Source organism: Cucumis melo, chromosome 7, assembly GCF_025177605.1.
Source record: "Cucumis melo cultivar AY chromosome 7, USDA_Cmelo_AY_1.0, whole genome shotgun sequence".
Lineage (NCBI taxonomy): Eukaryota > Viridiplantae > Streptophyta > Magnoliopsida > Cucurbitales > Cucurbitaceae > Cucumis > Cucumis melo.
This window is the reverse complement of record NC_066863.1, coordinates 4,344,535-4,416,440: the sequence shown is the minus strand read 5'-3', so window position 1 is coordinate 4,416,440 and position 71,906 is coordinate 4,344,535. Positions and strand designations below refer to the sequence as shown.

At 33.1% G+C, this 71,906-nt stretch overlaps 6 protein-coding genes across 7 annotated transcripts; 5 read left to right on the top strand and 1 right to left on the bottom strand.

Moving 5' to 3' along the window:
- Positions 1-24,035: 24,035 nt before the first annotated feature.
- On the top strand, positions 24,036-26,966 carry LOC103501785 (probable aminotransferase TAT2). Its single transcript, NM_001297536.1, has 7 exons — positions 24,036-24,286; positions 25,293-25,632; positions 25,759-25,977; positions 26,123-26,182; positions 26,429-26,584; positions 26,671-26,764; positions 26,848-26,966. The coding sequence occupies exons 1-7, from the start codon at positions 24,036-24,038 to the stop codon at positions 26,964-26,966; spliced, it is 1,239 nt and encodes a 412-aa protein (NP_001284465.1).
- Positions 26,967-27,785: 819 nt separating this feature from the next.
- LOC103501786 (D-amino-acid transaminase, chloroplastic-like) lies at positions 27,786-30,295 on the top strand. The gene is made up of 5 exons (XM_008465482.3): positions 27,786-28,214; positions 28,339-28,397; positions 28,933-29,108; positions 29,205-29,878; positions 29,967-30,295. The coding sequence occupies exons 1-5, from the start codon at positions 28,178-28,180 to the stop codon at positions 30,065-30,067; spliced, it is 1,047 nt and encodes a 348-aa protein (XP_008463704.2). The 5' UTR covers positions 27,786-28,177; the 3' UTR covers positions 30,068-30,295.
- A 1,249-nt stretch (positions 30,296-31,544) lies between these two features.
- Positions 31,545-33,468, top strand: LOC103501787 (uncharacterized protein At4g28440-like). The gene is made up of 2 exons (XM_008465483.3): positions 31,545-32,023; positions 32,952-33,468. Exons 1-2 carry the CDS (start codon positions 31,750-31,752, stop codon positions 33,140-33,142), a joined length of 465 nt encoding a protein of 154 aa, XP_008463705.2. The 5' UTR covers positions 31,545-31,749; the 3' UTR covers positions 33,143-33,468.
- A 5,501-nt stretch (positions 33,469-38,969) lies between these two features.
- LOC103501854 (pectinesterase inhibitor-like) lies at positions 38,970-39,491 on the bottom strand. The gene has a single exon (XM_008465579.2). It carries the CDS (start codon positions 39,489-39,491, stop codon positions 38,970-38,972), a length of 522 nt encoding a protein of 173 aa, XP_008463801.2.
- Positions 39,492-41,913: 2,422 nt separating this feature from the next.
- LOC103501788 (E3 SUMO-protein ligase MMS21) lies at positions 41,914-44,841 on the top strand. Its single transcript, XM_008465484.3, has 7 exons — positions 41,914-42,230; positions 42,533-42,604; positions 43,158-43,268; positions 43,383-43,493; positions 43,783-43,922; positions 44,300-44,385; positions 44,467-44,841. The coding sequence occupies exons 1-7, from the start codon at positions 42,135-42,137 to the stop codon at positions 44,595-44,597; spliced, it is 747 nt and encodes a 248-aa protein (XP_008463706.1). The 5' UTR covers positions 41,914-42,134; the 3' UTR covers positions 44,598-44,841.
- Positions 44,842-46,437: 1,596 nt separating this feature from the next.
- LOC103501789 (uncharacterized exonuclease domain-containing protein At3g15140) lies at positions 46,438-49,791 on the top strand. 2 transcript variants are annotated; one of them, XM_008465485.3, is made up of 6 exons: positions 46,438-47,122; positions 47,594-47,796; positions 48,219-48,299; positions 48,563-48,688; positions 48,864-48,987; positions 49,415-49,791. In XM_008465485.3, the coding sequence occupies exons 1-6, from the start codon at positions 46,877-46,879 to the stop codon at positions 49,610-49,612; spliced, it is 978 nt and encodes a 325-aa protein (XP_008463707.2). In that variant the 5' UTR covers positions 46,438-46,876; the 3' UTR covers positions 49,613-49,791. The 2 variants fall into 2 exon arrangements, with proteins under 2 accessions (XP_008463707.2, XP_008463708.2); XM_008465486.3 differs by having other exon boundaries at positions 46,692-47,112.
- The last annotated feature ends 22,115 nt before the right edge of the window (positions 49,792-71,906 follow it).

Here is a 71,906-nt window from a genome sequence, read left to right as displayed (position 1 = left end):
CCCTTTTTCTTTCTTCTTTCTTTTCTTTTTTAAATGTTCTGATTTGAAATTCCATAAATGGTTTTAGATTAATTGCTTCGTTTGGAACTAGAAACGTTGAAACATATGTATTTTAAAAAAATTGTTTTGATGGTAAGAGTTAAAATTAAGAGGTGGTTTAGGGAGAAAAGGAGTGAATTACTATAATATTATATTACTTTAATGTTCGTTTGGAATGTAATAATATATGTTTGATGTGTATATTCAAATAATAAACATAATAACAAACGAAGATTTTGAAATAATATTTACGATATTATTTAAAATAATATTTACTACATTAGTAAGAGTTGGTTATTATAGTTTTAGGTAGTCTCTATCTTAAATGACCGCTCTATAATATCGTTTTTTCTAAAAAAATAAAATAGAGGCTTTAAAATTACTTTAAATTTGTTATCTAAATTACAATCCTCCAAAATCATGATTTTTTGGTAGTTAACGTGATGTTGTTGTTAATTCTTAAAAAGAAAATAAAATTTAGCTAAATTATTGTAAATCTAAGTCCATATCATTTAGTGGAAGTCATAATTTAGTCTTTTATTGTTATTAAGACTTACAAATTGTTTAAATATAGAACATTCCCATCATGGAGTTAATTACCGGTGTCCCCAAAATTACTCATGTAGGTAATACGAAGAGAAAATTTAGACTTTTGACATATACATGTAGTTCAAGATTATGATTGAATATGATGCTCTAATTATAACGACAAAAGGTTCATATTTATCAAAAGTATGTTTTATTCTTAAGAAAATAATATTAAATAATTTATAACATATTAAATTACAAACAATAAATTCTGATTATAAATAGTAAATATTAAATCTTAACTTTGTTTTCATCATAAAAAAAATATCGATAAAATATAATAAAAATTTGAACCATACTAAAGGCAAATTTTACTCCATGTAATCCTTGAAATATTGTTTCTCCCTCAAATAATTTGATTGAATGGTTTTTTTCTTTTACAATATTTTTTCTTTAAAAGAAGAAAAAAAAAAAGAAGATGAGGTTCATTTTCAGTATTGTATCAATAAAGCTGTTTCCAAATCTCTTCCTGTCAGTACAGTGAAAGCATTTAATAATTTATAACTTTATTTTTTATTTGAGTGATTTATTTAATTTTCTCATATTCTCTGTTTTTGTTTGTTTGCTTCTAATTCTTTTGTTAAAGAAGGATAGATGGGAAGGGGAAGGAAGGCTATATATGTACAATATTAGCCTCACCCTTTTTTGGATTCCTTTGCAAATTTAATTATTTCCATTCTCTTTTTGGGTTTTAATTTTTAGAATAATACAATTTAATTGCTTTTAGTTGAAAAATAAAATGACAATATATTATAACAATAACATTACAAAATAGCTTTCGACATTATCATCATTGTATTTCCTGACCACTCTTATAACTTTCCCCTTCTTCTCTCTCCTCATTACCAAAATGTCATGTGTTTTTTTCTCTTTTTCTTTTTTCCTCTCATTTCATACCCACACACATATACACACACACACATACAGAATAGTGTGAAGTTGTTCCTAATTGATGGAACAATGGTTGATTGTTTCTCTATGAAGGATTGTAGTCTAACCGTTTAGTTTTCAATGGACATTAGATAATTTGTTGGGTTTATGTGTTTTTGCTCGACATGTATTAATAGCTATAAGAAGGATGGCTCTTTTTGCTTGTTTGTTGCTTAGCTTTTGTTGTCGTTTGTTCTTTCTTTTTTTTTTTTTTTGGTTAAACGATAGTAATTTATAAAGTTAAATTACAAAAATCATTCAAAATTAATGTTTGTGTATATTATTGGTTAATAATAGTAATTAAAGTTTTTTTTTTTTAAATTCATAAACCTAAAAGAATTAATAAATAAAAAATATTATGATGTCAATAGATTGATTGAAAATAAACTTTATTGTTAATGATAATGAAAGAATCAAACTCTTGACCTTCAAATTAATAGATTACAAAATTCTGTTTATCAACTCAACGGTAATTAAGTTATTAGGAATCTAGAAGTTTAAATAAAAATATGAATGCCACATAATAAAATGAAAAGATAAATGGGTTAGTGAATAATAATATGAAATAACAATTGAAAATGGCATTTGGCCATCATTTTCAATTGTCATAACAAAAATAGGAACCTCTCTGAGGTTAACAGAAACCCATCATTATCCAAAATATTCCATTTATTCCAACCTTTCCCTTTCACCCCCACACCCTATTTCTTATTACATTTTCTCTCCCAAAAACTCTTCTCTTCTTTTTTCCTTTTTACCCCTATCTCTCTCTCTCTCTCTCTCTCTCTCTCTATATATATATATATATATATATATAAATCACCTAAACAAAACAATACTTAGGTCTCTAATTATTTACCATTAATTCTAAAAGTAAATAAAAAGGGAAACAAGGGTAAAAACGTCATGTGAAAAAGAACAGGTTGATTATACTTTTTTTTCTCTTTACTTTCTTACCTCATAGGCATACACATTTGGGCTGTGTACTTATATTATTAGAGAAGTAAATGGTTGATTCAGAGGGCGTTGAAATTTGTATTCGGTTCCCATAATACGATATAATATAATGATGTTTTATATAGTCAATTGGAGTATCTTACTATATAAATTGTAATGAGGTTTTTAGACTCCATTCAACATTCTTTAACAATCTTCACAAGTTTGTGAATTATATAAGTGTGCATAGGTAATTATAAACATCTAAGTTAAGTTAAGTTAATTGATTTGTGAGAATTAATTTAAGAATTTAATTAGTTTACAAGTATCGCATAATATAAAACGAAATATGGACAAACAAGTGTGCAAAACGATATACTTACAAGAGCTCAGAGTTTAAATCAATACAAAATGGAATTACAAATTAAAAAAAAAAAAAAGCCTCTGTTTTTTAAATTAAATTTATTTGACAAACTTCGTAATGAAAACCCAAATGTTAAAATTTATGAAAATTCAACTTTTGATATTTTGAAAAACATATAACTAAAAGAACTCAATTTTGAGAAACCAAATAATTATTTAAAAGATAATTAGGTAGAAGAAAAGGCAGCATGTATAGATGGTACAAGGATGATAATGTAAGTGTAAGCATGGTAGACCAAAAAATCAAACTGATAGATCAAGACCGACCAAACTAAGAGTGGTTAACACATAAGTTTGGGAAAAATACAAACCAGCAAAGTTTTTTTAAAATGTCAAAGGATTAAATAGACTTATTGAAGATTGGTTTGTATTTCTTTGATTTGAACATTTACCGAACCGATCTTAGTTGGATTGATATGGTTTTGTTAATAAAGTGGATGAACACTTTTTAAAGAGATGGGGAGTGATAGAGAGGTGTAAAGTAAATGAATATGGATGAGAATATGGTAAATTGTATTTAATTGGATTTGGGAGAAAACAAAGAGAATGATGTGATTAAAGAGATTTAAAAGAAGATTGAGAAAAGATTTATTAGTAAAGAAGAAAAGAAAAGAAAAAAAAGAGAGGAAAAAACAGTCATCAATCCCATCCATCCGTCGATTCAATACATCAGCATCAAAAAGAAGTAGAGGGAGAGATTGATGCAATGAGATTTTGACACATCATGCTCGGATTTTGAGACCACACTCTAAACAGCCTTTACATCAAATCATGCTTCCTCCCCTCTCTCTCTCTCTCTCTCTCTTATTTATTACACTATTCTTTTTTTAATTTTATTTTATTTTCTCTCTCTATTCATTTATTTAAATAAAATAAACTATTTTTTAACATCTCCCCAATAATTTACCCAAAAAAGTAACAAAAGAAAACAGGAGGAAAAAAAAAAACCACTTTTTATCTTCCCCTTTTTACCCCCATCTTCACCAAATAAGCTTAAATCTTTTTGATAAATGTATTTAACGTTAACGCATAGAAATGATTAGGGAAAAAACCGTTGCTTGAGAACTCCATTTAAGTTATCTCATGTGGACATATATATATATAGGTACTTTTCAAGGTGATCTAATAACATAATAGAATTTTACGTGGGATTCTTAGATTAAGGGCATGTTAAGTATTGAGTTCCTTCGATGCATGGGGAGGTTGGTTCGAAGGCTCAACTCGTGCCTCGAGGGTCAATTATGCATTGAGGTTGGCCTAAAAGTCTAATTCTTCTCTCTTAGTCTTGATTTTAATTTCTTACTTTTAGGTTTATTTTATTAATCCATAGTAACGTGATAGAATGTTATCTTCCTCGTCATACTATATAGGAATTTGAAACGTATATAAGATTATGATTTGAAAGATAGAGAGGAACTAAAAATGCTTGCTATTAGCAACAAGGGACAACCAAGTAGGGATATCACAATTCGAGAAACACCAACCTACATCCCAAAGCAGAGGAAAGGAAGACTCGTGGAAGCTTAGAAAGAATAGAAAGCATTTGAAATCCAATTATAACCAAAAAAATTTATAAAATTGAAGAAATATGGAACCGGACATACCGAACCGGGTTGGTGTGTTCCGGGCGGTGAAGTTGACTTTGGAGGAAGGTAAAAACAAAATTAAAAAGAAAAAACATAGGGAAACGAGAAATGCGTGTGTTTTGAAATTAAATATAAAAAAGAAATTAGGGAGGCGCGTGGATCGAGAGATTAGCATGGGATTGCGGAAAAGCGCGTGACGACAAGGTGAAGTCACCCGCGCCGCCCTCCGATTTATAGCGTCACAGCTGAGACAGACACACACACACTCTCTCTCTCTCTCTTTTTTATTTTTATTTTTTCTATTTTGTTAATTTGATAAGGTGAAAGAACATTGGGCCTTTCACCTGAATTCCGCAGCCCAAGGCCCAATCCATTTCCTTCTTCCATCATTCTCCTCAAACTACTTCTTTCTCGATTTTGCTGCTTTTTCCACCTTTATTTATAGATATATATGTATAGATTACATTTTTTTCTTTTTTTCAGTAACTAAATCCCATTTGATTTTAGTTGCACCATCAAAGATTCTTAGTCTCATATATCTTTTTATATGCCTTTTTGTTACCTTATATTGCCGATGGACTTAAAAATCAGGGATAGAATAGTAAAAACACAATAAAAGAACACAAGAAAGACGGGCTCAAGAATGGAAGAAATTTGGTTGGCCTCCGCAAGAGAAAGGTCTAAAAGGCCAAAAGCCCAATATATATATCAACCCTACAAACACCTTATAAGGATATTGGGTTGGTTGGCTTCGACTCCCAAGAATTTTACACATAATCAATACAATCATTGATTAACTTGATAGTAAAATAAAAGGTTTATTTTAGATAAATGACAAATTTTATTTAAATTGATAAAATAGCAAAATAAAAAAATATGGAAAACTAATTACTGGAATAATGTCTTAAATGCCCCTACCTAGCTGAAAAAATTGAATCTTAAATACAATTATTCAATAAACTACAAATACCCTATATGTAAAATCAAACTTCCATAGTTGCAAATACCCTATAAGTAAAATCAAACTTTCATAGTTGCAAAAACTATTGGAGCTTCCAGCTCGTCTCCTTCAAACCTTTCAAAGTCTCGGCTCCTTTGACTGGAGATTTTGGGATTTTCGTCATGCTTGCGGCTAAACCCATGAAAGTCGACTAAACCCGACTCCAATAGACGTCAAAACATTAGAACCCGCCACAAACCTACGTCCCATTACAACGTCGGACACCGTCAAACGCTGCTAAAAAACGCTCGTTTTCGCTGACGTGGAAACTCCAACGTTTTCCTCTGATGGCTAAACCAACCTATGACGGCTCCAAAACCATGGTTAAACCAGCCATTAAACATGTTGCAAAGCTGTTGAAATGAACGCCGGAGCTGTCGTAAATAGTGCAAAACCGTCATCTTTTGTCTATCTCGAAACCCACGACTAAACCTCTAACATCTTCCTCTCCATTGACCAACGTCTCTCTTCTTGTTGGAATGTCGGAAACTGTCACACCACACTCTTCTCTATCGATCTTTTTTGCTAGAAAAAACTCCCTACTGTGTTTTTTTAACTTATGGTTGCCTCCTCTTCCTATTTTTCATATTTCTTTTCTTTTCTCTTCTCTAATTTAATTTAAAAGACATAAGAAAGAAGATTCAATTAATTGTAAAAACGCCATTGAAGCATATTTAAGGTCATTTAAGAAATAGTAATAATTACCAATATTATTAATAAATTGTTTAAAATATAACAAACTCTAGAATCTTATAGATATATTTGCATCATTTTAGGGATAATGTATAAGATTTGAATTCAAAATAACAATTGCGTATTATACATTATTTATGAAATTATTGTTAAATCAGCAAAATTTGGGAATGAAAATTCTGTAATTGAAGTTTGTTATTTTACTAAATTAAATTTAAGTTTATTATCTTAATTTTAGAGATTTAAATTAACTATTTAAAATTAAAGTGGAAAATTGGATTTAAAAATTGAGATTAAAACTAACTATTTTAGGGTGAGATATATATTTCTAAACTCAAAACGTTAATAAATATCAAATATGTATTATGTATTATTTATGTCTATTTTTTGATAAATAGTTTGAAGAATAAAAAATGCAAAATAATTAAATTTATCTTTGTGTTATTTTAAGGATACGAGATGAAATTTGAATTCAAATTGACGATTTTAGGGGATGATATAAATTGTAGATTCAAATTGTTATTAAAATTTTGTAATATGTATTATTTAATAAATTTATAATAAATAATATGAAATATAAAAAATTTATGAATTAATTGATTTAAATCCTAATAATTAGGAGATGTTGAAACTAAAGTCATATCTTTAGATGATGTTGGTGAAATCTTTTGGAGCACGAGAATATTTTTTGATTTAGTTAAAATTTACCAAAAGTGAATGCGTTTACAAATATACTCTATGTGATGTTTTGTTTGATTTTTTGACCTATACAAATGCACTGTATTTGTATGTGAGGAATTAGCCTCTTTAAATGGTATACCCAGGCAAAAGAAAATTGAAAAAAATATCCAGAAGGTGGTTTTGCCATAAATCAAAATATTTTTGGATTTTCTATTTTTCTATTTGCAATCCAATATTTTGCTATTTTGACATAAATAGCAAATTGAAACTAATGGCGTATCTTTAAGGATTGTTGGAAGAATATAATATTTTTTTGATTTAGTTAAAAACTATTATAAATGAGCATGTTTATAAATACACTATTCGTGATATGTGATATTATGTTTGATTTTTTGATCTCAACAAATACATTGTATTTGTATATGAACAATTGTCATCCGTGGAGGATAAATTCAAGCAAAAAAAAAAAAAAAATGAAAAAATTACTATGACAGTTAGTTAGTTTTGCCATAAATCAAAATAATCTAATAGTTTATTATTTTTTCTTTTTCTATCGATAAATTTGCTATTTCCACAATTTTTCCATCATAAATCCTAGTTAGACAAGGTATAGAAATGAAAGAGAACTTATAAATGAGGATGAGAGAGGTAACTTCTAGAACCAAATATCAAATACTCTCTTATTCTTTAATCCTTCTTACTTAAGTATCAAAGTGGTTTTGATCATTACACCACATCAGTGTCTAGATTTATCTTTGCTTGCAGGTGAATTCTCTTCTTTTGAATATACAAATTCATCGTTGTTGTTCCGTGGAGGTTGGGTACGTCTAGCTTGGTCAAAACTTAGCATCAACATATCGTAAATTGTTTGATTAAGAAAAAAATTGAGTTTGCTAATATTATCAATTACTTATCCATCAAAACAACAATTGATTAAGATATACATTATGAAGTATCAATCTAGAGGTTATAAAGTCTAATCTTCCTAGCCCCACTTAGTTGGAAGAAAAAACGCAATAAAATGTAAATAAGGACTAATTTCGCATCAATGAAATATATGGCCAAACCTCTACCTTTCATATAAATGGGCAAACATACTAACTTTTTCATAAAATTAGTTGTGATTCAATTACTAATAGCACTATATTCAATTACTGATGAAGTCCTTTTCTATCCTTCTATCTTTTTATGAGTATGAATAATTATATATATATATATATATATAGAGAGAGAGAGAGAGAGAGAGAGGTGTACTATATATAATAAATATATAACGAATATATTTTTTTTCTCAAACATTTTTCTTAGTAAGAATAATCATGAAGTGACGATGGGAATTGGGTTAAACTTGATCAAAAAAATTAAAAAAAAAAAAAAATCGGTTAAAACTTTCCATTTAACTCTACAAATATATGAACACGAGGATACAAATATTGATGAAAAGACAAGCCAAAACTGCCACGAAACCAATAAAATGGGTAAACCAAAAATAGGAAGACAATTAAAGACCAAGCATGAAGAGTATTAGTTGTCTAAAATCACGATATTTTAAGTAAAATCAACATATTATAAAATTTAAAATTTTGTGTTTCAATTGTGCATTAAAAAAATACAGGAAATTAAAAAAAAAAAAGGAATTAATCATAGAAACAAAAAAAAAATGTAATAAGTGTCGAGATCAGATATACTACAATAAAAACATAAATGAAAGTATTCAAAATTTTGGGCATTTTTAAAATTATGATAGTTGAATATATATATATATATATATATATATATATATATATATATATATATATATATATAAAGAAAAATGGACTAAATTTGAAAATATTTGAATAAAGTAGAAGACAAATACAAGAAGAAAAGAAAGTAGATATAGTATTCTATTATTACTAGCTAAAATTAAATAAAAAATAAAAATGTTTATTTACAAAGATGAATTAATATTGTAAAAAGAAAATTGGAAAATAACAAAGTACAATTTAGTTCAAACAAAGGAACTAAAAAAACAAAAATAGACATTGTTTGATAATTATTTATTATTTGATTTTCTAAATTTTTTCTTACAAACATTACTTTTACACTAAATTTATGTCTTTTTATTAAAAAAATTTAAAACATATTATTATTATTATTATTGTTCTTAGATCTTGATTAGAAATTCATATATTTTTTGAAAAAATTAAAAACGAAAATCATTATAAAAAAACAAGATATCGTTATCTTGGTTCTAAAGTTTATTTGCTATATTCTCGAAATCAACAAGAACCACGAATCATCTTATGACTAATGCAACAAATTTAAATTGATTGAAAACTTGGGACTAATATCAAGAAGATTCAAGACTAAAAATTATAATTAATTTCCATTTTTTCAACAAAATAAAATAGAATAGAACAATTGTCCGAGTCAAAATGAGTTAGTGGAGACCGGTGAGTGAAATATCCCAATTTTACCGAACTGAGTCAATATAATATTAAACACCCTACTGAGTCAATCCACTCTTGACTCCAAGAAATTGACTCACTCTCCATTCTACACTATATTAATTTGGTTGAATTAAGCACCATCTTCCATCTCTATATTTTGGCACAATAAATTTATTAGGGCTTCAATTTAGTTTTTTTTAATCAAATCAGATAAACAGTAGTATTTGATGATAATGCTATTGAAATTGTTGTCTAAGCTTAATTTCGTCTTTAATAATATTATTGAAATTTCTATCCATTAGATTGAATTTTTGTTTCATTTATAGAAATTAATGTTGACTATATATTTATATGTATTGAATCATGGATGAGTAGGAATTTCTATCTTCTTCTTGAATGATAAACATCGAAGTTGACAAAAGTTATATATAATCTGTTGACAAGATGGTTTTAAATTTCAATTGTGAAAAATTATTGGATTACTATTGCTTATCATGCAGATTAATCATAATTGGCTATGAATATGATTATTATTTTGAAAATCACTTTTTTTTTTTTTTCACATTTTCGACCTTCTTGTTATTGTGGTTAATTGTTTTCTAATCAACTTGTCGTTATGTACAACCAGAGAAGACCTAAGAAATCTATTTTGCTACGCAACAATATATTGGACGGATGTTAACATGTAGGTATATTTAGAATCTATTGTCAACACGATATACGTCACAAATGGTAGAAAAGATGGTTTGGACATAGGATGATATGCGTAGCTCTACCTTTTCAATAATCACATGTATTGACACTTTGTCGTGAGTGACAAGACTTTGACGGATAGAATTTGACCCAATAGAAAAATCACACAGATATTAACATCTTCTAAATAAATAAATAAAAAAAAACATCTTAGAATGACTATATGAATATCAATTCATTTTAAAGTAATAAATATACTAACAAAAGTATATATATATATATATATAGGTCAAGAAGAGAAAGTGTTAAAAAAGTTGAAACTTTGAATCTTTCAACTTTAGATCTCTAATTTTATATTCTAAAAAAATAGTGAAGTTGGTGATCATGAGATTGGCCTTAATTTTTGTTTGAAATAGTTAAAGCTTTACCATTGAATTTGAAGTCTTTGTTGAAGTAAACTTTTGAGTCTCTAAGACTATTTTATACAAAGAAGTCTTATAAAACTAAGTCTTTGGTCTACATAATTTAGTCTACAAATTTATATTTATATAATTTGAATATATGCAGCCCAACTATGAACATAACTTGTTTCAAACATATTACATAGATATAGACTTCGACATATTGGACATGTGGTTGAAAAGTTACACATAAATCAACAACTAAATTTATAATTTAAAAAATCAAGATTCAAATGGTAAATAGATATTCATTTGTGCTATTTTTTAGGACAAAAATAATCTTATCCTATGAATATTTGTTTTTATTTTTTGGGGGGTTTATATATATATATATGGAAGTTATGGGATGGAATTGGAAAAACGTCTAGCACACTCCTTCTTTGAACATACGTGTGTGACTGACTATATATTATGAATAGGATATGCATTATCAAAGTTATGCATATTCATCAACCTTATCTTTTATTTTTTGCACAAAATAATTCATAATATTATTCACTTCCAATTTTTATAATAGGAGACAATTTATTATTGTTGTTGTTATTTGCAAACAAGAACTAGAAAATTTTCATCCGACTCTTCAAACTAACAATAATTGGGTACTCTCTCCCTCCCTATCTAAGTATATTATTCTAAAAAAGGAATAGGTTAAAGAATAAAAAAGTCGTGACGATTGTCAAAATAGTAAAAAATCGTACAATAAATAATAAATACTGTAATAAAATTGGAGGTTTCGAGGTAACTAATATTGAGAGATTTTAAATAATATTTCGTATAATTATTAGAATATTACATAAAGCCATGTGGTTATTAAGAGTTCGACAAAAACAACTTAGCTCCATGTAATATATCTTCTATTTTATTGAAAATATATATCTTTTTGGGCAAACAAACAGCAACCAAAAAAGATAACTTAGGCCATCCTCTGACAAACTTCCTCATTACTATGAGAGAGAATATGTACTATTGTTGATTATAAATTGAAAGATTCACAAGAATTTAAAGTTTGAAGTAATACAACTATTAATTTATAACTTAATTAATACTTGTTCTAATTTTCATACTATTTTAAAGCACAGATTAAATATTTGGAATAGTTAAAAAATACATTGTTTGTTATTATTATTAATATTATATGTAATTTAATAAAATGTTGGAGTATAGTAAAATAAATAAAACTGTTAAATAGATTAGAAAAGAAGAGAAAAGGAAAGAGTGGAATAGTTGATTGAATGAGTGTAGCATGTATGTATGGTCAGCGTCAGATGACGTGACTCGATGACTGGATTTTAGTGAGTCCAACAGACCAATATGATTGGGTGCCGACAGTTAATAGGTGTACCCTAAACTGTACAGCTGTCCATCACCCTTGGCTCATGCACCATTCCATTATGCTTCTCATCCCAATTTTTAATTACGTTTCGTGGATGGGTTAGATTATGAAAATATTAGGGTGCGTTTGGGAAATGGTTGATTTAGGGAAGGGTTAGTGTTATGATAAAACTAGTGTTATGTTAAACATAGTTTTATCATAACCCTTGTTTAAGGGGAGAGTTTAAAAATGTAGCTTTATAATAATATATGTTTGGGGGAAGGGTTAGGTGGGAAGAATTAATGAAGATTTTATGATAAAATGTATTTGAGGGAAGGGTTAGGTGGGGAGGATTAATAGAGATTTTATGATAAGATGTGTTTGAGGGAAGGGTTAGCTGGGTAGGTTTTGTGTGGATTTTATGATAAAATTTATTTGGGAAAATTGTTATATGGGTTGGGTTTATAATTTTATGTGGTATAATATTTTTTTAAATTAGATTGTAAATATGATAAAAAAAAATTATTGCATACATTTTTACGAAAGCGTCGAACCCGTCTTATTGCAAATAATTTGTTGTATGTGTAATGTTATTAAATTAGTACAGACAATTGTCCAATTTAAAATTAATTTCTGAACATATTGTGAAAATTTTATTACAATTCATTTTTTAGAAAAACACAAAAAATTATTTCGTATTTCTAATCGGCGATAGCGATGTCCTCCTATTTTAAACCTATATAAATAGCCATTATAACGCTTTTGGGAAATTGTTACTACTTTCCTTAATTTAAAATAAACATTATGAAAGAAAAAATAGTTTGGAACAATAGGAAATGCATAAATAGTCAACATCATACAGAAAAAAAGATGAGGAAATAATAAGCAACCTAGGTCCGTAGAAACATAAACTATCTCGTAATGTCTCGTAGGAGGACTCTACAAAATCCCTCCCTCTCATCCTCAGGCATGAGTACGAAACCCCGAAGGTCGTCCATGCGAGACAAAAGATGCCTTTGCAATAACGCCCTATCCAAACTCATAAGTTCTGGCATCTCATGCAATATGCGGAAGAATTCCGTGCGCACATGGTTGTCATTTGCAAGGGCGCGTGCAGGCCACTCCGCAGTCTGCCTGAGTTACTCGTTTGTTTGGTCGAGTGCCAGATGTATCGCTTCAACATCGAAGTCTCGCTGACTTCCCCTCTTCCTCTTGGATCCACTGGATCCGGTCCTACCCTCTGAAGTGCGAGAAGGTCGAGATGCACGTACATCGTCCTACGAGAGGTCAATCCCCTGGCTGTACATGGGCGGGAACTCCTCGTTTCCATCCCCCATATCAAATCTGTCATATCTGCCACTAGGCTCATTAGACCCAACGTCGACGAATGTCTCGGCGAACCGATCGATCGCTCTATCGCGACCGAAGACATATGTAAGTTCCTCGTAATATGGGAATGGTGTGTTCAGGAGTCTCTTCGCTGCAGGATGCGACTGCGGGGAAAAAAATATCACGTATGAGTACTGATTGAAAATTTGTTAAGAAAATGTACATTGTGAACGTTGTGTGACGTTTATATTATTTTCCTTACCCTAACCCAATTATCAAATAATTCCTTCTCCGCAATGATACATTTCTCTTCATCGTTCCACCCAAAGCCACTTCACGCTGGCCTCCGCATTTCGGCAATGGCCTGGAATGTTCGCTTCAGTGTCTTAATTCTACAATCAATTACAGTTGTTGCTCGGACCTGACATTCAAGTAGTTTTTCGCCATCATGCGTACCAACTGCGCAAGGTAACCTGGGCGGAACGTACCATTATCTGATTTCCATCCTCCCATTGACACCAAATCAATTAAACATTCCACAAGAGTGCCCTCCTCCTCCTTCGTCCAGACATGTCTCGGGGCACGATTTGAGGTTGACATACTGAGAATGAGAAATTAGAACAAATACATGGAGTACGTAAGTAATTTCACAATTTAACAGTTAAAAAGAAAAGGCATGATACAAATTCATGGCACACGTACATTTCATATGCAACACCTGATATTACTTTTTACAGTACATTTTAGACATGATAGAATTTCAACCTTACAATCGAAAACTTGTAATGTAAAATTGTCTTATCTAAGCGTTACGCAACTGCCAATCGGTGAACATCGATTCGGCTAGTTCGTCGCGCCACTGAGACCACTCGTTTGTTGTCTCAATGTAGTGAATGTCTTCTGAAGCGGTGGTCGTCGCGTACGTGGAGTCCCCCTCGTCCACGTCATCAACGTCCTCGCAATATGTCATTTCGCTGTTGATCAAATTGGGAAGCAAGGCACATGCTAGTATGGTGCGACACTGAACTTGCAGGGGATAGTACAACGTCCCACGAAGAATGGCCCAACGACCCTTAAGAACACCGAACACGCGCTCATGTTGAAGTACTGCTTTGCATTTGTTGGCGCATTTGCGCACCACGCCACTCTTGCAAATGGTACCGCTGGCCTCTGTACGGGGCGAGAAACCCCTCCGCGTTTGGATATCCCGCATCGCACAGATAATAATATCCAGTTATTAAATCATTCGTTTAAGACCTTTAAATAGGTAAGTAGGAAGCGACAGTGTTTTATTATAAAGAAGATATACCCTTTGGCACTTGTAGTCCATTTTCTCCTGAAAGGGCATCACGTAGGATCCGCAAGTCTGCTGCGGATCCTTCCCAACCGGCGAGGACATAACCGAAATCCCCTTTCGTGTCACACACCCCCAGAACGTTTGTGGAAATTTCCCCCTTACACGTTCTGAATGTAGGCCGATCTCTTGCGGGGACGTTGACCTTTATGTACGTTCCGTCTAACGCGTCAAGGCAATTCTGCAGGTTGAAATAAACACGCTGAAATAAGTGTGACGTACGTAAAGGTCAAAGATAGTGAACTTTTATGATGCCCACCTCGAAACACTTCCAACGTTGATCATTGCAGTTATTTGTTACCAGAACAGGTCTCATTATCAACTCCTCGTACAGTCGAAGAACAGCCAACAATACGATGTTAAAATGTCGAGATACTGTCTCACCGGACCGTACAAATTCTCGTTGGATGATGCGGTTCTTCACGTCATGAGCAAGGACGTGCAAGAACATTACTACCATTTCCTCAACATCGACAATCTCAGTCGACGAAAGACCAGCCACATTTCTAAGTAAATGGCATAAAATTGCGGATGTTCGCCTATCCATCCGCGTGCTCTGCCGACACATAAGATTTGACTCGTGTATCATGCGAAAGTACGCAAGCTCCCTAATTCTATGGCGTGTATCGGAAGGTGTATGTGGGAGACGCTTATTGTTGTTCATTAATAGCTCCAACGTTAGTAAAATCTGACGTTGAGCCAACGTGAATGCAGTTAGGACTCCAATAAGTGTTTGTTGATCCATTAAAATGTATGTAAAGTTTCCTAAAAAACATGTATTAAGTGAATTAGTACAATATCGATATATAGTGTGAAAAGATCCCTAAACTTAGTAATATCCCTATTTACTAAAACCATAAACATAGAACAAAGAAACTAGATTATGAGTGACTAGAAGATTGAAAATGATACATAAAATTAAAGAAGTTGAAAATGGAAGGCATGTAATTAACTATTTCCATGATACATAACGTACGTACTCAAGACGATAGTATTTAAAAAAACCCAACAATAGTACTTAAAGACATATTTTCCAAGTTTATGAAATGTGTATTCCATTCATTTAATTTAATTACATCAAAATTTATGATCATATTGAAAAAACACTATTAGTAAAAAGTTGTTGATATGCAAATTTATGATCATATTTCAATTAATTAAACACTTGTTTTCAAAGTCGATAAAATTAATGAAATTATTTATATTACTTAGAATTATTGGTAATAAAGTTAGAACTTTCTATTTGTAAAAAACATTGTTAAATGTACTTATTAGGTAGTAGAAAAGCTTTTATATTTTTAAAATTAGGAATTGTTGTTAATTAATTGGATAGTTAATACGAATTGTTGTTAATATTTAATTGGACAATTAATTCAATTTTTGTTAAATAGAAAATGTTGTTAATTAATTGCATATTTTGTAAATACAAATTGTTCTTACTATATACAAAAAATGAAGATAGTTAAAAAAGAGGAAGTTAATAACTAACAATATTTAACAAAATTTAAGAAAATGTTCTATATACACATTATAAACCGAAACAAAATGTTCATAATAAAATTATACAAAACCAAAAAAAAAAAAAAGTACAGTATACAAAGCCTACAAACGGCCATTACAATAGTACCTCTTCGAATGGTAAACTCGTGAATCGCGATGTCCTACATAAGACAAAAAAGATGGTTAATATTTGTACATAACACACGATATAGAAGGTAAAAAAAAATTACATATACATACCTTTTATGACGACAAATCTTACCCCAAATCAACATTGAATGGGGAAATCGATTAATAATGAACATCCAGATGAAATCAAAAAGAAGTTTTTTTTTTTAATTCATAGCCTCAGAGTTTTGAAACCATTCAAAATAATGAATGGAATTCCATCATAGTTAACACATAAAAAATAAAGGAGGACAGAAACGTATAGCAAAAGGAGGACAGAAAGGTATAGCAAAAAGATGAGACAAACATATAAGAAAAAGAGGACAAAAACATAACACAAAAGGAGGACAAAAACATACAAGAAAAGGAGGACATAAACATATACAAAAAGGAGAACATAAACATATAGGAAAACGAAAATTAAAACATATATGAAATGAAGAATCAACAAACAAATGAAGAATTAGCAAAAGAATAAGGCAGAGTAAATGAACAGAATCAGAGAAAAAGAAAAAGATAACTTACAAAAGATAAGTTACAATCAGAGAGAAGATACAAAGAGAGACAACAATGCAGTGAATGAAAAGAGGAAACGTGGTTATATATAGGGGAAAGATGGGGCAAGTTGGAAGGACTTTAATGGAGGCAAACCAAAAAATAAACAGGAAAGTAATGGACTGCAAGCTATCCATCAATAAAAGACAGGGAATCTCTCTGCTACAAGTGACATAAAGCATAGCAAAGTCCAAAGAGTCAAAGCCTATATACTGAAAGCTATACCAAAACCATACAATATAAACAGATGAAAGAGACAACACTGGAAGCTATACAGAAACCATACAATGTAAACAGATGGAAGAGACAATAGTATGCAGCCACAAAATTTTGAACCGAAAGGATGGAATAAACAATAGTATGTAAGAAAAATGTGTAAAGAACTTGAAACAAAATTTGTGAGTAAGAAATGAGGCAACACCAATGGTATGAAAACAATACAGTATGAAAAGAATACAAGAATGTAAACCAATGTAAAAGGTAACGAAATGTTATGAAAACAATGTACAATGTAAACACAGAAGATAGAATCGAACACATGGTCGCAAAAGCTAAAGCAATAACACAGAAGATATCGCAACAATACAGAAGACATGGCCGCAAAAGCTAAAGCAATAACACAGAAGACATGGCCGTAATAATACAGAACACATGACCGCAAAAGCTAAACCAATAACACAGAAGATATGGCCGCAATAATACAGAACACATGGCCGCAAAAGCTAAACCAATAACACAGAAGACAGAACAGAATGCAAACAAATACATAAATTCGAAAAGAAATCAGTTTCAATTGAAAATTGGAACTCATCATCGGCTTAAAAAAATTAGATTCAAAAGACTCCAATACCTTCCTACCAAGCTCCATCGGCATCCAATGGCAGACAACAATGGTGTGAAGTTTCTGTCTTATCAGTGAAGGGAATCACCAAATCGCAAGCGAAACACCCGGCCGCAACAATGGAACCGCGAGCGGCAAGGAGTAAATAAGGAGGCAAAACCCTAGATTCCAAAAGAAAATCGTGTTTGGAGCCAACGACGTTGAACGGTCGGCTTCAACAAACACAGAAAACCTTTCGAGAGCGAGAGAGATGTAGAGAGAAATTCGGCGTAACGAAATCGGGTTTCATCGCGAAAACGCAACGGTCGAATGAAGGAAGAAAATATACAGAAAATGCGGGTTAGGATCCATGGATTTTGCATGCAGATGGATTGAGGGAGAAGATAAAACGATAGAAGGAGAAGTTGATTTCATTACAGACAACACAGAAGGAAATAATAAGGAGAACTCGATTCGTTGAGGGAGACGACGATACAAAACGAACGAAATGGATTAAAGGATGAAGACGAAACAAAACGAAATGGAGCGGAGAACACAGAACGAACAGAAACCCTCGATTCGTTGAGGGAGAAGACGAATCGAAAGAAGGAGAACTTCTTTCCTTGAGGGAGATGACAGAAAGAACAGAAAAACAAAAATATTTTCGATGAAGACGAATGGAGGAGAAGATTTAATACTGTTTCAACATGAAAATGGAAGACGAATTGAGGAAAACGACGAAACCGGATTAATGAAAATGGGGAAGATGCGAATCAGCGTTCTTTGTGGCAGACAAAAACGGGTTAAGGAAACCCATGTTTCCTTAACCTTCGGCCCAAACGGGGGTTAGGGTTGGGCTAACCTAAGCCCACAGTCCCAACCCTAACCCCAAACGGGCCCTTAGTGTTATGATAAACCTAATTTTATCATAATCCTTGTTTGGAGGAAATGTTTAAAAATGTAGTTTTGTGATAAAATGTGTTTGGAGAAATGATTATGTGGGAAGAGTTATAATAGTGTTATGAACAAGATGTGTGTTTGTGGGAAGGGTTGTGTAAGTAGTGTTATAGTAGTGTTATGATAAGATGTGTTTGGAAGAATGATTATGTGGGTAGGTTTATGTGAATTTTATGATAAGAATTGTTTGAGGAAAGGGTTAGGTGGGTATTTTTATGAAATGGGGAAACCTACAAGGTTGCAATTGGAGATGGAGAAGTATAGTATGGCAGTGCAGTGTACTATTTAAAAAGAGCAAATGAGTACTTAAAGTAAATAAATAAAAGGGGATTTTCGGCCAAAATTTCGAGACTAGCCGAACTACCCTACAAGGAATCGACCAAAATCGAATATAGAAGTGAATCCGGAGAACAATAAAGCAAAGGAGTCGGAAGCCGAAAAGAAGAAATGTGGGTTGAAGGGATTTTTCCATTCGCAGTGGATTTCAGAAAAAACAATTGAGGGAAATTATGGTGAATCGAATGTGGAAATCTAAATGGAACGTAATTAGAGACAATAATGACAGGGAGACGGAAGTGAAGGAAGAAGATTGACAAACAGAGGCGTAAACACAGATCAGAGGGAGGCGAAAACACGGGTTGGAGGGAGGTGGCAACACGAGTTGAAAGGAGGCGCAACACGAATTGAAGGGGGATTTCGGCAGATACGATTTGAAAGAAGAAAACGGTTAAAACGGGTTTATGAAAACCCTAAAACCTTAGCCCAAACAGGGGTTAGGGTTGGGCTAACCTAAACCCGTAGAGTTAACCCTAACCTTAAACATGCCCTTACTGTTTATATTTTGGGTTATTATAATAGGTAGCAATTTTTAGAATAATTATTAAGTATGTAGCAATATTTTTAAAAAATTGCAAATATAACAAAGTCTATCGGTGATAGATAACATTGATAGACTCTTAAGGTTTATCAATGATAGACCAACATTTGTTACATGGTCTATCAGTGATAGATTCCTAACATTGATAGATTTTGACAGATTTTGCTATATTTGCAATTTTTTTAAAATTTTGCTATATACTTCATTATTTTGATTATAATTGCTATATTTGCAACTATCCCTTATATTTTAGGTTTTTCAAAAATATAATAAAGGGCTAAAATATTTACACTGTCTAGAGATCTACAATAGAAAATACAAAAAATATCTCATATCTCATGATTAATTACATGTAACGTATAATATATTTGGTAAATAGTTATTTAGATTTTTTTAAGATTCTTTGTTACACGTTTAGATTTGTTTGACTATTTTTTATTAACGATCGTTTAGATTTGGTAGACAATCGATTTTATCGTTTAAATTCGGTTAGCAAGATCTAAATGATTATTTTTTAGATTATGGTACACGATCAAATAATCTTTATATTTGGTACACGATCTTGAATAACCAAATAATAGTTTGAAAAAGAAAATTGTAGAAAGAGAAAAGAAACTTGAAATTATTGATATTTTGTTATATTTATGAAAATTAACCTTTTATATTTATACACTCCCATTTTTAATATTTTTTCTTTTTGCCCTTTTTAGAATATATAATCATCGCGTCTCATACTTGATTAATGCTTATAAACTTTTTTAGTAAAAAATTTAACCAACAAAATGATATTCAAATTCATTTTAACTATAAACTTTTAACTAACACCCTTTCCACCTAGGTTTTTAATGAAATTGGAATATAATTACCCTAAACATAGTTTAATAGATGGAAATTACTTTTTCCAAAGGCGTTAATAGATATGTCGTTATTTGATATAGGTATAATAATTAACTTAACACACATAAACTAAATGTGTCTTTAAACGAGGAAGATTTACTAAAGGTCCAGCGGGGGCATATGCCCCCATTCATATTATCGAATTGTGTATTTTAGTCTTTATTTTAAAGTGTCAAACTATAATATGTATTAAATAATGTTTTATTTTAAACAAAGTATGATTGTATCATAATGATTGTGCCAAAGACTCTGAGTTTCAATTTTATCCTCAAATTTCAATAATGTCATAAGAGAAAGATAATCTTTTAAAAAGAGGAAAAAAATTAACTAAGATAAAATCCTAACTTATTTTCTAATCATCATTTGTTATCTAACAAACATTTAGAAAAAAAAATGCAGTGATCTAAACTTCCATTCTCTCAACAATACTTCATGAAATAGATAATATTCTTTTCTTTTTCTTTTCTTTTTTTATGTAATTTTTAAATTCACATTTACATACTTAAGTATGTATATATTTATTTTATTTAATTTCAAAATTAAAGGCTATACGATAATATTTTTCATTCATCATTAGATTTATTGGATAAGGTAGATAATAAATTTATCCGAAATCGATTTCAAAACATAAAAATTCATAGATGATGATTGTAATACATATTAAATTAATTAATTTTTGAAGCTATTAATATTTTTTAATCATATTTTAGTGTGTTTATTGTACAATGATCCCTATATAAATTTTGTTGATCTGCTATTGTCTTTAAATAATTGAAAAATGAACATAATTTACTAATTTTAAAATTTATAATATTGCTCTCGTGAGGTTAAAAGTTGAGACTCTTTCCTTTTACATTCATATATTCTAAAAAGATAAAAAATAACTTTCTCTATTTAAAAAGCGAGAAAAATAAATAAATGCATCCATCTCTCTCGACCTAATATTTATTTGTAAAATACGGTGGTTAGTTCATATTCCATTTATAGCATATTTTACTTTATTAGTTCTATTTTAAATGGTCAAAGAAATTCAATACATCATAATTATCCCATTTTAAAATGGGTTTAATTTTTCATTTGATTTGAAAACCTTTTTTTCCAAAAAAAAAAAAAAAAAAAAATACTAGTGATTTCTGGTAAGTACAAACAACACTAGGATCTTGGAATCCGATTTCAAGGCATAAAATAAAATGCACAACAAAATACAAAATCGTCGAGGAAAACACCTCAAGCACAAAACATCATGCAAAACAAGCAAAAAGAAGAAAAAACACTAAATCAGATCAACAATATTCTCAAGTTAGAAAGTAGCACGAGAACGAACAATAGTAGAAATAAGAAACCTTGCAACCATAGAAGCGTCATGAACCGAACCACTAGGTAAAAGTTGAATTTTGTCGTTGGACGAATTCCTTCTTGAGTATTCACTTCTATTTATTTAATTTGTTAGGGGGGATAGAAAAGGTTAAAAGTAGGTATTTTATCAACCAATTTATTTCCAGTTTGGCTGCTTCCAATTTTTGACTTTTGATATTTTAATGGACTCCACATCCAAAACAAGAAATTTAGCAAACAAATAATGATACATTTGCAATAAATCTCTTTGCTTTCTATATACTTCCAATTTTTGTAAGGTAAACTTGCTTTATCCTATATTTTCATTTGGTCCCTTTTTTTTCTTTTTTCTTTTTTAAATATTTCTTTTATTAAAAAAAAGAAAAAGAAAGAAAATTAAATGGGAGAGGAAAATACATAAGCCTTAATTAAACTTGATGATTAAGAAAAGCAACTAATTTTGAAATTACATTATTTTACTTCATTTTTTAAATAATTTATTCGTTATCGGAATATAAATTTATTTTTCCTATTTTAGAACGTAGTGTATATTATTTATTTAAATAGAAAAGTTTGAGGAATTAGTTGTAGATTATTTATTTATATTTGTTTAAAAATAGAAAAATAGATTATTTATTTACTTATTTTTCTCTACAAAATTATCAACAAAGGTACTAATGTGATATTATGACTTAACGAAAGGCATGCAAATTAACTAGTAACATTACAATGTCCGAAACATGAATGTGGATGAAATATCAAAATTTCAATTTTAGCCATTAATCATTTTTAATCACAATTTCTATAAAAAAAAAAATAGGACAACAATATTGATACGAGACTTGAAGCCGTAACTTGATGGTCGTGAGAATGGGAGTACAAGCATAGCGTTACGACCATACTTTGTTTAAAATAAAACATTATTTAACTATCAACAATGTCTAGTTATGTTTTTTCTATAAAATATAAAAATAAAAAAATCTTTTGATATATATGAAAATTTCTATTTTTCTAGAATAAAGATAACGAGGTTAGATCTTATCCTAATTCTTCTCTTCATCTTAATCCGAAAATAAAATTTAAATTTCAATACACTCCATTTGAACTTTATTTTGAAGAAACTATCAATTTATTTTTCATTATAGTGTTTTTATTTTGTTGACTTTGACCCTGTATCCTCGTCTAAATTCAAATTTACTTTGTGGTAAGAAGGTTAGATGAATTTTTCAGACTAACAAAAATTGTGTTTTTTGAGTTCATAGAAAGCAAATTAAAAGAAGTCTATACATATTTTTGTTTGAAGTCAATTGATTGCAGAAAGTGACCAAAATATCCTTCTGCCCCCACTAAGTTCTCTATTTCCATAGGAGAAATTACATGGAAAGTGTTTTGAAAAGTCGATTATTCAAATATATTTTTTAATAAGAATATATGATTTTATTTGTGAATGAAAAATTCATCACACCCCATTTCAAATTTACATATATGAAAACTTTTAGCTTATAAAGTGTGTTAAAAATATCAAATGTATATTAGTAGTGTATCGAGTTTTTTCGTTTTATATTTTATGAGCTATTTTTTGTGTTGTTTTTTGTAAAAGTAATGAGTTTTGACTATAAGTCTAGTTTTTAAGACTTATTTTGTCACATTTGCACTAAGTCTCTTTTGTCAAAGAAATAAACTCTCGAACCAATAAGTTAGATTTCGTATTATGTTGTTGAAAATCCATAAATTAATCATTCTAAGAAAAACCCTAAATTACATATCTTTTCTAGTTCATGTTTTAATAAAATGTAGTTGTCTTTTTATATATAAAGAAACTAGATGGTTAAGAGTAAGCTTTACTAACAACATTTGAATGTGCAACTATAATTAGGTAAGTTATTTTAGAAGGCAATGTAGTTATTTATAAATAAAGTAAATTTTTCTTTTCATTGATTTGTATTTGTGTCTATCAACAACGATGTTTATTTTTTCTTTAATTTATTTATCGTAGAAGTGAAATACTATTGACTTTTTAGATAATGATCCATACTTCTTTTCGCTGGCCAAATAAACCAACAATTTATTTTGGTCGGATAAGTACGATAAAAAAAAGTCATTTAAAATTACGAAAAAGGAATTAAAAAAAGTTAATAGTTTACCTAATTTTGCTATTTTGTTATCTCATTGTCAAAATATGAAGAGAAATAATGATAATTAAAGAAAGGGAAAATTGAAATTTTAGTGTAACAGAGCAATCCAACAATGCCCCCAATTTTGTTCCCATGCAGAAGAAGAAGACGAAGAAGTAGGAAGAGAGAGAGGCCGCAGCTTCAAACCCAACGTGTGGTCTTTGTGCATGGAATTCATTCGCATTTCACAAACCCCTTTTCCTAATTTCTCAAATTATTCCAATTTTTCCTATATAAAACCCACTTCCCCTATTCCTCTTTCCCAATATCCACAAATTTGAATCAATCGATTACAATGGAGATTGGAGCTGTGAACTCTGAAATGGACACAGCTTCAACTATCTCCATTAAAGGCATTCTCAGTCTCCTTGTTCAGAATGCCGATGAGAACAATGGCAGAAGGTTGATTTCCCTTGGTATGGGTGACCCTTCTGCTTATTCTTGTTTTCATACAACCCGTATAGCTCAAGATGCCGTTGTTGATTGTCTTGAATCTGAGAAATTTAATGGCTATGCTCCCACTGTTGGTCTCCCCCAATCTAGAAGGTTCAATTTCTATTTCGATTTTGTTTTCTCCCCCGTTCTTGTGCTTAATTATTGTTTGCTTCCTTTGATTTTTGAGGGTTTGGTGTTGAAAATGGTTAATAAATCAATGAATGCATGTTTGATTTTGTTATGAATTTCTGAATTTGGGTTTGTTCTTCGTTGTTGTTAATTTGAATATTCTTAGCTTATTCGTATCATTCTGATTCTGACCCTTTTTTTGGCTACTGTTTCTCATTTGTCCTATTGTTATTAACTATAGCCAACCAACGTTGAAGATTCTTTCCTACCTTTTTTTCTGCTTTTAGTTGCTTCAGTTACTGGGTATTTCTGAGTCTTTCTCCAAAATTAGATGCTGGGTTGGGTTGCTCTTTTGCAAATCTTTTGTTCTTCCGTTCAATATGGTGCTCTTCATCGGGGTTTCTAGTTAAGATGTTCCAAAATGAGTTTTAACTTGTTTACTTAATCCAAAGCTTGTATCATATTCATACCAACCAATTAGACGGTCAGAGGCAATTTATACATACATACATACAAATATATATTATATATGTGTGTGTGTGTATATATGTATTATATATATTAGTACAAAGACTTCCTTCTTATGTCGTCAAATGTCCTCCTATTTATTACCAATTTCAATCTCTTTTGGGAGTTTCTGAAGTACTTCCTTGGCATTTTGTTCCTATAATTTTCTTTACTTGTTGAGATGCTACCCTGCAACTCTCCAATGTTGGGATTTGAATTTTAGTACTTGATGAAACAAGTTGCATGATTCTCAGCTGAAGAGAGAATTTGAATACGTGTAGGTACCTTATAATTCAGTTTGTATTGAATATATATAACTTAAAATGCATCAATTTTTGAACTGGTCGGCTCACACGAATTGAAATCTATATCTATGGCGGAATCATAACTACTCATGTTTCGAGTAATCAATGGCATGTAGCATCAAATTAAGGTTACTGTCTTCTTTTCTAATTACTGAGTTTAAATTTCCCTTGATCAGGGCGATTGCTGAATATTTATCTCGAGATCTTCCTTATAAGTTGACATCTGACGATGTTTTTATTACGTCTGGATGCACACAAGCAATTGATGTTGCTTTGGCAATGCTTGCTCGTCCTGGTGCAAATATACTGCTTCCAAGGCCTGGTTTCCCAATCTATGAACTTTGTTCTTCATTTCAGAATCTAGAAGTCCGGCACTTTAATCTACTCCCTCAGCAAGGCTGGGAGGTTGATCTTCATGCCATTGAGACCCTTGCCGATAAGAACACCGTTGCATTGGTTATTATCAACCCAGGGAATCCATGTGGAAATGTGTACAGCTATCAGCATCTCAAGAAGGTTGGCAATAACCCAAAAAAGTCATGTACACTATACCTACAAGAGTTTTTATTTTGTTTTGTTTTCTTTTCTTTTTCTCTGACAGATTTAGTGTATTTGTAATGTTTTTGTTTGATGGCATTTCAGATTGCTGAAACTGCGGAAAAGCTTGGAATTCTTGTAATTGCTGATGAGGTTTACGGGCATCTTGCTTTTGGAAGTCGACCTTTCGTACCGATGGGAGTCTTTGGATCAACTGTTCCTGTTCTCACCCTTGGATCTCTTTCAAAGAGATGGATAGTACCAGGATGGCGACTTGGGTGGTTTGTGACTAGCGACCCTTCTGGCATGTTCAGAAAACCCAAGGTTCCTTCACCTCCCTCACAGGCAACTTAATTGCTGGAAATTAAATTAAACTATCCATCGGTCTTCATATCTTAACAAAACAATGAGTGACAAGCCTTTTGGCTGTCATCTAATTCCTATTGAATCATACCATCTTCCCATGCAGGTTATTGAGCGAATCAAGAAGTATTTTGATACATTAGGGGGCCCTGCAACATTCATCCAGGTTCTCATCTTATAATTTTGTGTCTTTTCAAAACAACTTTCTTCTATCATACTAGCCAGACCACATGGAGGCGTTAGGTCATATTAAAATTGATACAAAACTAAACGCTAGGTTCTGGTAGATGCAGATGGTGATAAGATTCTGGCTATAATAATTCCGATCATCAAAATATTTTCCAACGGACTCAAAACCCAAAACTCAAATCTAGCTTTGTATGTATTACTAAATGGCGTTTTGATATCCCAGGCTGCAGTCCCTCGCATACTCGAGTCAACTGATGAGGTTTTCTTCAAGAAAACAATTAATATTCTGAAGCAAACCTCCGAAATATGTTGCAGAAAGATCAAGGAAATCCCTTGCATTACGTGCACACACAGACCAGAAGGGTCAATGGCTATGATGGTAATGAAGGAAACCTCTCGATTAAGTAAAATTTTAAAAAAATATGAATACCATGTTGCTTATTGGCCTATGGTTCAATAATGTAGGTAAGATTGAACATTGATCTTCTTGAAGATATCAGTGATGATATTGATTTTTGCTTCAAGCTTGCCAAAGAGGAATCACTCGTCATTCTTCCAGGTAAGAACCTGCAAATACCAATGCTTTTGATGTACCATATAACATACACAACTTTAATTCAACAAAGCGTGTTGCCATTTCAGGAACGGCAGTAGGGCTGAAGAACTGGCTTCGGATTACTTTTGCGGTCGATCCGTCCTTTCTCGAAGAAGCACTTGGGAGACTTAAATCCTTTTGTCAAAGGCATACACTAATGTTGTAAAGAAGAATTGAGGTGGTAGTGATGCAAATGAAACAATAGAATGAGTCTCATAAGTTAACTGATAATGAATTGTTGTTGTAAGAGAAACTTCACTTAAATATAAATGGAAATCTTAGCAACTCCTTCCATGTATTGATATAGCAATTAGTTTAAAGGTACTATGCTTCAAAACTGACGTTCTTCCTTGTTTTCTGAAATGATTGTACGACACAAGATATATATGTAATGGTATCGGTTATAGTAACTGCCAAATGTACAAAATTATTGAAATATAGGAAAGAACAGTAATAATTCAAATGTACAAAATAATTCACGTGTCACATTAATAGGACATTGTAGGTTATGTTTTGGTGACCTTTAGTCCATAAAGATTTAGTCGATATTTAGTCCATACTTTCAAATTTGTAACAATTAAGTTCTTCTACTCGTAACAATTTTAGTCTTTTTTACAATATAGACTAAATTGTTACTTATAAAAAAGTATATATAGTGACTAAATTTTATGTGTTGAGGCATAAGAATTAAATCACAACAAATTTGAATGCATAGGAACTGAATGTATAAGTGATTGGATTGCTATAAACTAAAGTTTAAAAACAAAATTATTACTTTACATGATAGTTTTAAGAGACTAAAATATTATTTTAGAATATTGATTGAGAGCATAGTTCAACTAACATTAAATATGTATTAGTAACGTTAAACTAATCAAACTAATATTAAATATTTATTATCAAATTTAAAATAATCTGGATTCTAATATTCTTATTATCAACTTTAAATCGTTGCCGGCCTATTGGCTTGTGTGAGAATTTTTTTAATGAATGTTTGTTCATTCTCTGGTGCTGTATTCTTGTTCTTACACCTTTTGCCACGAAGCTTATGGCCAAAGAATGCGCCGTTTTACACTGCCACACAGCCATATTCTTCGTCATTATTATACAAAACTTTTTCCAAAATCACAATCAGATTAAAGGGGAATTTGATCTCTCTCTACCCTCCAAATACTTATAGACAAACTTTCAGATAGTCAATTCCAAAAGATTCTTTCTTTTCACAAATATTCATTCGAATAGGACTTAAACCCAAAAGATTACAATCGAAGTGGTTAGCTTTTATGTTTTTTATATTGATCTTTACGCCTTTTTATGTTGGCCACTTTTCATGCTTCTGCACTCCCAGTTCTGTAAATTTTCTTTGCGTTCTGTTCAATGGAGGCTTTGAACTCTTCTTCTAGTGAAATTCAAGGTGGGGTTTTCTTTTGTTCTGTTTTTTTTTTTCATGTGGGGTTTGAGATTTTTTGTGGGTTTTTTTGGTCTGGTTTTTTGTTGTTGTTAATATGATCGTTTCTGTTTGTGTGATGTTGCATCAGCGATTGGAAATGGAAATGAAACTGACTTGAAGGTTCCTGTGTTCTCATCATCTTTGGAGGTAAATTATTGAAACCCTAGATTTGGTTGATCATTTTTGCCCCTTACATGTTTGTATTGTATGTTTTTCATTTGGCATGTAGAAAGTTTGAGATAGTTAGTAGAGGCTCTGAGGTACTGAATCAATCTACTAATAGAAAGGATTGGATTATGGTTTCGTTAAATTTGTTCTCTATATGGTTGAACTTCCATGTCTCGAGTCTTTGGACCTGTTAGAACCTGTTTGAGTAAAAAAAATTGTGATAGAACCCAAATAAATTGAAATTTAAACGATATCTTATCTCTAAAGTCTTAATTCACTAACCAAAATAATGGTTTCGTTTCTCATTCTCCTTCTCCCTACTTATAGCCAAATAGCATAAGTAGAGAATTAATTGGTTGTTGAAGGTGGGAGACATTATTGTATAAGATTATGTAGGAGAGATTTTTCTTGAGAAGGAAAGAGTAATCTGATATAGTTGAGTTTTCTACTGGCTTTTAGAAAGTATCATCATTGTTGTTGCAAATGCAATCATTTTGCTCTTCCTCTCAAACAGTTGCTCGAAAAACTTCATGAGAAATGGAGTTTGGTCGAGAAGAAACCGTATCCAGCAATGTATTCCAGCATTCTTGGTGGGATTATTACAGATCCAGCTATGATGGTGATTCCTATTGATGACCACATGGTTCATCGAGGCCACGGCGTTTTTGATACAGCCATTATTTTAAATGGGTTGGTACATGGGAATATTTCATCAAATTTATTTCAGTTCCTCTCAATTTCTCAATCTATTATATGTTATAAAACCTTTGGTTTGGTTTTCAACAGATATTTGTATGAGTTGGATGCCCACATCGACCGCTTCCTAAGATCGGCTTCAAAAGCAAAGATCTCTCCTCCCTTCCCACGGTCAATTCTTCGGAGCATTCTTATCCAATTGACAACAGTATCACAGCTCAAGAAAGGCACTTTAAGATATTGGTTAAGTGCAGGTCCTGGAGATTTCTTGCTCACACCTGCCGTTGATGCAAATTCTGCATTCTATGCGGTAGCCATTGACGACGACTTCTCTCAATGCAAAGAAGGGGTTAAAGTGATAACAACCACAATCCCGATGAAGACGCCTTTGTTTGCAACAATGAAGAATGTGAACTACCTACCAAATGTACTAGCCAAAATGGAAGCTGAAGAGAAAGGGGCATTTGCTTCCATTTGGGTTGATGAAGAAGGCTACATTGCAGAAGGTCCAAATGTGAACGTTGCATTTATAACCAATGAAAAGGAGCTTATCTTGCCTTCTTTCGACAAGATTCTCTCGGGTTGCACTGCACTGCGACTTCTTAAGTTAGCTCCGAAGTTGGTCAAGGAAGGGAAGCTGAAGAGTGTTGGAACTGCAAACCTTACGGTTAAGGAAGCCAAAGGCGCTGCCGAAATGATGTTTGTTGGAAGCACACTTCCGCTGCTGCCAATCATCTCATGGGATGAAGAACCTATTGGAGATGGTAATGTCTATGGACTGATCTAAACTTCTGTTAAAGTGATAACGAATGAAATGTTCTTATAAGCAACTCTATTGATTATCTGATACAGGACATGTCGGAGAACTGACAATGGCGCTCTCGGATCTGCTTTGGGACGATATGGTCTCAGGTCCTGAAACAGAGAGAATACCTGTTTCATACACACAGTGAAACCAAGCCCCAACAGAATCAAAGGATGCCATGTCAAAGGCTTGCTCTTCCTATGGTCATATCCGCTTTCTTTGAACGTGAATAAAAGGAAAATATCTTATTGGACATGTTCCCAATAGTGATCGTTTTTCGGTTATATTGTGTATATATTCATTGCGAACTCGGTTGTTTTACCTTTCGAAACTTGATGATTGCATCAAATGAAAAGGCCGATGTGCATTTATCCGAGCTGAGGTATGCTTCAAGTTTATTGAAGCTAAAGATGAATTTTCAAATGAAGGTCTACTGGAAGATAAATTTTGCAGTACTTTAGTTAAAATTTGAGATAAACATGGCAACACTTTAGCAAAAACTGTGTGAAAAAAAAATAAAAAAAAATCAAATTTGGAAATATGAACCATGAGTTGGTAAGTGACATGATTTGAGAAATAGTGACATACTTTTAGGAAGAAAAGTCATATGAGGACTTCTTCGATCATGAGCAATTGAGCCAGATTTTAAACAGAGGGTCAAATTTGAAATTTAATCTTGCAAATATTTAAACACGAATAGTTATATTGGAAATTGAAAATACTAAAACATGATAGGCTCTGCAATTTTGGTGAAGGATCATTTATTATTAATTCAATAATTGAATGGATTATAGACTAACATCTAATCTAACTAAGATAGTAATTGACGTATTAATCTATTCAACTACAATAAATTATTTTTTTGTTCATTCTATATTAAGTTACAAGATTAGTTTTTAAACTCCGAAATTTATAATTATTTGATTTTTAAATTTTACAAAATTATCTAATATGTTTCAAAAAATTTTAATTCTGTATCTAATAAATTTATAAACTTTTGATGTAGATTTAATATTTAATAGATCCCTAAAATACTTTGAAATTTCATGTTATGATCTTCAATTCTGTGTCTTCCATCCATTTTTTTAAATTTAAATCTTTATTGATTAAATTTATAGTTTTAAAATTTTGAAGAAAAAAGTTATAGCAAATAGATCCATTTAAAAATATATCACAAGCATAAAATAGTAAAAATAGCAAATGCCAATAAGTCAATTAATATTTTTTATAAAAAAATATGTAGTCTACCTTTTAATAGTCAATGATAATAATAACATATTTCTCAAATTAAAAATCATCTGTAGTAACATCAAATAACTATTAGTGATGATTGTTATCGCTATTTCAATTTAGAGAAACCATAGCAGAAAACCCCCTAAAAATAGTAGATAGACGTAAATTTTATAGTATTTATCGATTTTTATGTTATATATATATGCAATTATTTTATATATATGGTACGACTTAAATGTTATTCACGAAATTTTCTATTTAAATACTTAATATAAATACAAACCTCGAGATGAACCCTTTTATTAATAATAATATTATTACTTTTAATTATTATTTATAGAAGGTTCGAAGGTTCCAATATTTATAGGTGTAATGTTTCATCAAAACATATTGGTTTAGAAAAATGTCACAAAAAAAAAAAAGCCAAAGAGGAAGAAAGAACAAAGAATGAAGTGAAGAGATGCTATTGCTATATATATAAACGCCACTCTCCTAAATTCTCACAATTCACAGCGCCACACACACAAACCTAAATCCATCGAGAAAGAAGACAACTTTCGGTCCATTTTCACGGATTCGGATTCAGCTTTCGCATCAATGGCGACAGGGAAATCACCTACGCCGGCATCGCAGGAGCTGCAGCAGACCAATGCAGCGGCTAGACCTGGCCTGAGGAAGCCAGTCTTTGTTAAGATCGAACAGCTCAAACCCGGTACCAATGGTCACACACTCATCGTCAAGGTTGTTAGCTCCAATACCGTGTTGCAGAAGGGTCGATCCGTGTCTCAGCACCTTCGGCAGACGCGGATCGCTGAGTGCCTTGTTGGCGACGAAACTGGAACCATTTTGTTCACTGCGCGTAATGATCAAGGTATGGATTTTTTAATCTTCCATTTGCTTCTGTTTGGTTTCGGGGGAATTGGGGAAAATTAGGTTTTTTTTTTAATCGTAGCTGGGGGGGATAAATCATTGATTTTTTAGGTTGGGGTATTTGAATTATGTACCCTTTAGCAATTAGAACTTGCCATTTTAATGCACTATTAAACCGATGTTTGACACAAAGATATAACATGAATTCTGAGATGGATTTTGGAGAATGACGTAGTTCTTGCTGATGTGCTTAAGGAAACTTGGACGTAGAAATAAGAGGCATTTGTTTTATGAATTGCATAAAGAAGCATTGATTTTGCTCTAATCTGAACTGGATGCGGATTTAGAAATTTACTGTCTTGCACTAGGATTTGTGTTGGGTTATGCATGGCTATGAATAGTCTAATTCCTGTGGTTTCATGATCTTTATTCATACGCCGAGCTTGTCTCGAATTGGAACATTATTTTTTTTTAATACTAACTGTATGCTAATGCCCCAAGGGATGGCCCCTTTGGGAAGGGCTTGTGTCTCTTGGTTATAAAGATTCCAATTTTTTTTCCTTCGAGTGAGCTTAATACCAAAAAGTCTTGATGTCTCCAAGGTCCAAACCTCAGGGGCGGGTGCAGGGTGGCCTTGGGTATAGCGAAGAAAGATCCGATGGATATGATGATGATTTTAACTGAAACTGAAAGTTTGATGTTAACTCCTCACAAATACATAGCCTTGGGTCTGTGGACTGTTGCCACTTGAGTTTTTAGCCTTGAAGTGGAGTTCTTGTAAACAACGAGAATGGGATATTGATATGCACTGGACCAATTTTCATGGTTACCAATACTTGGAAAGCATAATTAATTTAATCTTTTGTTTTTTTGGTACCTCAGCATTTAAACTTCTCAAAAGTTTTGAATGGGTTATTTTGTTTCCTCAGTTGATCAATTAAAACCTGGGACAACTATCATTCTTCGAAATGCAAAGATCGACATGTTCAAAGGGTCTATGAGGCTAGCAGTTGATAAATGGGGCCGCATTGAGATTGCCGATCCTGAAGATTTTGTCGTCAAGGAAGACAATAATCTATCTTTAGTCGAGTATGAACTTGTGAATGTTGCAGAGGAATGAGAAGGTACTACTGAATGCCAACTTTAAGACAATGGGTTGAGATGGCTGGTCAGTGAGTTTCCTGGTAATCTGCAGATGTGAATATATAACAACGCTATATTATAATTTTGTGTGGGTGAAGTATTTAAGCGAACAATCCCTTGATTTCTTCTAAAGCTCTATTCCGTCGGTTTGACTTACACAAAGCCATGTTTTGTCGGGTAAAGGTATAAATAGGTACTAGTTTGGTACTTGTTATAACTCTGGAAATGTAATAGAGCGTTAACGACGGCAAAGAATGCTTTTGGTATGCCTTTGATATCATATCTAACATGCAAAGTTTTCAATTTGCTGGGTTTGTATATTGTATATTCTCTGGCAATTCATATTACATGCAGGTTGTGGACAATAACTTGTCCTAGAAGGTGGCTTTACTTTGAAGGCAATAGCAAAAGTATTTTGGACCAATATAGAAGGTAAAATGTCTCAACTTTAACGAGCATTAGTCTGTGAATTGATCCCTTTAAGTCGTACCATCGAACCTTTCCATCATTCTAATCTCTTGGTCGAGAGCACATGCCATAATTAGTTGTATTATGTGTAGGTTGGTTTTCCTGTAAGCTAGTTTGTTTAGTGATAATCGATTGAACTGCCCTTAGACAGTGGTGGGTTGGATTAATCCCCACGTCTTCTTCCATTCATTCTAAGAACAGTTGGACGAAATTAGAGTTTCATGTGTTGATGGTGAAACAATGTTAAATATGATAAATACATACTGAATTAGTATTTTCAAGCGACAAGATGTTCCGAATTGGTATTTTGAGCAGTGATTTTCCTAATTTGTTAAAGTTAAAACTGTTTTCAACTTGAATCTAATTGCATTTGTCTTCTCTCTCAGGAGCGATGGTTATGATATAGTGTTAGAGAGACACAATTTTGGAAGTTCGATAAGTTGAAATTAGATTATCTTACTATTCTAATGGGACACCTTAATCTTATAAATAAAAACAAGCTTTTAGAAAAGCAAATTTTATCTCCTCTCAAAATAGTATTTGATCTTCAAATATGTCCTAAACTTAATTACAATGTAACCTACATTATATGACATATATTCCCTATGGGTTGGGAAAATGATTATTAAGTATACTCTTTCCAGAACTTATAACAGGGATATGCTAGTTTTTGTTAGGGGTGTACAACAGTGAGTTATAGTTGGTTTTTCGATCAAATTGTTATTATTGGACAGCTATGGTTTATTTAGTAAATGTACAAACTAATCTTCGTGGTCAAAGGGTAAAAGTCAATTGGTATTACTCTTCAAAATAATTTTTTAGAAAACCTTTTATTCAGATTTTCTCAAATTGACATTGATTGATCCTTCTTCTTCTTCGGTCGGTTTGGTTTTTCAGCCAATTATGTTCTAACAATTTGAATATTCTTTTCTAGTTCTTTTTTGGGTGGGTTTACAAAAAAAATATTTCTTCCCATTGAAGAAAAACCATACTTGATTTTTGAACATCATATTACTAATCACATCGATTTAAGTCTTGAATTTTTTTAATTTTTTAGTGTATCAATCGATACCCTTGATTACATTTTGTTTGGAAAAATATCGTGCAAGATTTATAAATGTGTTAACTAAATTTCTAAACTTTCATAAATGAAAACAATCCATTTTATAAATTTAATACTCGAAGAAATTTTACACATTTAAGAATTAATGCAAGAACAAAAGTGTCTAGATTGATTTAACTCATCTTTAAGAGTTTAATTGACTCAAATTATAAATTTCACACTGGTCAAACATAATTTATGGGTATGATTAATATTTGCTTTCTTTAGATACAAGAACGATCTAACTCTTTAAAATGTCAAATGATTTTAGTTCAATAGTAATTAACATAACCTATTTGGTGCAGTCCAAAAATATTTGATTATGGACTTTTATAATTAATAAAAACAATTGGTTATGGACTTTTATAATGAGGTTTAAACCAAAGTCTAGGAAGGGATGAAGGATAAGTTTGCCACAATTAGTTGGCCCAACAAATATTGATATGGGGTCAGATTTTTATGTATATTATAAATAGATTTCGAGAAAAGACCTAATTTGACTATGAAATTTTATAAATATTCTGAAATAATTTTCTTTTTTATAGGTAATTCGAAATTAAGAAATATATTTTGCCTTATTTACATTATATTTATCATTATTGTGTAAATTATAACTTTCTTAATTATGAAATTAATTAATGTAAAATCTTAATTATTAATGAAAAAATGCTACCTTGTATAATTTATTTTAAATTATCAACGAATAATATATTTTTGAATAAGTAAATAATTTCCATAATTATCTTTTTTAATTATTCATCAGTCGCATAATTCTTACATCCTCATCTCCGTTGCCAACAGTCATTTTTCTCTATTACAACTGCCGCCTGCAATTTATTCAATTTCTCCACTAATTCCGGTACATCCTCGGTCAGAAAGTTATCGAATTTCTTCACCAATTCCATCTAATTTCATTCTTCATCTCCTTATATTTCGTCCATCACCGATTTCGATTCCGTTATTTATAGAATCTCAATTTATTTTGTCCTTTCGTTCTCATCATGCATCCGGTTAATTGTCTTCCTTAATTCCTTATATTTTTTTTGTACTTCATTAAATCGTAGTATTCCTAGAACGTTTAACGTTATATTCCGAAATATTTGTTTTAGACATATACCACTTCATATATATAATAATACATATATTTATTACATACAGTCTCCATGAAATTTCAATTATCTGTTATGTGAATTAGTTTATATATACCCCTTCATATATACAATAATGCATATAAATTGAGATACAGTAAACCTATTAATATGATATGTGTGTTATGTTATTTTTTAAATATATACCCCTTCATATATACAATAATATATATAAGTTGACATACAGTAATTGACGAATATGATATGTGTGTTATGTTTTTTTAGATATATATCCTTTTTTATTTACCATAATACACATATATGGACATCCAGTAACCATAGAATATCATATGTTTTCTTCAAGTAACCGTAGAATACATAAGTTGACATACAGTAATTGACGAATATGATATGTGTGTTATTTTTTTTTAGATATATACCCCTTCTTATTTACCATAATACATATATATGGACATCCAATAACCGTAGAATATCATATGTTTTCTTCAAGTAAGCCCAATTCTGTCATCGAAAAATCGCAACATTCTTTCAATTCTGGTACATCCAATTTCCTTATTCACGCAATCTTATTTCCTCCATCACTGATTCTGATTTCAGTTTTTTACCCATTCTCAGTTTATTTTGTTTTTTTGTTATCCTCGTACTTTCGGTTAGTTGTCTTCCTCAATTTCTTATATTTTTCCTTACTCCATTACATCGTAGATTTCCTAAAACATTTTAAACTTTGATTCTGTAATATTGCATTTAGATATATACCACTTGATATATACAATTTATAAATATATGTTGATATATAGTTTTCAAAAAATATGATATATTGGTTCTATTATTTAGTGTATATATCCCTTCATATATACAATAATACATATAAATTGACATACATTTATCGAAAAATAGGATATGTTAAATTGATTTATGAATAGTATATATGAAATAATACATTGTATATTTTATGATTTAAAGATTATGTTTTCAATTTGTTAAATTGAATAAGAAAAAATTATAACATGAGAAAAAAAAAATATGTGTATGTATTATTGAATATATGCAATAGTATATATATAACAAATCACAAAACAAAAAAGTACTATTCAGTAGCATATGTGAAAAATCAAAATAGGAGGAACATTACCGGAATATATGCTACAAAATGGAAGAAGAAAGAACAAATTTTTTAAAGAAAAAAATATATGCTACAAAATGGAAGAATAAATAATATACGAAAAGAAAAAGACTAACTGTATCACAAAAAGCAAATCGGAAGGGAAAAGAAAAAACAAATTGTTTTATAATAGAAATCGAAGAAGAACGCTGGAGCCGGAATTGATGATCGTGAGAAATTAACTTTTAGTTGACCATGAAATTGAAAATATTTATTTTTGTAGGATAATTAAAAATATTATTACCATATAAGATAATAATTTATACCATATTTAAATCATTTTAAAATTAATAAATATTACATTAATAAATACAATATATATATATATATATATATATATATATATATATATATATATATATATATATATATATATATATATATGTATTAATAATTAAGAAAGTTACACTTGATATAATAAATATGATAGTTGATAATTAAGGTAAATATTGTTCAAGATTAATGAAATTTGAACAATAAGATAAATTTCCTCTTTCTTTTGTGTAAAATGTTAGCCTGTTTAAGACTTTTATGTAATAAGACCTATTATGTAATATCATCTAACAATTTAGCTTATTTTAGTTGAAACCCCTATATTATATAACAAACATAAAGTTGAGAGAAGTTCTGAGCTTACACTGAATCTGTCGGTGCTTCTATTTTTTAAAAGTTCAATAATTTGAAAATGACTATATTTATAAATTTATTTTTATCAATACGTTTCATATAAATATATTTCTATGTTTGTAAATATTTTCGATAATTCTATTATATAAAATAATCTCCTATATTTTTATAGTACAAATTACATATTAAACTAAGCCACAATCAAGGTGAACTTTCCAACTAAAATCCCTTTTTGAGTTTAAAATTTTCAAAGAAAAATGGGATTAATTTGGTAAACAAATTAGTATCAAATTGTTAGATGTTTTAAGAACTTTGTAGGAGTTGTTAAGTAAATTTTAGGGAAGGCCTTAAAAATAATAATAAAAAGAATAAAGACCAGATGTTTTTATTTTCTTTTATTTTCTTTTTAAGAAAAATAAAATTTTAACATCTATTACCAAAGCATGGTTCATTATCTTTTATAACCCATATTTTCAAAATTACTTCTAAATATTTATTTGTTCTTTCTTTCTCTCAAAACTCCATTTCTTTGTCCTTAACAAAACAACATTATCTAACACAACAACAAAATGTTGATGGCAAAAAGAGAACGTAAAAATGTGAACAAAAAAGTCGGTCACCTGATTGACCTAAAAGTAGTTAGCAGGACAATAGGAAGAGCTCGATTAACATAAGTTAGGAAAGAGTATAAACCAACGGTCTTTTAAGAAAAATTTAAAGAATAAAATCAATCAACCAACAAATGGTTTGTGCTCATTGAATATTCGGTGTTAGTTTAAACATTTACTAAATCAACAATAGACAATCCAACGATCGTTTGGTTGATAACTAACTTTGACCAACCATTGCACACCCTAACTTAAATACACATAAGTCAAAATGTTCACTATTATTCTCAAGAGTAGAAACAAATTTAAAAATAACCTATTATGTGACCATTTTTTATTAAGTGCAACACAGTAGATACTGGAACATTGCATCAATGCTTTTTGCATATGGTAATTTCAAATGAAGTTATGTACTTTTACCAAATATTCAAATGTTCATCCTTTCTTTAATGTGATAAAATAATAATTGGATATAACTTCGCTCTTAACTTTGTGTAGCACATCATTTGTCTAATTTAAAACAGTCACGTGACAATAAATTTTGATATTTTTTAAAAAGAAAAAAAAAATATTTTATTTTATATGTAATAAACGCAAAAGGATTACGGGGAAAACGTAAGTTCAGCGGGAACTACACCTAATCTTATGAAAATAAATTACAAAACAACAATTAAGAAAGCAAATGATGTTGTTTTTGTATCAATGGGGTGGGGGTCAATTAAGGGCTCTTAAATATCATTCAAAATCTGAGTAACAATCCGGCAATCTTGAGTGACCGCCACTGTCCCCGCCAAAACCTCCGACGGCACCGGAATGTTAGGATTTTTCTTGAAATTAACCAAGCACATATTCACATTCCTAATCGTAATCTCCAAAACGTTCTTCCCGCTGGCATAGTCTCCCGCCGCCACGGATCTTGCAATTCCCGGAAAATTACCGGCGGCGTACCCCGTTGACATCCAACATTCATTCAAAAGCATCTTCAATGTTGACTCCGGCGTCGAACGAACAAGGTTTCCAACCCTCTGCGCCATTAATTTGGTATTTCTCTCCGCACATCCGACGGCGATGAGTGCCAGTCCACGGCCGCTGGCGCTCTGACTTCCCCGGCCGGAATTGAGGCAATCGGAACAAATCTTCGGTTGCTCTGTTTTGCTGCAAAGGTTTCCAATGTGCCTGGCGTCGGGTTTCGCCGGAGAGAACAGAGCAAAGAGGAGGGAAATTAGAAGAATCGAATTGAGGAGATTCATGTTTGACCAATTTGAATTTGATGAAGAATTGATGTTGAATTGTAAGTATTTTATATATGAAATTTGTGAAGCGTTTGATTTATTATCGATCAATTTTGAATTTGCAAATTTTATTATTATTTATGTATGAAATTCTATTTTGGTCGGCATATGATGTTGAGGTTTTGTTCCTTTTGGGCATAATATCATTCTCACTTTGTTAGGATATCGTAGAAATATAAACAAAATGATTTTGTTTACTTTTAATGGTTTTTTTTTAAACAGAAAAATTAATTAAAATAGCAAAAATAAAATAAATAAATAATAAAAATTAATAATTTCGAGTCGAAAAAAATCCATCATTGAAGAATTTTGTTTCTTACAAATGAAACACTTTATGAAAGGTGTCTATGTAAAGAACAAAGGGATCAACACTTCTCTATCTCATTCAAGTAGTTATTCAAGAAACCTAATTAAATCTTCTTTAGGAAGTTCAAGAGATAGAAACACGATCCTTTAGAAGATTAATTTTAGGGACGTTAACCTAGCTAATGTTATTGTGAGAATCGTATAGTTATAAGATCTTGACATTTATTGTTTTATACAATATTATGGTTTTATTGTCTAATCATGAATTAAAATTTACATTGCATCTTTTATCTAGAAAGCTTGTTTTCCTTAAAAGTTAATCATTATATGTATCTATTAGACAATACAAAGCAATTAAGTTATAGGCATAAATGAATAAAAAAAAAGAAGTATTGTATCTAAATGTACTAAAACGATATATTTTCTTAAATAAAAGTAATAAATTAAATGGTTAAAAAGAGGGAACTTATAATCTAAAGTCAATATACAAACAAAACACTACATAAATCAAGGTAACAGACCATGACGAAGAAGAAAAAAAAGACAACTGCACTATATTAGTTCATTAACTATCTAATATATGATAAGTTAACATTCATGCTTTGAGTAAATACTTTTTTTTTTTTTAATTGGACATTTTCTTTTCACTTTTTTACGATACCTACATCTTTTCTAAGTAAGAAAAAGTTGAAATAAACAAAAGTTCTAGAAACAAAAACATATATTAAAACAAGAAATTATTTCAAATAGAAAAATTAGGAAAAATATTTATTAAATCAAGCAAAGTTTCAAATATCATTGATAGACTTCCGTCTCTTTCTATCAATGTTACTCCTATACTTCCTTTTTAAAGCTATTTTTAATTTTCAAAACTAGGTTGTTTTTAAAAATAAAGTATACAAAGCCTAAAATCTAGGGACGAGTATGATAGATCTAAAAATCGAGCCAACCAACCAAATCGAAGGCAATCGATTCGTGAATAAGAGAGGTTGGTGGGAGTTAGTTTGGAAAATTTTCAAATCATAAAATTTCAAATGGTTAAATTGATTGACCAACAAAATTGACATATCTACTTCTACTGCTTGATAATCGAGGTCAGTTTGAATATTTACTAAATCGACCATAGTCGATGCCAGTTTAGTAAAAAAAAATCGACTTCAAACAACCAATGATCGTCCCTATTAAAAACCTAGAAAATTGAAGTATTGTTTATAGGCCTAAATTATATAGAGGGCCCCTTTTAAAAGTACTAAATGAAAAATTGTCCAAGGTAAAAAAAAAAACAAATAAGGTTTCGCCATGCCATTATCCTATGAAATCACTTTAACTTTTCTTTTTTATTATTTTTTCTTCCTTTTGTAGCCTTTTTTTTCTTTTATTTTCTTATTTCCCTTTTCTTCCATTTTTATGCTTTCTTTCTTCTTCTTTGTTCTCCAAAGTTTTTTTTTCATTTTTGCAAAAAACTAGAAAAAAAAAAAAGAATTTAAACAAAGAAAAATTAAAAAAGAAATCCAAAAATAGATACTTAGATAGAGAAATAGAAACGAGAAAAAAAAAAGAGAAGTTATTCACGAGTAGAAAAATGATAAGTGGTGAAAAATTTGGGTATCATGTTAGACATGAGGGAAGAGTACGGGAAGCAAACAATGAGCAAACTTTGTCATATGTAGATGAAGTTATTTTAGTAATTTTGTGGGAGGTTAACGTCATCATAAGGGCATTAATAATTAGCTAGTAGAGGTGAGTATGATAGGTCAACAAATCAATCGACTAGTCAAACCGAAGTCAATCGATCAAAGAATGAGAGAGTTCGATCGATGTCAATTTATAAAAGTTTCAAATCGAGAATTAAAAAAAATATTTGATAGAGTTAAACCAACGTCCACTTGACAGTACTATGGTCGAAAAACCAAACCTAGTATGTGTTGTTTTTGTCGGAGAAGACAGTAAAAAGGAAGAAATTCAGCACTGTAAGAAGAAATAACTGTCGTTACAAATCTGTTTTTTATTCTCAGCAAGAGAGTCTTGGCATTTATTGTGTGAAGAAATATTTTATTATTTTCATCCTAAATTTCAAGGATTCTAAGGGTATATTAAATGGACTTTTGGTCATTGTAGTGAATAGAAAAAGAGCGAGGAAATATTATCTAAAATAGGCGTGCCTAAATCTTTTCTGTTTTTCCCCTCTATCGACGGATTTTCAAAACTCCGGGCGATTTTGTTTCCTCAAGCGGGTATTCTATATTTTCCCGCTCTAGCAATAGTTTCTGTTTCGAGAATCTCTTTTTCGAACGAATGGCATCCGCTTCCGATTCTCGATCTACCGGCGTCACCGGCAGAATCAAATCCGCCGCCACCATTATGCACTCCGAGAACCAATCCCTCCTTGCAGTAACTTGCTTAATACTACCCTCTTACTTTACTTCTATCTCTGCTTTCAATTTCTTGTTCGAGAAAATGAAGTTGTTTAACCTTGTTTTTAGCTTTAACATCTACATTTCGTGTTAGTTCACATGCGGTATTCCCTTCATTTTGCGCTTTGAACTGGGGTTTCCTAGATTTCTAAATGCTGAAACGTCCGGGTCGAGATTATCCTATTGAAAACAATGATTCATAAGGAATTTAACTAATGAATGATGATGATGGGTTATCTGTTAATTTTTTGTGATTGGATTTTATTGTCTTAATTTCAGGAATTGCGGAAGACGCTGATTATGATGAAGGAAATTGGGGTGGATTTGGAGAAGGAAAATCAGAACAAGATGGTATTGTGAATGATGGACCTTAATTTCGAGCATCACAAATGATTTCCATTTGTTACTTAGAAAAAGAATGTTGTTGGATTAGGATTAGATCTTGTAATAAAATACTAAGAAGTAAAGTCTACATAAATTTCAAATATGTTCTTAGGATTCTAACATTTTAGGAGTTTTTTTTTCCTTAGTTAATTGAAAATGAAATAGCAGATTGTATGCAACATGCTGCACATATATCTTGTTGGGACTTTCATTATAAACCAGCCACTTTGTCGAACCGTTCAAAATTCAAATATTTGTAATTCTTATTTCCATTTGGTGATTTTGCTACGCACATACATTTTTGTTTTTGACCCACTTTCTGTGGATGCCACGATATGTATAAGATTTATTGAACTGAATCCTTGTTTAAAAATTTTGATATTGGTTTCAGTAGGTTTACATTTATCTAATTTCTATACCATGTGCACTTTTTGGTGGATTTTCTGCTTCTGTCTATTAGATCCAATCTATGGGTAATTGTGAATCAGTGTTGATTGGAACTCTTAACCAATGATTTTAGGTCAAGGAGCTTGAAAAATCTATGGTTGAGCTGTTGAGTGCTTATGAAAACTGTAACAACTTTTCATCTGCAATTCAGTCGGTTGGAAATACATATGAACCAAAAGAAGAGGTGCTTGAATCTCTTTCCATGCTGAATTTTCCACTACACATTCTTTTCTTAATTTTCATCGTGTGGGTTCCTTCCTTTCCAGATGTAATATTTATATTTTATGTTGTTATGAAGTTGACAGATTTTGAGAAACTACTTGATGATGAAGTTGCAAAAGTGAGCGTAAATTCATCTTCAAATTTTGCGAACCATCCTATAATTCGGCAATTTAGAGAAGCTATTTGGGTATGCATCTTCATCTCCTTTTCTATGGTCTAGGAAGGGCCTTGGCACCCAGAAAAAAATAGATCAGAAAGCTAGGGGACAATATTTCCCTTTTCTTATCGGATCTGATTATGCAATAACTAGCCTGAAACTGTGAAAATGCTCAAAAGACAGTACATGAGTAGTAAAGAAGAGACTATTATACCTTTTTCTTGCAATTTCCAAATGTTTAGGAAGCATTTTATTGATCTTCCAATTGTAGATTTAGTTTTTTCCAATACTTTAGCCTATCTCCACGGTATTCCTGCAGAATGTTCACCATGCAGGACAACCAATGGCAGGTGAGGAGCAGGAAGACGTTGTGATGACCAGTACGCAGTGTAATCTATTGAATGTCACTTGCCCGTTAAGTGGAAAGCCTGTCACTGAATTAGCAGAACCCGTTCGCAGGTACATTGCAACTAAATATATTATGATAAAGGATAAAGAATTGGAATTCTTTCTGTTACTAGTGAAAAAGAAGTCTGCCGGTCCATCCGGTGTGCTACTTTGTTGTAGGTGCATGAAAAATGAAAATGGACTAGTCTGCTACTTTGATCTTCTTTTTCCTCTTCTTCTTATGTTACAGATCTGTCTTTAAATTATACTTTTTGTTCTTTGTACAAGTAATTGTTTTAGGTTGTGGAGAAGGTACATTCCCATGGATTTGGCCTTCTTGTTTTCTATTTTTCTATGGTTTCTGTTATGGATCAGTACAAGCGTGGGACATAGTGCATTTAAGCACTTCTATTAAGTCTCTTTATGTCTCTACCTTATGCAATTTGTAGTGCGGAATGCAAGCACATATACGAAAAGGCAGCCATAATGCAGTACCTTAATTCCAAGAAATCTCGCGCTCAATGCCCGGTTGCAGGTATTCGGATCTACCGCATTAGGTATACTAATACAGAATGTTTACATTGACTTGTGTCACTTGACCTCTCTGTCTTTACAGCCTGTCCTAAGATGTTGCAGCCCGATAAGGTTGTGCTTGATCCATTCTTAGAGATTGAAATCGATGAACTACGAAAGATGTCTAGGCATTCTGAGAGAATACAGGACTTCACAGAGCTTGATGCAGATTAACCACTGAATTACTTTCTTTTCCTTTTTTATATTTTGTTGTGTTTATTGGCATTGTCGCCGTCGGTCGTAGGGGTCAGTCTCTGGATCAAATGTTTTGGTTGGTAAGTTGAGGTAGTTGAGATGTATATGGTGGTATCTATAGTTTGTCTATATCGTCTCGAGTTGAATGGAGAAGTGTGGCTTCATTGACAAATTGTCATTGCCCTTTATATGTTGAATAAAAAATGGTGGTATGTACATTGAATTTGTGGCATTAATCAAAATAAAACAAACTACATTTTATTCATTTCATGGAGTAAAATGTAAAGCTTAGGGGCAATTGATTTTTTTGGCTCCATGAAGTCTTATTTTGGGAAAAGAGACCCTTTTGAAAACCAATTTATATGGTGATATTTTTAAATTAACTTTGCCTCCTAATTTTGTTTGAATTATTTTGAAATTAATGAATTTGCTTGCTTTCACTATTGTTCAATCAACTCTTTTTTTCCTTTATAATTTTATGAGATTCGTTTATATTAAATTATAGCTAAAAGTGGAAAAACAGTAACTAATTTGCTTGACAACCTTTTTTTTAATATCTTTGTAGAATAGTTTTTTTTAATTTTTAATATATATATATATATATATATATATATATATATATATATATATTTAGTAGGCTTTGAGCGAATGAAATGCTAATCTTCTTGTAACATTTATATTAAATGATACGATATTTTAGATAATTATATAATTAGACTTGTTTTTTTTAACCTTTTTTTCCTTAAAGAGTAATTATAGTCATAAAAGATAATTATCTAAAATTGAATATTGACAATCCTAGGAAAAACAATTAGGGTATCATAAAAACTATAATTTTCAAAATTGAAAATCCAAACAATACAGAGAACGACTTAAAGACAAATGCAAACATATCTTTTCAACTTTAGTTTGTTTGTACTTTTGTTTTTTTAGATTACAAATAGATAAGGATAAGTGAGAGTCATATTCCATCCAAATCCTATCCTAATTTTATTTTTTCAAAAAGAAAGATTCCAAAGAGATAGAGATGTTTTCAAGGGTTCTCTCTTGTCTGCCACTCTTGGTTTATTTCCATTTGTAAATTATTGTTGACACGTATAAAAATCTTTGCAGATGAATGAAGGTCTCGGTAGGAGTTTCATTCATCTATAAAAATGGTACGTCTCTCAACCCTTAATGGTATCATAGCCTTCAAGCTCATAATTACCTTCTTTTATTCTCCCTATGGAGTTAACTCTTCCTCTGGAAGAAAAGTATCCAAATTTTGATATTAACAATGCTAGAAAAAACACTTATCGTATTATCAAAAACTATAACTTTCAAAATTGAAAATCCAAACATTGAAAAATGGACATTGGATTAAAATCAAGTAGAAAGAGTAGAAAAAGTAATTGGACATGTGAACTTTTGTTTTTCTTACCTCAAAAATCAAGTTTATAAAAGAGAGTCAAATTTTCCAAACATTAAGCTAGAGGATATTTTCGTCAATTTCCCAAACTTTATATTTATTTACAAACCTTCACCATTAAATAATTTAGACATTTTAAAAAATTCATAATTAAAATAGATTTATTTGAAATTTACAATTTTTTTATTAAATTATTTCGTTCGTATTATTTAGTTCATGCAAATTTAAAATTATAGTCTAGTCTCCCAAAACTTTTGATTCTTTTAAAATTTAATTTTCTGTACACAAAATTGCACATATAATATTCAAATTTATATCTAAAAATCAATTAGCTTTTAAATTTTGTTCATTTATCAAAATACCATTAAAAATAGATTTTTTAAATATAAAAGAAACAGAGATTTACCCTTTACAGGAAAAAAAACAACTAAAACATACAAGGGAAAATTTGCATTTTGCCGATGAGATTTTTAGAAAATATAAAAACTTAACAAACTACTTGCATCTCATGAAATAAAATCACTAAAAATGGATTTTATTACACTTGATTTTATCAAATATCCTGTTTTTCACAATCTCCATTCTTTCAAATTCGACAATTTTCTTTAGAAAAAATAAAATAAAAAGTTTATAAACACACAAAAGTTGAAACAAAATAAAAATTTTTAAAACTAAATAAAGTGCAAATTTAAGCCGTTGATAAATAAAAATAAAATAATTTTAGATAATAGCCCTCGGATTTGCTGCTGCAGAATTCGACCACTCTAACGTCCGTCGTCTTCCCCGGCTCCGGTCGACCGTCGGAGTGTACACCGTACGTCATCCACTCACTTCCGTTCATTTCAATTCGATGTTTCTGAGAGCTTCGCTGCTTAAGCTTTCATCATTCTACTCAATCCCATGTCATCCTCTGCTTCCCGTTTCTCTCTCTTCCTCAATTTGTTCTTCTCCTCGCACACCTTTCTCTATCCGATGCCATTCAGCTCTCCCCATATCCCATGAACCATCTTCTTCAGCTCCCTCTCAATTCCCCGATGTGGCGGATAATCGTTGGAGGCCCACGTGTTTGTATTTCACACATGGCAGGTGCACAATGGTATTTTTCAATTCCGGTTTTAGTTGCAGCAATCGCGTTTTTCGAATGCTTTTATGTTTTCTTTCCTTCCATTTTGTGAAATGATTGAAGATTTTACTTGACTGTGGATGCTAAGTTGTTGGTTTGGTGTTGTACACCACATGTTCGACGATATTCATCACAGAGCTTTTGCTCGTTTTTGCTGCGTGTTAAGCTGTCTAGTAGTTGATTTTTGATTAGGGACTCCATAATTTGAGAATTAGACGGGTAAGGTAATCGACATATCGTTTTAATTCTAGAAGTGGATAATTTGCATCCCATCTGAACACAATAGGAAATATTGGAATTCTAAAAAAGTTTACGAATGTACAACCATTTTTCACTTTTGATCAGGCTCTTGTCTTATGCTGGGTGTTCAGATGGTTTTCATTGGATTTCCCCAGCTGAAATTTCGCAGAACAATTTAGATATTTATTGTCTTATGTTGTGTAGATGGATGATCCACTCCACATAAAGAAGTTCAATCATGATATCTCCAGGGAGCTTCAGGTAGATGTTGCTAGGTCAAACCATATGCGAACTCAGGACGTTGATTATTTTCTGGTGCTTGATTTGGAGGGTAAAGTTGAAATTATTGAGTTTCCAGTCATATTAGTCAATGCCAAGACAATGGGTGTGACAGGTTTTTTCCACAGGTTCTACATGCTTCTTTATAACGTGCTCATTTTTGCTATTGGTTATGCATCAATTTCTTTTTCCACTTGGCAGATTATATATTTTATGCATCTCTATATTTCCCCGTTACCTGTTTTTCTTCTTTATAGACAATATAATCTCGAAGAGAATATAGAAGGAATTACCTGAATATCCGCACTAAGATATTAGATACTGATGCCTTACTACCCCTTTGCCTTACATTTCTGATGGGCATATGATTAATATAAGTTTGGTTGAGAGATGACATTGATTGGCTTGTTAAGTTTGTAACCCAATCATGTAAAACGATTTAACTTTCAAGAATGTCAACAAGTTCTTTGGGTGATTAAGAACAAGATATTTATATTTTTTCTTTTTTGGTTGCCATGTTTGCTGACCATTGTTTTAAATCCTTCCTCAGGTTTGTTAGGCCATCAAGAATGAGTGAAAAAAGAATAAATGAATACATTGAAGGAAAATATGGCAAGTTTGGAGTTGACCGGTAGGCTTCTAGTCTTGTGTGGGGAAGGCTTGGTAATGTTTGACATTATTGTGAATTCATTTAGAAGAATTATTGATCAACCGTCGATCAAGGCCCTGATAGACTTTTGGATGTATTTCATAATCTGATTGTATGACGTATTGATGTACATGTCCAATGCTAATTTGGTAGGAAATATTTTTCTGCAGTATGTTCACACCTCCCGTTAATATTCTAGTGCCACTTTCTTTTACTAGCTGATAGTTCCATATTATAATTCACAGTGTCTGGCATGACACAGCCATACTGTACAACGATGTTATTCAACAATTTGAAGATTGGCTGGTTCAGCATCAGCTATGGAGGAAGGAACGGGGCGGTGTTCTTGATCGAGCAGCATTTGTGACATGGCAAGCCTCCTTTTCTTGATCTACTTTTATGTTCCTTCCTAAATTGTTCATTTCTTCATATTGTTAATGTGCTATGTCTATCAGGAGTTTGCCAGCAACCACTAGGTCTTTTCACCCTTTTATAACGTTGAGGTTTGATTATCTAATGATTCATTTTCTCTTTTACTTCTACCAGTGGCAACTGGGATATAAAAACTCAGGTCCCACATCAATGTAACGTGTCGAAGATGAAACTTCCCAACTATTTTATGGAGTGGATCAACATTAAAGATGTCTATCTTAACTTTTACGGAAAAAAGGTACAACAATCCTGTCAAAATAGCAGTTCGTAGCATCTTGAGTGGCTTTATTGTTCTGTTGTCAAGAGAGACATTATTTTACTTTTAGGAGTCAGAATTACGAAATCAATCTGCTGCTGATCATTTCACTTTTCTTCAACTGCTTGGATAGATTATATCACGCATTGCAAAACACAATACATTGGTTTAGAATTATCAAAACAGAGTTCAACATTCATTATTCCACACGGGAAATACTTGAATGAAAATGATGCTCTCTGTTAGACTTACATATAACATAATAATGTAATTGTTTGTTTGGTTTCTCTGAGATCGGATCTTACACGACCAATCATTGATGAAGTTGTTTACTTTTGGTTTCTCTGAGATCGGATCTTACACGACCAATCATTGATGAAGTTGTTTACTTTTGGATGGTAATTGGTAGGCAACGGGAATGGCGACGATGATGAGACAACTCGAAATGCGCTTGGTGGGAAGCCATCATCTTGGTATAGATGATACAAAGAACATCGTGAGAGTGTTGCAGAGAATGGTTGGTGATGGAGCACATTTGCAAATCACTGCACGAAGGAATCCTAAATCTCCTCAACAAGTTAAGTTTCTTTTTGAGAACCGTATTTAGTGATGCCTATCTTCAGCAAGTTATCTTTCATATTTGTCTGGATGATCTATGGAATGGATAAATCTTAAACTTGATCTCATGAATTGTAGATGTATCTGTCAATCAGTTGTGATGTGTTTCAAGTGTTGAAATTTGACCAGATGAAATATGTTGCAATTCTAAATTTGAAGTTTAGAAAATGTTGCAGTTTTTAAACCTTTGATAAGGTTTCGTTTGAAATATCAGTAAAAGAAAATCGTATTCTCAAACGTGTTTAGCTAATGGATTATTAAAGATATATATTATATATAGTACCAGATTGCTAAGATTTTAAAGAGTTAGAATTTAATTGAAATTTGTGAGTTTCGTGAAGTTCTTACATTGTTTATATATAATGAAATTTGACTAGAGGATAAAAAATGCCACAATTGTCGTGTTCAATTTCATGAAATTAAAATTCTATTGAAGAAACATTTGGTTCTTTTCGGTGATTTTTAGGCATTTTAGGAGAGCATATGGAGAGTTTTAGCCCTTTAGATGTCCTTTAGAGATATGAATATTGTGGATTCTCATACCGAGGACATCCTCATTTTACTTCTCTAACATTTTTTTTCACATACACACATGCAAATCAATAAAAATAAGGAAAAACTATGTGCTTTTCGTCACCGAGTTTTAAAAACGAATATTTTTAGTCTTAGGTTTATAACAATGGATCGATTTGGTCTAGTTTTTAAAATGTACTTTTTTTTAGTGTCTAAGTTTTAAAAAATAGGTTTACAAGGTCTTAAAAGTACTTTTAGGTTTGATTTTTTAAAAATAGTTATATGATATTTAAAATTAAAAAAAGATTTTAAACAGGATATGATTTTTAGAAATTATTCTTCTAATTTAAAATCTCATGTAATTATTTAAAATAAAAATATAAAGTTATTTGGGATGTCTTATAAATATATATTTAAAAATTTGGGACTAAAAAGGTATATCATGAAAACTCAGACTAAACAAGTCTATTCTTATAAACCTGGAGATTAAAAAGACCTATTCTTAAAACTTAGAGACCAAACACATATATTCATCAAAACCTAAGGATTAAAAAGGTAATTTTTCTTAAAAACAAATATGCAAATTAATAAAAAAAAGAACAAATGTGTGTTATAAAAGTTCGGCTTATATTAATGAATTGCTATTAGAGCATTCTTAAAGCATTAAGTGAATTAAAATAGGTTTAAATCTTATTTTGATCTCTAAATTTTGTGTTTTATTTTATTTTGATAGTCCATAAACTTTTAGAAAGAGCTTACTATGGTCTTTGCTTTTAGGATTTCGTTGACTCTTTAATATGGAATGATGGATAGCTTTTAATATTTGAATGATTAAACTCTAGACTAATCATATTAGGGGTCTTTTCAAAAAAATAAAAAGGCGGCAAAATATTTACACCGTATAGAACAATTCAAAAAACGGAAAAAGCCCAGAGTCCCACCGTGTAAAATATCATAAATGCCCCATCAACCACGCCGCCAATAATGCACGCATAATATATTTGCGATCATTTAGATATGGTGCGATTGTTTAGATATGACTATAATTTATACGCGATCATTTAGATATGGCTACAAGGCGACCGCTTAGATATGGTTATAATCTATACGCGATCGTTTAGATATGGTTTAATATATACGCGATTGTTTAGATATGCTTCAATATATACGCGATGGTTTAGATATGCTTCAATATATACGCGATCGTTTAGATATGGTTATAATTTATATGCGATCGTTTAGATGTGACTACAATTTATCTTTTTAATTCCATCGTTTAATTTTGTTACACGATCGTTTAGATTTGGGGACCCAAATCTAAATGATTTTTTTTTTAAAATTTGGTACACGATTTTTTTAATTCTTTTGGTACACGATCGTTTAGATTTCTTTACATGATCATTTATATTTATTTACACTATCGTTTACTTTTTTTACATGATCGTTTACATTTGGCTACTCCAATCCAAATGATTTTTTTCAAGATTTTTTATACACGATCTTTTATTTTTTAAAAGATTATACATTTGGCTACTCCAATCTAAATGATTTTTTTTCAAGATTCTTTATACACAATCTTTTATTTTTTTTAGACGATCGTTTTTATTTGGCTACTTCAATTTAAATGATTTTTTTTCAACATTCTTTGTCTTATGCACAGTCGTTTAGATTTGGTTACCCAAATGTAAACGTGTAAAAAAAAAAAAAGAAAAGAAGAAAGACGATGGAAAAATTAAATGACGTAAAAAAGAATCAGAAAAGAAGAAGATGTAAATATTAAACGATGTAAAAAAGAATAAAAAAAGAAGAAAGACGGTTGAAAGAAATCAAAAAATTAGAAAAGAAGAAATACGATGGAAAGAAATCGTAGTGAAAAAAAGAAGAAGAAATAAGATGGAAAGATTTAACGACGTAAAAAACAATTGAAAAATGAGAAAGATGATGAAAAGAAATCGCAGAAAAAAAGAAGAGAAAAAGAAGAAAGACGATGAAAGAAATTGAAGAGGAAGACGATGAAAGAAATCAAAGAGGAAGACGATGAAAGAAATTGCAGAGAAATCGTGAGGAAGAGAAGGACAAACCTGGAATATTTAAAAAATTGCTAACTTTATGGGTTTTGTTACACGGGCCGTAAATAGTTTGGTGTTTTGTTACATTTATGTAAGTTTTCTATCATATTAATTAAATGGATAAATAACCAATAAATTTTGTTAATTTATTATATAAATCTTTTACGTCAACATGAAACCATAATCAACACACTTGAATCAAATAAAACAAAAAAACTAATTTTGTTATTTTTTTTCCTAAAAAACTCTTTCATCCCATTCCCGTCTCTCACACCCTTTATATATATCTATATTAAAAATTGAAAATTTAAAGCAAAGCATATAAAAATTGGGTAGAATAAAAAAATAAAATAGAACTTGCATAATCGTGTTAACACCAATGATAATGAGAAATAAAACTAAAAAGATAAAATTAAAAACAACTCATATAGAAAATAACTCTAAGTTGTAGATAAATGTTCACACAATTACTTAATTTAATTAATACGATAAATCAAGAATCCAATCCTCCAAATGTAGAAGTCTCATCATTCCTTTTATAGAATATTTGACCAATGAGTTTGGAATTAGGGGTTTGACATTTGGAGTCAAAACCATGTTTGGACACTTGAAATAAAATTCTTGATATTAAGAAACCAAACCCATGAGTTTGGAATATGTTTCTTTTTTATTTTTTATTGAATGTCATTTGGTTTAGAAGAAATTTCACTTCAACCTCTTATCAACGATTACTTAGGACTGTTGACAATAAACATTAGCCAACTTGACGATTAACAATGATGACCAATCATGATCAATATAAGGTCTTTTTAAAAGTTAAGGGACTAAAACAAAATTTTAAAATCTTTAGGGACAAAAATAAAACAAAGACAAAGTTAAGAGACCAAAATAAGACTTAAACTTGTAAAATTCAAAATATTACTAAATAAAACTGTTATCTAAATACTTTTAAATATATAAGAAAACGTTCCATCGAAACAAACATGGTTATTTACAAATATTAGACATTCTGAAATTTAACATTCTAATACTCTAATTATCCACTTCTCAAGAAAGTGTTCCAATCATGTAAATCCCAGTACAAGAGTGAAATGCCACTTTCTTTGCCAAAGAGATCCTTTAAAGAAAAATCGGAAGGGTTCACGCCTCAAGGATGAGGACACCGATCCTTCTTTTCACTCTTTCTCGACCGATGGGGATTCCTTTACCCCTGCCTCTGATTCCGATTCCTAAACTGAGAATGCTAACTCAGAGTTGATGACTTTTGAAGTTATTAATGAAATGAGTCAAAGCCCTCAATAATAAGGGGCTTTTCATAATCAAAGCTCATTGAATAAAGAGTTCGCTTTGAGGTCCCACATTTTTGGCTATTTTGGTGGGACTTTCTCTTCGAGCATGGGTAGTTTATGTTGTTGGAATTTGTGTTCTAAAACTCGTACTTTGTTATTTGATTCATTCAATTTTATTATTGAATGCTATAATCTTAAAACCAATATGTTAAGATCCCGAGGCTATTTTACTGAGTTTGTCAAATACACTTGAACTTTATGTAAAGACATAAACATGGATTAAGTTCAAGTTAATAGCCCAAATAGTCTATAGTGTATGAATAAGGTTGGACGCCTTATTCTGGAAAAACACTATAGATGCGGCCCACTCTGTAGTTAGTACAAACGATGTAATCCTAAATCGTTCATGTAGAGACATGAGAGGGGGGGCGTCCTATGTAAATAGTTTACATAAGACTGGAATCACGAAATAGTGACTTTTTGTTTTAACACCGTAAACTATAAACTGACTATTTCAATTATGATGACCTAGGTAACTTGATCTTAATCCTGAGCTAACTATGAACTTCTGTTCATTCAGTAGTATCCTTAGATCTGTATAGGTGAGGGCAGCTCATTATCGCTGGTCCAATAAGCCTCCCATTTCAGGGATAAGACCGAGTGGATAACTAAGGACATAGGGTGCAAGACGGAATTCACTCCTACCCATTTATGGGATAGTAGATAGGTTGTTCCCTTAAAAACTGAATCCAAGTCTTGAACAAGGGGCCTCACCTTCTCATTGGCCCGAGGAGGATCAGGTTTATAAGTTGGACCTTAAACCAATTGTTCAATAGTGGATCAGTGGGTCTTAGGGAGCAAGATATAATCTCGAGGGTAAAACGGTATTTTGACCCAGCCAAGATTAGGAACAACCTGTGAAGAATCGACTTACTTATCATGGTTTTATCAGGTGGACAGAAATATATCTATAGTGAGGGGAGTGCAACTAAGAGTCTTTAGTGGAATGACTCTTTAGTTAACGAATGTTGATTAAGCTTGGTCTAAAAGAGTTTAACTAGTTAATCTCGAATTGTTGGAGCCCATGATCTATAGGTCCATTAGGTTCCCCTACTAGCTCATATGGATTCAACTAAGAACAAGTATGTTGAAGTAACTCGAATCGTTCGAACTAAGAAAAGAGAGACAAACTGACAAATATATAAGATATAAGTCGGTAGAAACAAACTTTAAGCTTTGTGTTTAAATATGATTTAAATAAATATGAATATAGATTCATATTTAAAAGCTTGGAAAGTTTTGAAACGGTCAAAGTTGTTGTTTACTTTTAATTTTGAGAAACAAAACTTTGACTGGATTTATATTCAAATATGATTTGAATTATAGAAAAATAAATGCAGATTCATACTCGGGAGGTTAGAATTAGTCAAGACAGGAAAAATAGTAAAAAGTCAAAAAGTTGACTTTTGACTATGAAAAGTCAAAGTTTGCATTTGACTTAATTGGTCAAATGACCAAAATGTCCCTTTGACTAATTACTTATTTAATTAAAAGTTAATGGACAATGTGGCAGCCTATTGTGAAATAAAAGCCACTAATTCCATTAAGAGTTAATGGATTAATTAGGTATTGAGAATGTATGAAATAATTTGCATGCAATTTGCATGTAAAATTTCATATATAAACTTCTCATTACAGAATGAGAAAGGATGATGTTTTGCTGAAAAAATCACCTAAACGATACACCTCCTTCTTTTCTCTCTAAGTTTTACTTCACAAAACCGAGTCCCACAACTCCGTTTTTGGTCCTGAACTTAGTAGGTCAACTTAGTGGTTGTCCTTGCTCGTGATTTTCAGGCAAAGAAGAAGCTTTGGATTGAAAAAGAAGTTCAGAACGATAAAAGGTAAGTTCATCATTTACCTTTTATGCTCTTCGTTTAGGTCCATTGCATAGCACATGCATGTCAACTTCTAAATCGTTTAGATGCATATAGAGTAAAGCATGATCCTTTTAATTCCGTTGCAGCATGTCTCTTGATGTTTTTTCCATCATATGTAACCCTCTACGTGGTAGTTGAATCACATGAAATTCCATCAACTGTTTATGAAACTGTACTTCTCGAGCCGTCCATAGTAGCTCTATTCTCTGATTAGGATAGAAGAAGCGAAAGGGACTGATAATAGTAGTCAGAATGAATTAAGCTACCACGGATCGAGCCCTAATTAGGTCCCTTCTTCAAGAAATCACCCAAGGCCCTAATTAGGTCATTCTTCAAGAAATCACCCACTTATTCCTGATTCAACCTTCTTAGATCTTTGGGAATGGAAAAGGTTTCGGGATGCAGAAGTGGTTGAAGGAGTGGAAATCTTTATATTTCAAGAAGAAGCTTAACCCCAGATCGACTCATGAAAGGAGATTTCTAGCGGGTTTGAGCGTCAAATCAAGCTTCGGCAATCGGGTTCAGCCTGGAGAAGAGAATGGGCCACTATCACCAAGATCCGAAACCACTATGTGGGGGCCTTCTTTTAAGTGATTCAAATAAAAAAAAATCAGGGAAGTCAGAATCAACAATCAAATCTCCAACTCAATCCTAAACTTTGAAAAAGCACCATCTCGTTGAAAGGTTCTATACATCTTCCCTTTCTCAAGCCTCGTGGAATTGAGTATGAGAGAATTTTTGTTTCAATTTCTTCAAACCGCCCTGTAGGAGTTGAGTTATTTCACAACCTACGGACGAACCCTTATTTAATCCATATTCATCTGAAGCCCTTGAGTATGGGGCAAGTTCTCACTAGAAAAGATTATAGAGGAAGGCGAGTACTCAAGCATAGTGCGGAGGCAGACAAGGGTTGAATTCCTTAGTGCCAAAAACACAAGACCTTCGAATTCAGAAATCCATAGAAAAAAATACTCAGGTTTCACAAACCATTCTCAATATCCAAATCGGGGCGGAGAGGGAATTGACTGACTTGGTCTTCAACCTGAACATAGTCAAAGGTTAATCCTTTGTCTTCTCTTATGTGGAAAATGCCAAATTTCCTCTTTCTTGGTGTAGGTATCGGTTCGTGGTGGTTTAATTTTAGCTTGGTTAGAACCTTATTCCCCTTACAAAAAGGATTTTTGATTCTAACTCATTCCAAGGAGAAAAATATGGATAGTCATCTAGACCCCTTATAATTGCCTTTTGACTCGTTCATTCCTTGCCATAGGTAAAAGAGTTGTATTGTCTTCTTCATGTCGAGTTGAGTTTAGTAGGCTTTGAGTCGGCGTCAAAGTTGCTTTCGCTAAGAATCAGTTGATATGAACAAGCGAAAGAAAGAAGATGAATGAAATGCCTATCCCTAGAAGTGAGATTTGACGTTCCAATCATAAACCCGCAAACTCAGAATCAAAGAATGAGGAATTCTCAAACAGAATGGGATGTGCCTCAAGCTATGGGCAATGCTAAACCTATTAAATCCGTCACTCGTGTGTCATAATTCAAATAATGATAGGCAGAAGCCAAGCAATTCCAGGGACCAACATTATGGGCCTAGTAATCTCACTTCATGCCCGAGGGTTGGCGCATTAGGAACGAGAGATTCTACCGTAGCATCACTTCTTAGAGGGGAGAAGCTATTCAAGAAAGGCAAGGCTCAGAAGCGAGTAGTCGATCGGGCTAACCCAACTCGATCTCATGGTACGACGTCCCATTCCTTTTCTCGGTCGACTTTGACAACTAGAAAGCCCGTGGGGGCAGAAGGTAAATGAACCACTACGCATTCGATGTCTAGCTAAAGGCAGAGTTGGGAGGACAGGTTGATGGGGCATAGTGACTTACCTACGCACCCAAATCTACCTAACTTAAGTTCTTTCCCTTTCTGAAGAGGCTCAGACTCCTTTTACTAGGCTTTTTCTAAGCGTGAACCTACTTAAAGTCAGAAAAGACTAGAAGGGAAGGGTATTTATATAAAAGACAAAGTCAGTTGTGCAAGAGAAAGACAAAGAGAAAAAAGAAAGAAAGTGCTTATTCGAGAAAGACCCACTACGCGATCTTCTTTGATTAGCTGCTCTTCTTATTAGTTTAGAGGAGAAAGGCGAGAGTGAGGAGTCTGAGATCTTTCCTTTAAGTTAAGGTCGTCCTTTCCTTGCGAACTCATCCATTCCATGGGCAAGATTGGTCGATTTCTTGATTGACTTGGAAAAAGATATCTCGGTTTGGGCCATAGGATTGATCTTTCTGGGAGTTTTGAGGCCTTGGCCTTCAAGAAGGGAAGGAGTGAAATAGGGGAGTCAAGCTAGATATATAAGCTGATTCCTCAACATTAAGCGATCGAGTATATAAAAAGGGAATGAGTGCATTCGTGGGAGCTCCTTCTTTCTTTTATTCTCGCTGTAGGTCCTATTCTTTTTTAGCTCTGATTTCTTCATATTGTATAAAAGACTCATCTCTACAGAGGTTGGGTTCGGAGGGGACGTGGTCAGGCCACTATCAGAGGAGGTTCAAATCCTTTGGCTGTTCTTAGTTGGGGACTACTTTGCCAAGCCAAATGGTTCTATTTTCTCTAGTCGAAACTCCAACTCATCTTAGTCTCGAATTGACTCCTATGGTGGGACCGCACAGAGTAGAATGATTCAGAGTTGACACAGTGACTTCAAAACTGTGGGTAGGTTGGGAAGCAAAAGTAGGGTAAAAGAAAGCCGCTGCTCAACGAGAGGAAGGAAGCCCAGGCCTGAGAGAGGAAGCGAACCCTACCTTTGTGCTGAGTTAGGCCTCGATTTAGTTCTTTTAGAGGTCTTCAGTTTCCCTTCTTCTTGGAGTAGAAGGAGTAGCCCTTTCAGTTGTTCCCTTGTTCATTGAGGCAGTGTGAATGAAGCAAGAGATCTTGAAAGTAGCTTTCTTTCAAAGCGATTCTTTTCTATTTTCTACAATGAAGGAGTCAAATCCCTCCTTGGTACAAAGAGAGTTCTTGGACAAACTCCCTAAAAGAAGGGGATCAAAAGTTGAATCTGTTGATCAAAGACCCCTTGAACGAGGCCTCACTCCTAGGTTCGACTAGTAGGATTGCAAAGAGGATGGAAATAAATCGAAGCGAGAACTCTATAGAATTCCTTATGGAAGGATATACATCTGTCTTAGTTTTTTCCTCTTATTCTTTCTGCTATTTCTGAAGTTGCAGTGGCGCATCCGACGTAGGCATCCCTTTCCTCATGAGATTGGCTTTCAATGAACTAGGATTTGTCTGACTCTTTTAGAAAGGGATTCCACATGATCTAAATATAGAGGGTCATATCCCACTCAAGCATAGATTACTTATGCCTTAATCTCGTTGGTGGTCTTTCATCAAAATGCTTTGTCTTCTTGTCCACTGAGTATGAAAATCGGTCTCTGCCCTAGCTTCGGAAACTACCCTTCTTCTTATCGTGCGAGCTAGTTTTCTCCCTAAGGCGTCCGCTCATAACCAATTTCTACTCTACCCCAATATACCTGGAAGTCGAGACTGGTGGATTTCTCCCTCCCCCAAATACACATGATTGAGATTCCACTTCTTGAGCAAATTACTCAAGCGACTACTAGTCTGACTTGACTACGATGACCCTTCTTTAGTTATGCTGGCTCAAGGGTCGAGCTTCCAATTCCAGTTACGAATGAAAGGGATCGATTTCAGATGATAATGGGACAACCACTCATCCCTCTCCTAAACCAAGACCATACCCTAAAAAGGTCAATCCGATCGGCCCGTAGGTTGAGTGTCTTCGAGTCAGATCCTCACTTCACTATAGAAGGAGGACCTGTCGTGGAGGGGATTCTTAGTTCTTTCGGAACTAACCTTGGTTCTTTACTATAGAAGGTTTCCTAGAGAGGTTTAGTAGAGAGAAGAGTGGGACGCCGGAAGGCTTTTGTGCTGGTATTGAAGAGAAAGAAGTCTTCCCATCCACTAGACAAGATCGACTGCTTTCGGACAAACTAGGGCTATCACAAAGAAGGTTGTGGGTATTTAAGGTCAAATGGTTGAAGTATGGGGCAAAGACAATCTGGAGAGAGGGAGGATGATAGTCAAAAGAAGTAGTTCCTTTCTATAAGGGTTCTTACTTGCACTCCTTTAAAGGAGCAAAGAATTTGCGAAGGACTCTATTCAATCCACTAACAAGAAAAAAAGAGCTTTTATCATAAAAAAAGCAAGGTGAACCTTTGTCTTCTTTTGTCTAATATTTAGAACAGAAGGAAAAAAGCCGAGGAGCAAAGAATTTGTGAAGTTTTCAAGGCAAAAAGGATCTCTGAGAATTTTCTTAATACATGAATTCTGAGATCCAAAAGATCAAGCCTATCCAAGAACCTACTAAACCTCCACGTAGCGGATTACTAGTAACTTAAAGGAAAGCCAGAAAAGAGAGAATGCAAGAAAAGTTCATATGGTAGAATTCAGAGTCCTTCAGACTGTAGAAGGCTTAAAGAATGATCGAGGTCTGTTGCTACAGAAAGATTCGTTGAAGTAGGCTTCAGAAGTTGTGAGATAGGAACGAGGGTAGGGAATTGCTCTTTTATGAGCTAAATACAGGCTTCTCTGAATGTCAAGTCTTTTTATTGCCCAAACACAGACCGATCTCACAGTAATTCAGAAGTCAAAGTACTACTCATCAGACAGATAAAGGTACTCAAGGTCACAGGGACGAATCAAGGTCAAAGATAGGGAAAGGAATCCTTCTCGTGTTGGAATATTTGTCTTAAAACTTGTACTTTGTTATTTGATTCAATAAAATTTATTATTGAATGCTATAATCTTAAAACCAATAAATAAAGATCCCGAGGCTATTTTATTGAGTTTGTCAAATACACTTGAACTTTATGTAAAGACATAAACATGGATTAAGTTCAAGTTAATAGCCCAAATAGTCTATAATGTATGAATAAGGTTGGACATCTTATTCTGGATAAACACTATGGATACGACCCACTCCGTAGTTAGTACAAACGATGTAATCCTGAATCGTTCATGTAGAGACATGGGAGTGGGGGCATCCTATGTAAATGGTTTGCATAAGACTGGAACCACGAAGTAGTCACTTTTAGTTATAACACCGTAAACTATAAACTGACTATTTCAATAATGATGACCTAGGTAACTTGATCTTAATCCTGAGCTAACTATGAACTTCTGTTCATTCGATAGTATTCTTAGATTTGCATAGGTGAGGGCAGCTCAACATTGCTGGCCCAATAAGCCTCCCATTTCAGGGGTAAGACCGAGTGGATAGCTAGGGACATAGGGTACAAGATGGAATTCACTTCTACTCACTTCTGGGATAGTAGATAGGTTATTCCCTTAAGGACTGAATCCAAGTCTTGAACAAGGGGCCCCACATTCTTATTGGCCCGAGAAGGATTCTGGTTTATAGGTTGGACCTTAAACCAATTGTTCAATAGTGGATCAGTGGGTCTTAAGGAACAAGATGTAATCTCGGGGGTAAAACGGTATTTTGACCCAACAAGATTAGGAACAACTTGTGAAGGATCGACTTACCCATCATGGTTATATCAGGTGAACAAAAATATATCTATAGTGAGGGGAGTGCAACTAAGAGTCTTTAGTGGAATGACTTTTTAGTTAACGAATGTTGATTAAGCTTGGTCTAAAAGAGTTTAGCTAGTTAATCTCGGATCGTTGAAGCCCGTGATCTATAGGTCCATTAGGTTCCTCTACTAGCTCATATGGATTCAACTAAGAACAAGTATGTTGAAGTAATTCGAATTGTTCAAATAAAGATAAGAGAGAGAAATCGACAAATATATATGATATAAGTCGGTAGAAATAAACTTTAAGTTTTGTATTTAAATATGATTTAAATAAATATGAATATAGATTCATATTTAAAAGCTTGAAAAGTTTAGAGAACGGTAAAAAAAGTCAACATGTTGATTTTGAACTTTGATTGGATTTATATTCAAATGTGATTTAAATTTTAGAGAAATGAATACGGATTCATACTCGAGAGGTTAGAATTAGTCAAGACGGGGAAAATTAGTAAAAAGTCAAAGTTTGACTTTGACTTAAGTTGGTCAAATGACCAAAATGCCCCTTTGGTTAATTATTCTATTAATTAACGGTTAATGGGAAATGTGGAAATTAATTATGAATTTGAAGCCACTAAATCCATTGATAATTAATAGATTAATGAGGTGTTGAACTTATATGAAATAATCATGCATGTAATTTGCATGGAGATTTCATATAAAACATTTCTCATTACAGAATGAGGAGTGAGATGTTCTTCTGGAAAAACACCTAAACGATACGCTCCCTATCTCTCTCTATATTTCACTTCACAAAAACCGAGTCCCACAACTCCGTTCTTGGTCCTGAGCATAGTAGGTCAACTTGGTGGTTGTCCTTGTTCGTGATATTTAGGCAAAGAAGCGTTGGATTAAAGAAGAAGTTCAGAACTACAAAGGTAAGAACATCGTTTACCTTTTTGGCTTTTCGTTTAAGTCCATCGCTTAATAGATGCATGTTAACTTCTAAATCGTTTAGATGCATATAAAGTAAAGCATGATCCTTTAAATTCCGTTGCTGCATGTCTCTAGTGCTTTGTTATTTTCCAACACCTCGGACGCGTTGAAGAAGACTAACCTCCAAAGAAAGGATTTGTTGTAGACGAGGTTGAGGAAGAAATGATAGACCCCACTACGCGGTGTGAAGCCACTCTGAAGTTTAGTAGAGAGAAGAGGTTGAAAGAAGATCGAAACTACGCGGAAGAAAAAGTAGTCGCTTTAGTTGAAAGAGCAGAAGTAGCAGCAACAGTGTCAGATAAGAAATCCCTTCTTCGATCGATATGCGAATGAGAGAGATCCATACTCATGCATTGGCCTCATTCAAGGCTAAATTGAATTAACGAAAATCAAAGGCTTAGCGGAAAGTGGTCGAAAGATGTCCATGTCCCAATTCTTGAACGAGATATTACAGTGATTTTACTGGATGCAAACTTGGGAGTCCTTTTTCTCATGGGTCCATTCTTCATAGTAGGGGAATGAAAAGGTGTCCCAGATTTAGCTATTGTCCTGTTAGTTGAGTGGATAGGTCAAAAGGGGGAATGGGGCCATGGCCCAGTTCAAAGCTCCGCGTTAAACTATAGCAAATACTTGAACTTACTTGAACTTCCACAACAAGAAAAGCTATAGCAAATACTTGAACTTCCACAACGAAAGCGACAGCCAAAATTGAAACTATTGATTCTGCATCCTACTAGTTTCTTAGTAAAAAATAGAGTGAAGTTACTCAGATTCAACGTGAAAACACAAGTCAAATTAAAATAGTGGAATTCACTCCAAGTTGCACTCCTCTCCTTTGTAGTCGAGCTGCTTCGCACGTTTCAGTCATTTCACTTCGCGCCTTTACTAGCATTTTCTGAATTTAAGCTAATAAGAAATGCAAATCAGTGGAACTCACAAGTCCTTTGTCTGCAATAATCAGCCTATGGCTGGGTAGCAAGCTTCTATTCTAAATTTTGGTGGACTAGCTCCTCATTCATGAAGGATTACGAGTAGGTGATGGTGCTGGTGCAAAGTCAGAGGTCTCTCTTTCTAAGTAATCAGTCTCAGTTCCGGCTAGAAGTCGATGTATCTAAAGTTGCAATTCTTGTTCTAGTTGAATCAGTGGCTGACAGAGAAAGGAAAGACTTCCAACTCGTATGGTTGCAATCACTCTTCAGATATGGAACTAAGTCGGACCTTCATTCTTCAGAAGGTTGATCGACTAATGAGGTCTGTTGCAGGCATCTTTCTTTTTTCTATAGCCTTAGTTGCGTAAACAGAAATTCAGCCAAGAGTTCTTCCCCGATTTCATCAGTGGCAAGGGTCTCTTTATTAACTTATTGAATAACGAGATCGAAGGTTCCAATCATTAAGGATCTTCGTTCCCTAGCTTTATAGTTATTCTATTCCTCCAGTTCGACAATAGAAGACCTCTACCATAGCTCTCACTACTTTCGCAACTTAGAATTCTAGGACAAAAGGATTTGAACCTCCTTATCTGATAGTGGCCTTTCCATGCTCCATTCCCTTCTTCTCCTTGTCTGCCCGCGTAATGGACTTTCTGATTTAAGCCTTTACTCAATCAGCTGCAATCCTTAACTCCATGAAAATTGCGCCTCTTCTTCTACATCGCAGAGTAGGTCTCATGAATAGGAGGTAGAGGTCTGAAGAGTATGAGAAGTCAATGAAAATGGGAATTCGAACTTGCCCGCACAGGAAGGAGCCTTTCATGAAAAGCGTGAAAACTCATAAATGCGTATAAATGTGTAGTTATTTGAAAGATTCTTTCTTGACAAACCTCGGGTAATTCAAAGGAAAGAGGACGTGCTATCAACTCTTTCTCTGCCTCCGCTCCGAGGAGACCCTTCATGCCACCAATATATATCTCGCACCGTAGCCCAATAGGTGTGTAGTTTCGCTTAGAGACCACCTTGCATCCCTTTCTTTTTCTTTTGTTGAAGAGGGAAAGCTCTTCCTTATTAAATAAAGGAGAAAGACTTTGAATCAATATGATTTAGCTAAGACACATTACATTATCTGAAAGAGGTTCTTTCGTCAGTTTCCCACGTAACGGGAACATACAAGTCTTTTCCCAATGAAAGAATGTTAGCCTGAGTCCGCTGGATCTCTTGAAGAAGCTAGGGCTGCTAAGGGAAGTCTCAGTTTCTAGATTAGGAGAATAGGAGAGACGGGTAGTAGTTGCTTTCCTTATCGAATAGTCATGAGAAGTTCTTCCATTGAATCAGAGTTAGAGTACATACCCAAAGCAGAAGAAAGTATGAGATCTTGAGTCAAGCAAGAAGAATGATTTCGGATCCGAATGGGAAATAGGTTTTTACCCTAGTTGCAGCTTGCTTCTTGCTTTCAAAATTCAATATTCTTTGAACCTACGAGTCTGAAAAGACTAGTTTTCTATTTCAACTACCCGATTTGAATCTTTGGTTGAAGCAAGGAAACAAGTATTTAATGGTTATCAAATCACCCATTGGTGAGGTTCCCAGAAAGAAGACGGAGTTATATCGGGAGAGAACAAGGGCTCGACTGAAAGGAGAGGGCTTTGATTCTCTCATTCATGATAAAACCAAAATCAACTCGATTTTCATTAGTGACCAAAAAAGAAATTGAGAAATGTCAGGGCAAGCTAAAAGACTTTATTTGCAGAGTGGGAAGAAAGAGTCAGAGGTAGGTTCAGACAGGTAGGAAGAAAAGCGTGCACCTACGCTCCCTTTAAGGAGTCAATGAATAAGGGGCCACAATAAGGGAAACTTCTAAAAGAGGAGCAAGATCGATAACTTCTTTTTTGAGTTCCTTGTCTCTAATTCCTTCCTCTACGACGGAGACTGAAAGAGTCGAAACAGTTGTTGGAATTTGTGTCCTAAAACTCATACTTTGTTATTTGATTTAATAAAATTATTGAATACTATAATCTTAAAACCAATAATCTTTAAGGTCCCGAGGCTATTTACTAGTTTTTCATATATACTTGAACTTTATGTGGAGACATAAACATGGATTAAGTTCAAGTTAATAGCCCAAATGGTTTATAGTGTATGAATAAGGTTGGGCGCCTTATTCTGGATAAACACTATGGATGCGGCCCGCTCCGTAGTTAGTACAAACGATGTAATCCTAAATCGTTCATGTAGAGACATAGAAGTGGGGGCGTCCTATATAAATGGTTTGCATAAGACTATTTCAATTATGATGGCATAGGTAACTTGATCTTAATCCTGAGCTAACTATGAACTTCTGTTCATTTGGTAGTATCCTTAGATCTGCATAGGTGAGGGCAACTCAACATCGCTGGCCCAATAAGCCTCCAATTTCAGGGATAAGACCGAGTGGATAGCTAGGGACATAGGGTGCAAGATGGAATTCACTCCTACCCACTTCTGGGATAGTAGATAGGTTGTTCCCTTAAGGACTGAATCCAAGTCTTGAACAAGGGGCCCCACCTTCTCATTGGCCCGAGAAGGATTCTGGTTTATAGGTTGGACCTTAAACCAATTGTTCAATAGTGGATCAGTGGGTCTTAAGAAACAAGAAGTAATCTCGGGGGTAAAATGGTATATTAATCCAACCGAGATTACGAACAACCTGTGAAGGATCAACTTACCCATTATGGTTATATCAGGTGGACAAAAATATATCTATAGTGAGGTGAGTGCAACTAAGAGTCTTTAGTGGAATGACTCTTTAGTTAACGAATGTTGATTAACTTTGGTTTAAAAGAGTTTAGCCAGTTAATCTCGAATCGTTGGAGCCCATGATCTATAGGTCCATTAGGTTCTCCTACTAGCTCATATGGATTTAACTAAGAACAAGTATGTTGAAGTAATTTGAATTGTTCGAATAAAGATAAGAGAGAGAAACCGACAAATATATAAGATATAAGTCGGTAGAAACAAACTTTAAGTTTATGTTTAAATATGATTTAAATAAATATGAATATAGATTCATATTTAAAAGCTTGAAAAGTTTAGAGAATGATAAAAAAGTCATCATGTTGATTTTTGAACTTAGACCGAATTTATATTCAAATATGATTTGAATTTTAGAGAAATGAATACGGATTCATACTCGGGAGGTTAGAATTAGTCAAGACGAAAAAATTAGTAAAAAATCAAAAAGTTGACTTTTGACTAAGAAAAGTCAAAGTTTGACTTTGACTTAAGTTGGTCAAATGACCAAAATGCCTCTTTGACTAATTACTATATTAATTAACGTTAATGGGAAATGCGGCAGCCGATTATGAATTGAAGGCCACTAATTTCATTAAAGAGTTAATGAATTGATTAGTTGTTGATTAGATATGAAATAATTTACATGCAATTTGCATGTAAAATTCATATAAAACTTCTCATTACCGAATAAGAAAAGGATGAGTCTTTTGCTCTTAAAAACACCTAAACGACTGACTTCCATCTCTCTCAAAATTCTCTTCACATAGCCGAGTCCCACAACTCAATTCTTGGTCCTGAGCATAGTAGGTCAGCTTGGTGGTTGTCCTTGCTCGTGATTTTCAGGAAGAGAAGAAACTTTGGATCAGAAAAGAAGTTGAGAACTACAAAGGTAAGTTCATCGTTTACCTTCCTCTCTCTTTGTTTAGGTCCATCGCATGATAGTAGCATGTTAACTTCTAAATCGTTTAGATGCATATAGAGTAAAGCATGATGTTTAATTATCTTCCACTGCAGCATGTATTTTGTTTGGTTTTTCCATCAATAGTGGCTCTCGCGCCTCCCTCCGACCGGAAAAAAGAGTGATTTCTAGGACGAATATGAATTCAGCCTCGTCTTCTCGTTAAGTTGCTTTCGCTGCTTTCGCTCATTTCTCTCTCTTTCTCCAACTCACTCAACTCAATTATGCCTAGCCTTTGGTCAAGCTGCTTTCGCTCCTGCTTTCAGTGAGATAGCTTTCAGACTGGAGGCGGCGGGCTAACTAGTGGAATTGACCTCCGAACCGTGCCTTCTTCTTTGAATTTGAAAATGGACTCTATTAAATTAGTGGAAGATCAAAGTCCTTCGGACGGGTCCTCCAGACCTCTTTTATCCTAACGAAGAGTCAAATCTCCATTTTCCATGCTTTGAGCTATGGGTGGAAGCAAGACAAATCCTTCAAATCGTACTTTGATTAGTGGGATTCAAGTCATGGTTTAAGCTCTATGTGGAATGACACTTTGAATTTCTCGACTTTCATGTGATTTCTTAGTCGGTTTGGCAAAATTGATTCTGAAACCTAGGCTTTCTCTTCTTCTTGTCTTATTCTACTTTAAGTGGATGGTCGAACTCAAAAATCCTTGAATTCATGTGTTAAGTAATTCTCTAAGATCTAACACATCCTAGAAAGTTGACGTGTTCTCAGCTTTTTTATTGCAAAATGTGAGTTTTTAGACTGATCTTATCTAATGATAAAAGATCTTTTTTGAAAGATTTTCATGAAAAGTTGCTTCTTCCCAGTGTAAAAACCTAGCAAATTTTTGAATTTTAGCTAAGGATTACAACGTCGTTGATTACAAAAATTCATAGGTTTCATTCTCAATTCATGAATTCAAAGAATTGTCAATGAACAAGTCAATGAACAAGGTCATATGAATCTGGAATTAATAAGTGTCTGTCCGTAGGTTTTTCAATAACTCGACTAAAAATCAAAGGCTCCATTAGGAGTTGAAAGCAAAGTCTTGATCCCTTCATTATTTGAAGGAGTGCATTATGAAATAACTCGCCTCAAAATAAAAGGAGACAAAGGTTAGGACTTGAAAACGAAAGTCCTTATCCGTTATTAGGAGTGCAATTCAAAAATCCATATTCATCTTTAAGGTGCGAAGCAGCTCGACTAAGAAGGAGAGAAAAGACTCAATGTAATATGAGAATCCTTATCAAAGAATTTGAGAAATTCCATAAAAGCCTAAGCTTTTCCCCTGTAACTAACTAAGACCTCTGCTCGGAAAACTCCTAACAAACTAGGTTGAGCAAAATGGTATGATCAACTCTGAATAAACTCTTTTGAGCAAACTGGTACATCAACCTCCGACGCACCGTGGCCCTACAAAAATTCCCCAAAGACTTGGTACAGAAACCTCCGGTGACCCGCACCCCCTACAGAACTTCCCCAAATACTTGGTACAAAAACCTTCAGTGATCCGCACCCCTTAGAGAACTATGCCCAAAAGACTTGGTAAGATCACCAACGTAACACCACGCGAATGGCCGGACACCCTCGATTATAAATTCTTGGATCAAACGAGATGAATGCTCCCATTGGGAGCCCGATCAGAATCTCGACCTCGATCTCAATTGCTTCCTTTTCGCTTTCTTGAAAGCCTTCCTCCTCCTTCTGCAGCAAAAAAGAAGCTTGCTTTTCTTTTGATTAGTAGAATAAGAGGATATATGAAGTTAGAGAGTGAAAGGAAGATAAACAGAAGGATGAATTGAATTTTGATGCCTCCTTCTCCTCTAGTTATAAGAAAGAAAACGACTCCAGAAACCCCACTCCGCAAAAAAATCATATTCTATTATTATGTCGCTACTTTCGTCCTATATATTGCCACTAAAAAGATCAAGCCTAGCAAAGCGAAGCATATTTATCTAAAAAAAGAAGAGAAAACGAGTCAAGACTCCTAACAAAGGGAGTGAAATTAAGGATTCTTTAATAAAAGTAGGGTAAAAAACTGAGATAGCCACAAGGTCTGTCTCTTTTAACCTACCTTTCCCTTTGTTCAACTATTCGTTTCAGAAAGGTCTCTTCCTTAGGACTTAGGTACGAGGATAGAACTCGAGAACGAACTCAAGAGCGCTAAGTTAGAGGCCCCTTTGTTCATTGAGGCGGTTGCTCGACCTCTTTCATCAGTGGTTGCTGCCTTCCATTCTTGGGAACTTTCCCTTTGCATAAAGGTACTCAAGGACATAGAAGTCAAAGAAATCTCTGATCACAAGGAAAAAAGAATTTTTTTGGCGGTCTCAGGAGTAAGTAGCTTCATTTCCCAAATCTTCTAAGGATCCAGAAAGAAGAGTCTGATCGCCGATCATTCAATGCATTCTACTAATGACTCAACCGCTATGTGGGCGACTCTTAACCCTAAATAGTCTTTTTTGAAAAACCTAAACTAATATTTGAGTGGAATATACTCCTAGCAGAGAGGTTCAGGTGACTCATGAAATTCCACACTTAAAGGTTTGAGGTGCGGCGTGTCGACTCCTTACGGAGCCTCTTGCTCTCTCAAGTTTCTCTCAATATTCTTACAGTTCCATCTTTGACTTAGCCCTTATCAATGAGACAAAAGAAAGAAAAAAGAAAAACAAGAGAAAACCTATCAACATTAGACCTACGTTAGAAAGATTGAGTTCCATGTATGAGGATCAATGAATCAATGGATTGGAAAAAGAAGATACTTAAAACCTCAAATAAGTACGAAAGTGAATATGGATATAAACAAGTCCTTCAGTTTCAGGCTCTTGACAGAGCAGTCTTGTCTGATTTTTTTTGAGTTCATTGAGGACTTCTTTCTTCAAATATCCTTTGACATTCCTAGTGGATAGTCAGACTTATATACTCCTTTGGAGCACAAATTCTTTACGCCTCATTCATTCCACTCTTTCTTGTTTGGGGAATTTCATTTTGATATTTATCTTTTCAAACCTTGCTTTTCTCTTCCACTAGGCTGCTTGTTGTTGGATAGGCTTTCCCTCCCTTCGCCTCCTAAAATAAAGCTCCAGATGAGTTTCATTCCTTTCCAATCCCTATTTTTTTTGGTGAGAATTCCACTTTCACTTTATGGGATAGGCTTTTCTGACTAAACTTTCTCGTAGTCTTCTTTCTTCTTGTCTTTCTGGGATTTCTTCTTCTTTTCCTTTTCCCGATCGGTCCTTCTCTAGGTTATTCTGAGAAAGAATACAATACCTGAAAAGCTGCTAACTTCTTCCTTAAGAAAAGGGATCCCACGGAGTGGTCCCATTCCCACTTGCAAACCAGGTAGGCTTTGAGTCCACCATTTTGCACCACATGAAAAGAGGATGAAAGAGGTTCAGGTGTCAAACTAGGACGACTGCGAACCAATATGCGAAGGGTAGACTCATATGGGAAAGAGAAGGGGTGAGTCAAGCCAGATCGGTGGCTAAGCAGCTTTTAAAGGATCGGGGGACTAGTAGACCTATCTATCACAAAGAAGGCAGTGAAGAGGATATAACCCTTCCAAGTGTAAGAGGCATGTGTCCGATCTTCTTTCATGAGTTCCATCATGAACACAAGAAAGATGTCAAACTGACTAAGGAAAGTCTATATCATAAAGTCGAACTAACTAGGGAAAAGACCCGATCCACGCTATGGGGCACTTGAGCTTGCTGGTTGCATGTGACATTTGTCCACTTAAGAAAGAGGAGGGAGGTATTCCACCGTCTTTTAAAGAATCTCCAAATCAACCTTTGGGTTAATGAGATGCAAACTCTTTTGTTAAATGAATCAACTTTTTTGCATAAACTAAACCTCGTAGACATGCAAACTAAAAATCAACTGCTTGCCCCGATTTGTCTCGTGTAGCTTACTCTGGAATATCCTTAGACTAAGGGCTGGGTTGCTGGTAAAGCTTCTGATACCCTAGCCTGACGGTCTAGCTATTTCATCCATTTCTTCAGACTTCTTTAGCAATTCTTTTATAGAATTTCTTGAAAGAAAGGAAAGAACGTTAGCCACCTCTCACATTGAAGCCTAGAATGTTAGCCACCTCTCACATTGAAGCCTAAACCTCTAGGCTAAGTGGAGTGGGGTAGAAGAGTTCTTTATTGACTTCTTTTTTCAAGCAAGAAAGGATTACTAAACCTTGGAGAAAACTTCCCCATGGAGTGGGTTGGATGGTAGGCGGATTGGTACAACCGAGTTGGATCGAACAGCTTCGTATTAGAGTTGGGCCCCATGAAGCGTTGCAAATTCTTTGCGCCTTGTTCTGAAATATTCTTTTCACCCTTTCTTTGTTGCGCTCATAATCCTAATAAGGAATAAGTCCTTTCACTTTCATTTCACAAATTTTTTGGGCCTCGCTCTCCTTTCAGTCACCTCTCCTTCACATATTCTTTGCTCCTACTCTGCCTTGCTTTTCTGATGATAAAAGCTCTTTTTTTTCTTGTTAGTGGATTTCAGAGAGTCCTTCGCAAATTCTTTGATTTTCTTTGGTTCGATTTGAGGTTTGGGAGAAGATGAAGTTAGTGATCCACGCTACTCTATAGAAGCAACTTGAACCTTCGAGAGTTGTGAAAAGAAGATTGAATCGCTCAATTACGACCTTGTTCATTTCTTTCTATGTAGCTCCAACGTAGTGGACAACCTGAAACCTTTGTTCATTGATTCAGTCTCACTCTCCTTTTAGTCGAGCCTTTAAACCTGGGAAACTGATCATATGGATTGAAGTAGACAAGTGTGTTCAAACTCCCGAAAGAAAGAAAAGGAGCTCCATGCCACCCCATTAGAAAAGACTATTATTTCTCAGTGATTCAGTGATATGAAAATAGAGAGCGAGCGCTAGGGTCTTAGGCCTCAGAAAGAACGAAAGCTATTGGTTGAGCTACTACTTCGCCCTTCCTTCTATCGTGTCTGTCGAGCGATAGGGAGATCTCTTTCCCAAGGCCTGAGGCCTTTCTTTTCACTCAATTTCCTGGTCAAAACTAGGCGGATTTTTGTAAATAAAAGGATGACGATCAATCGGCCTTGATAGAGGCCGAAGAACTCAGATCATGATATTCAAGACTAGCAAGAAAAGAAAGTGCTCAAACTGGAACAAGCGCCTCAATGAACAAGGGGTGACTTGCTCCACATTCAAAACTGGGACAACTACTTTCTGGGAGTCCTCCAAATTGGTCTCGCTACTTCATTCTATGCTTTTTAAAGTTCAAGTTCAGTTCTTCTGTCCGGCC

Coding starts and splice junctions, on each gene's coding strand:
- LOC103501785 (NM_001297536.1), top strand. CDS start 24,036: ATGGAGATTGGAGCTGTGAACTCTGAAATGGACACAGCTTCAACTATC. Junction 24,287..25,292: donor GGTCTCCCCCAATCTAGAAG/GTTCAATTTCTA, acceptor TCCCTTGATCAG/GGCGATTGCTGAATATTTAT. Junction 26,183..26,428: donor GCCCTGCAACATTCATCCAG/GTTCTCATCTTA, acceptor TTGATATCCCAG/GCTGCAGTCCCTCGCATACT.
- LOC103501786 (XM_008465482.3), top strand. CDS start 28,178: ATGGAGGCTTTGAACTCTTCTTCTAGTGAAATTCAAG. Junction 28,215..28,338: donor TTCTTCTAGTGAAATTCAAG/GTGGGGTTTTCT, acceptor ATGTTGCATCAG/CGATTGGAAATGGAAATGAA. Junction 28,398..28,932: donor TGTTCTCATCATCTTTGGAG/GTAAATTATTGA, acceptor CCTCTCAAACAG/TTGCTCGAAAAACTTCATGA.
- LOC103501787 (XM_008465483.3), top strand. CDS start 31,750: ATGGCGACAGGGAAATCACCTACGCCGGCATCGCAGGAGCTGCAGCAG. Junction 32,024..32,951: donor CACTGCGCGTAATGATCAAG/GTATGGATTTTT, acceptor TTGTTTCCTCAG/TTGATCAATTAAAACCTGGG.
- LOC103501854 (XM_008465579.2), bottom strand. CDS start 39,491: ATGAATCTCCTCAATTCGATTCTTCTAATTTCCCTCCTCTTTGCTCTG.
- LOC103501788 (XM_008465484.3), top strand. CDS start 42,135: ATGGCATCCGCTTCCGATTCTCGATCTACCGGCGTCACCGGCAGAATC. Junction 42,605..43,157: donor AGGAAAATCAGAACAAGATG/GTATTGTGAATG, acceptor CAATGATTTTAG/GTCAAGGAGCTTGAAAAATC. Junction 44,386..44,466: donor CGCTCAATGCCCGGTTGCAG/GTATTCGGATCT, acceptor CTGTCTTTACAG/CCTGTCCTAAGATGTTGCAG.
- LOC103501789 (XM_008465485.3), top strand. CDS start 46,877: ATGTTTCTGAGAGCTTCGCTGCTTAAGCTTTCATCATTCTACTCAATC. Junction 47,797..48,218: donor GTGACAGGTTTTTTCCACAG/GTTCTACATGCT, acceptor ATCCTTCCTCAG/GTTTGTTAGGCCATCAAGAA. Junction 48,988..49,414: donor TTAACTTTTACGGAAAAAAG/GTACAACAATCC, acceptor GGTAATTGGTAG/GCAACGGGAATGGCGACGAT.